The 72,089-nt window shown below is 36.4% G+C and overlaps 1 pseudogene; it reads left to right on the top strand.

Annotated features, from left to right (window-relative positions):
- Positions 1–37,945: 37,945 nt before the first annotated feature.
- Positions 37,946–38,791, top strand: LOC100971316 (large ribosomal subunit protein eL6-like; annotated as a pseudogene).
- Positions 38,792–72,089: the final 33,298 nt, after the last annotated feature.

The raw sequence follows: 72,089 nt of genomic DNA, 5'->3' as shown, positions 1-72,089 counted from the left end.
TAATGTGCTTCCTTTTTTAAACCAAGCTTATCTAACCTTCGTGGCCCAGGATGGCTTTGAATGTTTCCCAACACAAATTCATAAATTTTCTTAAAACATTATGAGATTTTCTTTTTTTTTTTTAGCTCATCAGTTATCGCTAATGCTAGTGTATTTTATGTGTGGCCCAAGATAATTCTTATTCTTACAGTACAGCTCAGGGAAGCCAAAAGATTGGATACCCCTCCTTTAAACCAATAGTTTATTCTATTTTATTCTTAAACTAGATTATATATAAGTTAATATCTATCTAATATAATTTATTATAGTAGTACTTATTAAGATTATGTAATTTTTTCCCTCAAGGAAAGCTGTAGAGTAAGTTATGTTTATGGGCATGGAACTGGGTTTTGTGGGTTCAGTTGCTTAAGCCACCCAGTGTAACGTATTTTTGTTTAAAAAGCAGATCAAACTGACTAAGACAATATAACTTTGGAACAGGATATTATTATGCAATTTCCCTGGGCTCAGGGATCCAAGACAGAGGCAACCAAATGACACCCCGTGGCATATCTTTGGTACATGGAGCTTAGATTTTTGGCAGAGGAAAGTTGGGCAGCCTATTTACATGGATGTTATATAGGAGATACTATACAGGAAAGACTTTTAAGAAAGAAACCCCAACTTTAAGATATTTTTTCTTTTTAGTTTAAAAGTTATTAAAACCTACGGGATAGATTGCGTAATGCTGACCTAGTCAAGATGTCAATAAAGTGCAAAAAAAATGCTGATATGATAAAGAATACATTAAGAGGATGTGACTAAGCCAACCAGTGAATGGAAAAATGCATCAAGGAAAATTTGGTTCTGGTTCTACAGATAGCTTTACTTGGAATCTGTCTAAACCGTATTATTTTGGTAACCCATTTGCCTAATAGAAGTGGATGTATCCGTGAATGCAAAGAGTTGCAACTTTGGGAGTTCAAGCCAAATTTGACACAGTTAAGAACTCCTTACCTAGGCCAAAATCTGAGCTGGATGTTCTGGCAAAGGTCAGAGTAGATTTCTCACTTCAAGTCCATCTCTGTGGGTTGCCTTGGCTCTCGTGGTAGCCATGATAGTGAGCAAGGACATAAGGAAAGCCAAATGTGATCCATTCAAGAGGCACCTTCAGGTTATGTTAGGCATGGACACCAGGTCTTCAGCATTGAACACAAGACAGTAAGGAGGATCTGGAACAACCAGAATTGAGAGCAGTCATGTAGACCTCCAGCCTAAGAAGGGACATTTAGTTTTGGATCTATTAGCAAGATGAAATCAAACAGTGTTGATCCTTTGTACAGAAGAAACACTGTGGGAACAATTGGATATACTGGGGCAAAGAATTAAAAAAAATACTGGAAAACTTGAAATTGTACTTTGAAATTTTTCTGCAGAGTAACACTGTATCTCAAGCTGTGGAAGAAGAAGATACCAGTGACATGCTGATACTCACTGTCACATACAAAACTATATTGTGGGTGATTTCCTAAATCATTCAAGGTTTTTCAGAATCATGCATTTGAATAACTTCACATTAGTTCATATTATAGATGTGAGAAGACACATTTTCTAAGGTGCTCAATATGGAACAAATGAGAAAAACAGACATATCAGAATCCAGTCCCATAGTGTACATAGTGAACAGAACATAGCACTGGAGTCTGAGACCTGTGTTCAAATCCTGCTTATTTTTATGGCTATTTTATTAAATTATTTAAACTTTCAAAGTTTTCAAATTATTTAAACTTCCTGAGCTTCATTTTCTTCATCTGCAAAACAGTGGTAATCATATTTGCTTTGCAGGATGCCTGTGGGGTTTAAATAAAGTAATAAACCTTAAAGAACATAAGTAACAATAGGCAACCAATACAAGGTAGCTATTGTAATGTGTTCTGTGCTGGTAAATTATTCAACTTCTCTTTTCAGTGATGCTTAAATTTCTGTCATTAATGTGGCAGTTAAATAAGGCACAGGCTTTTTTTGATGGTGATTTTTGAAAATCCTTCCTATGTTTAAGACAAAAATGCCTAAAGAAAACAGAAGACCCAAAAACAACCTCCTCCTTTGACAACATCATTCTCCAAAGATCATTTGCACAATTGTTGATTGGCAACATTGCATTGGCTTACAAAAAATAACACTATAAAAGTATAACATGTTAAGTAAACAAACTGTCTTTACAACACTCAGAAGTTCATGTGGGTAATACCACAAGAAAAATTTTTATAACATAAACGATACTTATTTTGATCATTTTGTTTTTTAGAATTTGTTTACACATACACTATTCCTTTTAAGCTAGATTTCCAAATTATAAAGTAGAGAAGATAATTAAAACAATTATTTGAAAAACAAACCTCTAAAGAAAAGGACATTCATGGTTGACAGAACAAAGATGGCCCTTGGCGTGGCATCTGTGAGCTAGGTTTACTTCATGGAGAAGGTTTGTCTTTTATCCAGAGTTGTTTGTTTATTTTAAAGGACAAGTGAATTTAGTATTGAAATACCGAATAGTATATTTTTTATTGACTGAGATGTATTAGCATTTGTTTTAAAATTTCACTTAGTATATTTTTATTATTATAAAGGTAATATATTTTCCTGGTAGAGAATTTGGAAAATGTAGATAAATAAAAAGAAGAAAATAAAACCATCTATGATCCTGCCAAAGATAACTACTCAGTATATTTCTCCTTTTAAAAATTCATTTACTCCCATATACACACGTATAAAACAAAAACACAATCACATATTTGTAATTTACATTTTTTAACCTAGTAATATATTTTGAACATTTGCCTATGTTGCTTAGTGCTTTTTCATTTCATTTTTAATACTTGCACAGATTTTCATTGTATAAATAAACCATAGTTTATTAAACCATTCTTCTTAGAATAATAAATAATTATTAGTAGTAAATACATTTTACTCTGGTAAAAATAAATTTCTAACATTTTAGCTTTTTACTAATTTTCATCCACTATGAATATTTCTACAAACAATTTTGTGGCTCACTCTCTACACCACTATGATTTTGTATAGGATGAATTTGTGGGTCAAATATGATATGCAAAAATCTTAGTGTTGTATACGTGTTCTATATTGCCTTCCAAAAGAAAGTTGAAGAATAACATTTCTTTCTCTGGTCCTTCAGTGCATATTTCCACAAATCCTCTACACTGCTTATTTCTTTAAAAAATATTTACTAAATTGTTGGTAGAATGGATACAATTTTATATTTGTCCTTATTATTTGTGTGATTGGATAAATTCATTTCTTGTATGTATTTGTCTATTATTTGTAAAGGATCCCAAACAGGTGTGCAAAAGTATTAAAGTTTAGCATGGAGTAGAGATAAAGGATATGTCACTTGCTTTCCTTACTTAAGTTAAGGCTTTACTTCTTCAGTCCTTCTTGGTATAGCATCTCATACAATTCCTTAAGTAAAGTCGTCATATTTTAAATTACAGGGAACTGAAAATTGATTTGACTTGGATGTTCAAATGATAGATCAAATCTATGATTTATGCTATGTAGAAAAGGGCTTGCTAAAAATCAAAACTCCATAAACGCACATTACCTTGAATTAGTCTTGCACCTTTCATCTACAGACCTGGTGGGACTAAAAAAGAATAAATAAAAATATTATTAATTGTCATTCAGCATCTTCAGTGAATGAAAAGGGCCATTACTAGATTCTGGTTCTGGTTTACCAACCTAGTCAGTTCATAGAGGAAGCTGGGGCCTGTTGAGGCAACATGGTACAATGGAAAGCTTTTAGACTCTGCCCGGGTTCAAATCCTGGTTCTGCCACTTACAAAATGTAAATAGAAGGAAAATGTACTTAATTTCTTGGAGCTTTATTTTTACGCCATTTCTCAGACATGTGAGTGTTAGTGGGTTCTTTGGATTATTGTGAGGTCAGTTCCTCTCATTTTAAATGACTTGCCCAGGGTCACTTAACTAATTAGGCAGAGTGGACTAGAGTGTTTATCCCCTGATGGTTCATCATATGCTCTGTTCAGTATACCATGGCTACTTTTCTAGCTAAGGATTTTGAAGCATGCCATATTAAGGCACATCATTTTAATTATAAATAGACTAGAATGAAGCAAAGGTGTGACAACTACTGTGGTTTGGTTGATCCAATCTGTTGTTAATGTCATCCAGCTAAAGATCACCAGGAACATACCTGTAATTGAGCAAGTCTGACTTATTAATAGATGCAAGAAAGGAGACCACACACCATGGGAAACGTGGGGCATTTCAGTAAGAGGGTGTTTGGAAGGATTATTACAGGATCTGGTCTCAGGTGATTTTTGGGGAGGGCTTAAGAAAGTGGCTTTGCTTTGAATTGGATGCTATCAGGAATTGGGGGTAAATATATGATTGCTTATTTTAAAAATCTTATCTATAATATGGGAAAAATAAAGTGAGGCTAAAGAATCAAACTGGGAAAGAAGCAGCAGCTACTGATATTAGCCAGGCTATGAAGGTGCTTGGTATTTTTGTGGTTTGCACAGTGACCTTGTTTATGTGCTTAGACAAGGTTATAGAGTGGTCTTTTTTTTTTCAGTTCATCATGGTCACTGATGTTGGTGATTTGGAAGCTTGTTTATGTTCAACAGGATATCATCAAGGCCTATTTATGAACATAGCTAGCTTTTCACAACATCAAGGCCTAGCTATATAGCTGCAGTTTCTGAAATGTCAAAAGCTGCTCTTCTTTTTCTCTCTGCATCTCTTTTCTCTCCAGCCACCTTTCTGCAAGGACTGGCTCCGGGGCAAAATTATAGCCAAAGAAACATACACAGAAGTTTTCTGGGAGCTTCCTAATAAAACTTTTACTTTCAAATATTGGTACCAACCATTCTCCTTGCTACATCGTCTTTCTTCTTGTTGGAAAGGGGATATAATTGTAGAAGCCACAACAGCTTTTTTGTAATTGTGAGGACAAAGTAAAGTGATCTCAGAGTCTTTGGCATCATTGATCTGCTGAACCAGCCCAGCACTGCTAAACTCTGGATTTCTCATTATGGGAGAAAAATACTTCTCATTTTTTTCAAGCCACTGTAGTCAGGCTTCCTGTTTGTTACCTGTTGCTGAAAGCATTCCAAAAACATTGGGCATTCACCTTCATTATTTACTAAACTAGATACTCTTCTGGCAGCCAAATTTTTATGATGACTCAGAACATACTCCATTTGGAAATAGAGCTTGGTAATTATTCTCCCCTTTTAAAAATTAGTCTTAAGTAAATGAATTACTGTTCTTTCTGCTTCATAAGGTTTGTCATTATTACTTCACTCAGATGCAATTGCTTTCAGAAACCTGAATAAGAAAGAAAGCTTTAGAAACCTTCCAGATTAAGTTCTGCAGGAAGAAGTGTGGGTACATTTGTAGACTTGATTATTTAAAGGGTGGATACAGCTATAAACCTAATTGCTAGATAATTGTGACTTCACCATTGCAATTTGTTGGGTCCCTATTCCCATTGTGATTTGTCAAGCTTCACAGTGTATTGGTTGTTTTTAATGATCATTGACTTAGAGGTGAAAAGAACTCCTGTTTTCCTAGGGGATAATTCCCTGGTTATTCTGTGCTATAGTGGTTAGAAGGTTAGATTGCATATTACAGAATCAATGCCCACTGGAAAACTAATAGCATGTTTGGAAGTGATGATGAGGACAATAGCTAATTACTATTAACTGTGTAGGAAAACTAAACTGCAGGGCCGGTAGGAATCCAGCGCCTGCTAGATGCTGGATGAGAGTTCTTAACAAAAGAAAAGTGAAAAGGTTCAGGGAAACTTCATGTATTGACAGCTGGGATTTGTACATTAAAAATCTTGTGCCTGTGGTCAGAATAAATTTTACTCTGGTCAAAATAAATTTTTTCTCTACCCACCAACTGGTAATTATTTTACAAGTGATAGTTTTTTATTTTTTAAAAAAATCTCCTTCTGCACCTTACACATAATAGATACAAAATAATTACTGTTCAAGAAATGCTTGAAAATATATTAAAATTGGACTCTAAAGAATAGTTTAATTTCTGCAATAGTGACAGTAATAATTTATCAAAATGTTTTCCATAAACAGTAAATTATTTAGCAGATCACCATTCATATATAACAGATATATTACTGAATAAAATATATTAATGTTCACTGTGGTTAACATAAAATATCCAGATGGGAGGGAATTTAATAATTTATGGGGATGATTCTTGTCCACTTAACTAAGTAGGATGTGAATTTTGCATAGAGTGCTTGACTGTTCCATGAAAACTTGTCACTGTTTGAGAGAGACCAGGATCTTATTTTTCAAGAAAAACTTAATAGTAAATTACAACAAAATAGTTTCACAATATAATTTTCATGTCTTACACTTCAAATGCTTACAAAAAGTCTGCTTTTTCTGCCAGTTCTTGTAGGCATATGGAATAAATCTATCTAAATGATGTGATCCATATAAACTTAATCCACTGGTGGGGTATTTGTTGTAGGTCTATGTTGAAATTACAGTTACTATACACCTTCACATAGTTTTAGTAAATTTCAGGGGTTTGGTAAATGAGGAACATGGAGAATCATAGTTTTATAGCCATATTGAGTGTGATGTTTATTACATAGCCTTCTCAGAGTTCCTCACCATTTTGTTTCTCTAGAAAGCATGCTCTTTGAAATGGATGGTAGATACACGTTGGAAGATCTATTGGAAAAAAGGGGGGTGGTTACAAGCTTATCCGGGTTTTCCTATTTTGGGATTTTTTTAATGATACGATCTATCTTCCTGCAGATTAAGTTCTGGCAAAGTATGTGTTTTAATTAACTTATTTTGAGAGAATGAATGAATGAATGAATGAGAACTCTCAACCTTTATTTAAAAATAAATTTACTAGGAACTTCTCTCTAAATCTGTTAAAAGCCATAAGGAAGGTGGGGAAAGGGACAATTGTCATTCAGTAAAATAAATACAAAATTGGATATATAAACTCTGCAATGAGAAATACAGGAGGGAATCTAGGAGTGGACTTATTTCTCTGGAGTGATGTTTGAGATAACTCTTGAGAGAGAAGTCATTGTTTTCTACGTAGACAAGGAGTTGGGAGGGCAGAACAAAGTTTCATACTGTGGCCAGGAATGTCCTAAAAAGTGCCATGGAATACTGTGGAATCTTAGAAGTTTAATGAGTTCGTTATGTTAGAAGTCTTATGGCTTTTTTTTTTTTTCTGACAGAGAAGAGCCAAGAGATGATGTTATGCAGGTGGTTTGGAGTTAGCTCATGCAGGCACTAAAGGCATGCTAAAGAGTTTTAAGTTGCGTCTTGCAGTTGCTATCCGCTGAGCTCCAGTACAGCAGCAACCATGCCTGCCTCACTCAAGTGGCAATCCAGAGGGCTGGGAGAGTGTCTGACACATTGTAGTTGCTTAGTGTGTTTTTATTAAGTGAATGAGTTAGAAGCGATTGAAGGAATTTGAGAAAAGGAATAACCCATTAAGATTTGAAATTTAGGACTGTCACTGACAGCAGTACAAACATGGAAGAGAAAGGTGTATGGTTTCAATGGCTGCTATAACAAATTGCCACAAAGTTAGTGACTTAAAACACCAATTTATCTTGTAGTTCTTTAGGTCTGACAACCAGCACAGGTCTCACTATACTAAAGTCAAGGTATGGGTAGCGCCGTATTCCTTTCTGGAGGCTGGAAGCGACAAAATCCCTTTCTTTGCCTTTCCCAGCCTCTAGAGGCTGCCCATTTTTCTTGGCTCACGGCTCTCTTTCTCCAGCCACATTGCGCTCTCTGACCAGTCTTCCATCTTCACATGTCTCTAACCACAGACCAGAAATGTTCTTTGATTTTAAAGGCTCATGTGATTAGATTGAGGCTACCTGAATAATCCAGGAATATCTCCTCATATCAAGGTCCTTAACTTTAATCACATCTGCAAAAGTTCATTTTTTTCCATAAAACATATTCACCGGTTCTGGGGAATAGGATGTGGACATCTCTGGTAGGCTGTTGTTCTACCTACCTCAAGGGGCCCGAGGGGTGCTCCATATAGGAGACTAGTAACGAAAGAGTGTATGAAGGGATAAAGCCAGTTCCCGGTTCACCAAACCGTTTTGCTTTCCTCTTTGTTAGAGAGGTAGACTGAATTTTGTTCCTTTTTTTTTTTTTTTTTGAGACGGAGTCTTGCTCTGTCACCCAGGCTGGAGCGCAGTAGCGTGATCCCAGCTCACTGCAACCTCCGCCTCTTGGGTTCAAGCGATTCTCCTGCCTCAGCCTCTTGAGTAGCTGGGACTACAGGTGTGTGCCACCACGCCCAGCTAATTTTTTTTGTATTTTTAATAGAGACAGGGTTTCACCATGTTAGCCAGACTGGTCTCAAACTTCTGACCTCAGGCAATATGCCTGCCTCGGCCTCCCAAAGTGCTGGTATTACATGTGTGAGCCACTGCGCCCGGCCCCTTCTTTGTATTGTTGTGGCTAATATGACCAAGCTCTGTGCAATAGGAGTTAATGCGTGCCTTATCCAGGCCCCTAAAACACTTCTCATGTAATCCTCCATGCTTTTTCTTTTCTCTCTTCTACTGGTTGAATGTAGAGGGATCTGGCACAGTACTTGGAGGCACTGCGGGATGGCAGGGTCTCTAGCCAGAAGCAGCTAGAACCCTAAGAGGAGCAGAGATCCCTACCAAGCACATTGCACCCCGTTTGCATGAGAAATAAAGCTTTTCTTGTGTTAAGCCACTGAAATTTGCAAAGTATTTGCCAGAGCAAACACTCTAACCTGACCTTTGAATTTCATTGTGGTGGTAGGGTGTTGATGATATAACAAAAATACAAATCGGTGCAGGTGGCATTGACTTAGTGTTTGGCCCATGGGCAGGACCCTTCTATTAGGGGCTGGAAATAAACTATGTTATAAAGGGGAGCAATTTTTATAAGTTGTTGTCTGGAATAACTTGGAAAGCAGACATTATGCCTAAAGATCTCTACAGTTTAACACAGTGATTCTTAACCTTGGCTGCATTTGAAAATCATCTGAGGAATTTAAAAAACTTATTCCTACTCAAAGACCACTCCCAGAGATTCTGATTTAATTAAATGGTTTCTGTGTATGTGTTGAGGGGAAGGCGGCATTACTATTATTTAACAGCTAGGATTGAGAACCAAAGCTGTAGGGCAAGGATCAGCAAACTCTTTCCGTAAAAGGCCAGATAGTAAGTATTTTAGGAGTTGGCCTTGGGAGTAATACTATCTCTGTTGCAATTATTTAACTCTGCTATTACAACATGAAAGCAACATGACAACAGGTAAGCAAATGGTAGTGGCTGTGTTCTAAAAAAAAAAAAAACTTTATAAAACAGGCAATGAGCTGGTTTTTATATGCAGGCCATATTTTGCTGATTCATATCTAGGACAGTGATTCTCAAACTTTTTATTCTCAGAGCTGTTTTACCCTTTTACAAACTATTGAGGACCATAAAAATCTTTTGTTTATAAGTTATATCTAGCAAAAATTACCATTTAAAATTGAAATAAACATTTTAAAAATAATGAATTGAAAATAGTATCATGTTAACATAAATAACATTAAAGAAAATTAAAATCGTCATAATGGATATATTTGTGGTGTGCATAGTGATGTTTTGCTACATGTAAAGTGATCAGATCAGGGTAATTATCATATCCATCATCTCAAACGTTTATCATTTATTTGTGTTGGAAACATTCAATATCCCCTTCTTAGCTATTTGAAACTATATATTATTGTTAACTATAGTCATTCTACAGTGGTATAGAACACAAAGAACCTACTTATCCTACCTAGCTATAATTTTATATCTTTATATAATTTTATATACAATTTTATATCTTTTATATAATAAATATCTATCCCCTCTCCCCCTCCTCTTCTAGCCAATTACTTCTATGAGATCAACTTATTTTTTTACTTTCAACATGTGAGAACATGTGGTGTTCAACTTTCTGGTCAGCACCAGAAAATGGTTTATTTCACTTAACATAATGAATTCCAGTTGCATCGATGTTGCTGAGAGTGACAGGATTTCATTCTCTTTCATGGCTGAATAGTAGTCCATTGTGTGTGTATATATGTATGTATATACACATACATATACATACCGCATTTTCTTTATCCATTCATCTGTTGTTGGACACCTAGGCTGATTCTGTATCTTGGCTCTTGTAAATAGTGTTGTAATAAACATGGAGGTACAGATGTCTTTTTGATACACTGACTTCCTTTCCTTTGGATAAATGCCCAGTAGTGGGATTGCTGGATCATATGGTAGTTCTATTTTAGTTTTTGGAGGAACCGCCATACTCTTCTTCATAGTGGTTGGACTAGTTTATATTCTCACCAAAAGTGTATAAGAATTTTATTTTCTCTGTAAAAATGTATTTTTAGGATAATTATATTTGCAAAATAAATAGTAAAAAGAACGGCATTGTTTTACATTTTTGCAAAACTCTATATTGTCTAGTTAATAGAGGACATTTAGATTCTTACTTGCTTCTTCATCCATTCTGTTGTGATATGTTGTCTTAGTTGAAATAAGTGAAGAAAATCTAGTCCCATATAGATGTGTAGGTATTTCTTGTTGGAAGAACAATACTCCTTCTTTTGAAGGAATATTTTAATAGTCTTTTCACATAATTGTTGACATTCTTTTATATTATATCATGACTCAAAAGTGAAAATTTTATAAAAGTATATTGCAATGTGGAATCTGAAACCGTAATCAATAAACTTTTCACACTCTAGTACATTAAATCCACTTTAAATGGATCCTTTACCTATGCATGATTTTATAATATCTTGTATTGATGGGAAAATATTATTTCACTGAGTTATGTAATAGGCATATTTCCTTATATAATATTTTTTAAAATAACATTTGTTAATATCACCATGGATCTCATAAAAATTCTTTAAGTATTCAGAAGCTGTCAAGCTCACAGTAGTGGATACAAGTTTTCCAAAATTCTAATTTTCAGTTGAAAGCTCATATTTTATCATTGGCACCAAATACCGTCAGGTTGTTTGCCTTCAAGTGACAGGCTCACTTCACTTATTTTCAAGAAAATGACTGCCAAATATCCAAGTATGAATAACCATATTTTGTTTATCACTTGTTCTTTCAAGCAAAAGTGGTATTCCACGAAAAAGAGACAAGTTCAGTTTGCAACTCAAACAATCACACATTGCTTTTCCTCAAGACAACCATTGTACTTGGGTATGCAGCAGAAGTGCTTTATGTGTTCTTTCCTTGTAGTCCCACAGAATACTTAAAAGATTTGTAACTCATGTGTTGAGCTTTAATAAAATGCATAAATTTTAACTGTTTCATTAGGATATTCTTAAGCAAAACTTTTTAAACCTGTGAGATCATGGTGATGAAAGTGATGCAATGACATAATAAAATGATATGATACAATTTGGTAATTTTGCCTTGATTTATGCTAAAGAACTGATATGGTTTTGCTGTGTCACAACCCAAATCTCATCTTGAATTGTAGCTCCCACAGTGCCCACATGTCATGGGAGGGACCTAGTGAGAGGTAATTGAATGATGGGGGTGAGTCTTTCTCATGACAGTGAATAAGTCTTATGAGATCTGATGGTTTTATAAAGAGGAGGTCCCCTGCAGAAGCTCTCTTTTTCTTGACTGTTGCCATCCATGTAAGACATGACTTGCTCCTCCTTGCCTTCTACCATGATTGTGAGGCCTCCCCAGTCATGTGGAACTGTGAGTCTATTAAACCTCATTTCTTTATAAATTACCCGGTCTCAGGTATGTCTTTATTAACAACATGATAACAGATGAATACAAGCACCAACAGTTTTACTCACCATTGCTTGGGCACCATTGGTGCAAATGTCAATACAGTAGAAAAAGCAAATACATCTTAATATTATTATGAAAATAATTTTGACCTCATGGATCCACTAAAAGTGTCCTTGGGATTTCCAGAACTGTGCAGATTATGCTTTGAAAACTGCTGCTTGTGGGGACTGGTTTTAAAAGAACCACAGTGTTACTGTGTCATAGCTCTTATTGGCTTCCTTTGGTAAGGTGTTTCAAGAAAGGGATGAACTCAGAAAGAAATGGCTAGTTTCCAAGCCAGATGGAAAACAATAGAAAGTATCCAGACTTGAGTGAACAATGGTGGAAATCCATCTGCTTCTAGATCCCACACAGAACCACAAGGCCCAGAAAGACTTTTTAGCTGAACACTATGACTTAGATACAGATCAGATTAATGGCCAAAGAGAGCTGGGGAGAGAGAGAGAGAAAAGAGAAAAGACCTGAGAATTGTACATAGAAGCAAATACAACAGAAGCCTACCAAGATTTTGAAGAACTTGTATTGTCAAGAAATCCAAAATATCTGATTAAAACAGCTTTGATTGTTTGACCTTTAAAATCACCTTTTTGCTTTGGCTACACTCATTTCAGCTGTGTCCAAAAGGAATAAATAAACAATAAGAACTTCTAAAGGGAAAGGCTGAGGGTCAAACAAGAAAAAGACAAAAGACTTATTTCCAGAGAGCAGAATTAAAATCTAATCCACAAATTTATCCTCTCCCCAGGCTAGGGGACATCACGAGGCCTGCCAAACAGGATTGTAGAATTGTAGTGGCCTAGTGAACATGTACATCCTCTGATGCCCTTTTTTGAATGGGAGTTTTAATTATAGTTACGCTGTCCCTGCTCCACCACTGTATATAGAGCAAGCCCATAACCAAACTCCACTCTCCCTTCCCTCACCTGCCTGCCAGATACAAGGATTTGGGGGGAATTTTAAGCTACTAGCGGGTGGTATAACTACTAGATGGAAGAAGCCTGGTCACCTGAATGAAGCAGATCCTGTCCACCAACCTGTGCTGGATTGTGACATGAACAAGGAATACATGTTTATTGTGCTAAACCACTGAGATTTTGGTTCCAGCATTTGCCACAAACATTCTTTATCACAACACTGAGAAGACTCTGAATAATATGGAGGCTATTCCATTGATCTGCCCGGAGGAACTGAACTATGGCAGTGGCAGAAATAAGAAGAAATACATATTTTGGAGGTAGAACCAATAAGCTATCACTAGTGGGATAGCAGAGCAGAATGAGGTAGAGTAAGGAGTCTGGGATGTGTTCCAGCTTTCAATCTTGGGTTAAAGTGGGTGGAGTTTTGGATGGCACTCAGAACAACCCAGTGAATTTATCCAATAGGCAGGAGCTTGGGACAGAGATGTGGAAAGCAGGCACATATAGGGCAATTATCAGCTTATAGGTGATGGTTGAAGCCATGAGGCAGGAGGAATAGTGGATAAAATATTTTGGGAAGACAGTTCAGAGGGAGAAGAGCACAGAGGTCGCTTAATGAACAGCAGAGAGAGCAGTCTGCAAAAGAGTGAAAAATGGACCCCTAGAAAGGAAAAAAAAAAAAAAAGGCAGAAAAGGATAGGTCACAGAAACCAAAATAGAATTAAAGAACACTTTAAAAACACTTTAAACACTTTAAATTAAAAGAACACTTTTAAGAACTGTGAAATGATAAACAATCAAATATGTCAAAAAGGTGAAATATAATCAGAGCTAAATATTTATGAAATTTTAGAATTAAAAGAGTATGGGTGATCTTCATGAAGATAATTTCAATGGAGCATTGACACAAAATTCAGATCATTATGTGACAAGTGTCTTTTGATTTTATAGATGAAAAAACAGAAGTGTTACATCTTGACCAAGATTGACAGCACATGTTGGAGCTTTACTTTGAACTCTTGCCTATTCAACACCATAACCCATGCTCTTCCATTCTTCCAAACTGAATCTGAAAAACTCACTTAAGTATAAGATGGATTCAGATAAAATTTTGATTATAATCTTGCTAAAGCTGGGTAAAATAGAAAGCTATTGAATTCATAGGATTGATATTTTCAGAGAGGAAGGTGTAGAGAGGTGACTAATGTTCTATTGTATTTCTGAGAGGATTCTTTTTCTCTCTCCCCTCCCTCTTTTTATTCTCTTCAGCAGATTCTATTGATAATATTGGTAACCAGCAGTTAAGTTTTGTAACATGAATAGGTTAAATGTTATATTATGAATATGACTTTTATATTCATAGCATGAATATAAAAATCAACTATTTACGACTATTTAACTGGCTTGGGGACAAAGGTGGTAAGAGCTGTTGGCCACAGCTATCTTATTTTTAACAATAGGGCTATTTTGGTTTTAGAACATAGGATGTATGAATCTTCTAAAATCACTTCTTCCTAAAATTATAAGGTTGCAGTTGACTGATGAAATTTTTCTCTCTTATAAAACGAATTGACAAGATCAAAGGCTGCAAGAGTTTGAGCACTACCTTCACATTTACCAGAGGCTTTGGTGGCAATTCAGTATTTGAAGTATAATTTCCAAGCAAGCTAAAAACAGAGCCAAACATTTTTAGGAGATTTATCCTATGATCTTCTTTTCATTAATAAATATAAAGGTTAATGTTACCCTAAATGTTATCATAGGACACTATTTCAAAATAAGCGCATTAGCAAATTAAATGAAAGACATGTCAAGACCTGAAGCAGCATTTATTCTTGTGAGCCAAGGTGTCTACAAATCTTGTGCAGGAAATGTAACTTTTCTTCATTTCATACAATGACATTTTGTATGTGCTGAAATTTTGAAATACTGTGCACTGACGTGTTTCACAATGAGAATTACAGAATTTTGAGGCATTTGAGGGGACACATACTCAGTGGTTGTCTGGGTCAGTACTGCCTTAGTGTGAACATTTGCACATTCTCACAATTGTAAGGTTTCCCCACTATTTTTGTGACCAATATTACTGTAAATGTATTTTTTTTGCAGTTCACAGGGTATTAATAAGCTGCAGTACTATGTAAATTTAATAAGTCATAAACAGCATTTATTACCTTGGTATATTATTAAAAAATGAAATTTTGTATGAAATGAAGAAAAGTAATTGGCATTATTTGAATCCATTATTTATTAAATTTTACCATTTTTGTACAAATGAACCTTTCTTGGCATGTACTGATTTCCTAATCTAGAATGCATGCTAAAATATTTTCATTTTGGTAGCGAAGTACCTTCCAATTTGGGACTCAGAACATTCAATTTAGAGTATACATAAAGTCAAGAATACATACAGTCAGCATTATTAAACATAAACCTTGATGCTGCCCTACTTTAGTTGCAATTTTTTGATAGCATAATTCAGTATTTGTCCCCTTTGCATTTCTATAGCAACTATTTCTGTGAAAATTATGTGTTTGGTTGAAATTTTCTAGAGCAGAAAAGAATCATTTATAATTTTTATTTGAAGGTTGCGTTGCAGTGATGAGGAATTGAGAGATGTCCTTCATTGTATGCAAAATTATTTTTAAAAGCCCTCTACCCTACACATACACGTGTGTGCACACACATCTGCATGTCCAGTGTTATAGATATTAAGTACTATCTAATTACTCACATTCTCTTAAAACAGGGTAGCAGTTCATAGGTAATCACTTTTTAAAAATTAGTTAATTGAAAGAAGACAATCTAAAAAGACAGAAAAAAACACCTAACCCCATTCTGAAAGGTCATGTTATTTTTAAATTGCATATGAGAATTTTTGTAAAAGATAGGTTGAAAAATGTACCTATTACCTGCCGCTTACACATTCAATGTCAGAGATAAGGCAACATTTTAAGGGACACTATTTGGCAATACGCACTACCACACAGAAAATTTAAAGAAAACAAAAAAAGTTTAAGAAAAAAAACAAAAATATACTTAATTTTGTTTCCAAATCAAGCTTATTTCTATAGCAGTTTTAAAACATTTTATTTGGTTGTTCTCATCAAGACTTTCTATCCTATTCCAATAACTAAGAGAATCCTAAAGCTTTCTACTTTTGTAATTTAATATTTGAAGAGATAGATTTCTAGAGAATATTTTCCAAATCTATTATAGGCTGGAAGAACAGTATCATAGCTTCTGAATTTCTTCTCAAATGTCAGTATTGTTTAACACATTTACAAAGGCAATGAAAATAGAAAACTTATATGCTGATTTTAAGTTCTACATATCTGAAATTCTTAAGCAATAAACATGTTTGTAGACAGGTAAACTAATAAGGCTAAAACTTTGGTTTTTAAAATTAGAACACTTACTATCTTTTATTGTCATTAGTTATATATATTAAAGTCAAATGAAAGAGCTATTTGGTAATTTATAATACTGATTTCATTCATTAATTTAACAAGTATGAATTGATTATTTACTCTGTGACAAGATATTATACCTATATCCCTGGACGCAGAACAAAGGGTTAGCCATTCAATAGTTTCTGAAACGTCAGGATTAATTCTGGCTGTCATTATAAAGGAAGACCATTTGGGGAGTAAAATTTTAAACTGAACTGAGTAAAATTTTAAAAAGCACATAAAACAAAAACTGTGTATCAATGAGTAACAAAAACTACTATTTAACTGGGTCGGGATCAAAGGTTGTAAGAGCTGTTGGCCCCAACTATCTGAAAAGAAACCAAAATGTCAAGTTGACCTCTTAATGGTGACTGGGTAAATACCAAGGTTCAGTGGTTTGTTCTTGATGCACATCCAAACATTTGGACATCTTTCCAATATTTCTAGCTAGTTTTTTCTTTTACTAACGTAGTTTTGAAAAATGTAAAATATGTGGCTTGCTATAGAACATTCATGGTCTATTTTTGTCATATTAAACAAATGAAAAAGTTCCATATTTTGAAAGCATTTAATTTTTGTAAGTTCACAAATACAAGTAGCATGACATTAGTTATCTATGAATCATTTTTGATAGCAAAAATTCTGTATTGTGAATTCAGAACTGAAGAGTAAGAGAAAATAAATAAGATTGTTACAGACTGTGATGCAGTTTGTGAAAAAGCGAAATGGTTGGTGTGAATCATAGTGGCTGGGGTTGGGGTAGGGGTGGGAAAGAGGTCAAGAAGGACCTCTGTGAGGAGGTAACATATGAGCTGAGATTTGAAGGATGAGCCCTGGGAAGAACTAGGGAAAGATTCTTGTAGGTAAAAGAGAACAAAATGTAGCAATATGAGGTGAAAGGAACTTCATTAAGAAAAGGAAGGAGGAAAGCTTAAACTCCCCTGAATAGGATCTTTCCGACATAGATTATTTCATATCAGGTGGAGAGTTCTCTGCTATGCAGCAGGACAGCCTAGGTCCTGCAACAGTAATCGACCAACCCCCAATCCCAGATGCTCTAAACCACTAGGTTCATTTCTCACTCACTCTACGTGTCCATTGCAGGTTGGCTAAGTGCTGTGCTCTGCATCCTCCTCTCTCCAGGACCCACGCAGACAGAGTAGTCACTATCTGGAACGCAGAGGTTTTGGTGACAAAGCAAAAAGAGAAAGCATGGCAAATTGCGTACAGGCTCTTAAAGGTTCTGAAAACTTCCATTCACACTTCATTGGCCAAAGCTGTGACTTATCTCAAGTCAGCAAGGAAGTGTAATTCTCCAGTGTGCCCGGAAGAGGAGTAGAACCGGAAATACGAATGAGCGACAGTAACATCTCCTAGAGGGGGTCTGTGAGCAACCTGGAATTGTATGTACATTTGTGTGTGTGTGTGTCTGTGTCGGTATGTGCGTGTCTCTGGGGAGAAGATCCATTTCTTTAATCAGATTTTCAAGGGATCTGTGACATGACAACGATTAAAAACCACTGGACCAGTTGAAAACTGCCATGTAAACAGATAATTACTATACAAGACAATTTGCAGCATGAGTGAGAGGCTGAAATGATTAAAGAATTGTGCTTCTGTGTGTGTGTGTGTGTTTGCACACATGCATGCTCACACATGGTGACAAGGAAAAAGCTGAGCCAATGTGTAGACTGAAATGTAGAAGGCAGAGTTCAGAGAGTGATAGATTAAAGACGCCAAAGTGTGAGGGGACATGCCTGATGTAATGAGGTCCCTGAAGGTGCCTGAGGAGATGGTGTCCAATATTCTATAACTTCAGGGATTTGAAGAGATTACTCTTCTTTGACTTGCAAAAAAGGGAGGGAAAAGCTAGGTGTCCTCATGGGTCAGTTTGCTGATGGAGGGGAAGAAGAGGAGCTCTATTTTGTTTGTGATAAATGAGCAAGGTCATCTGCTTAGAATGAGGGGATTGTAAAGCATGTTAATAGTTTGGAACAGCTGTAAGGGAAATCTGAAACTGAGCTGACTGGGGAGAAATAAAAGGACCGCCAGTAGCACAGAGGGCCCAGCTGATACTGGAGAACATAGATTTGTCAGAGTGCCAGTAAATGGAGTTATGTGATTTTTCTCTGCCCATGCTCAGCTGCCTGGAAGCGGGAGCTGAGAAAGTTAATAGTTGGATTGATGCAGGGCTGGGGATTGGCAGGGCAGGTGCAGCAACATGTTTTACTTATAATTTGAAGTTCAAGAGTCTGAACAGGCAAAAGAGCTAATTTTGCCTCCAATTTTAAAAGATAAGTTGGTAAATAATGGTGATAATGGTGAGAATAAGCTGTATATATAGCTATAACCTGTAGTTATCCTTTGTGAGTTGCTATTCTTGCTCCCTGGAGTTCATAACTGATGTAACTACTATAACTATGGCTAAGGATAAGTAGTGTAGCTTATTTCTTATTGCTTAAGTAAAATTAATTATGCTTCAGCCACCTGAGTTTTTTTTATGTTCCTAATACTCCCTTATTCTTCTGGTAAAATCTGGCAGAAGGAAGGTAAGCGAAAAAAATTAAACCTCTGAAAATGTAATCACATACTCAGAGACAGAATCACTTAGCTAAGCATCTTGCTATTAATTAGTACGTTGTAAATTTTGCTGCCTTGGCTGATACTAAGTCATTGTATTTAAAAGAGTCATTAAATGAAGACAAAAGAAAAACACCTGGAGTAGCTTAGCTCCAAAGTAGACCTCAGGCTGAAATAGCATTGTATTGCATTTCTCTTTTCCCAATTGCCTGCCAAATTCCCCAATTTCCCTGATTTCTGTGAGGTTACATCATAAACATTTGATAAAAAATAATGTTGCTCTTCATAAAGGCTGCATATGCACACTGAAGGCAAACACAGCCCTGATAGTAATTCTGGATTACTGAACAACATTCCTTAAGCTCTGTCATTTTATTTTCCATTTCTTCAGAACAGAGGTTTCTTCTCTCAAATATTGATGACTGACAGGTGAGGTGAGCAAGCCAGGTGTGATCATTTAGAATTGCATTTGGGGCTGAAAGTAAATGTGACTTTTCACATCCTTCCTCAACACAAAGGATTTAGCAGGAGGCAAGCATGTTAAAATTCTAAAAGGAGATTATTGCTGCAAATGGCTTTTCCCCAGAAGACCCTCTCTCAGAATTTCAGTTGTTGATAACTAGCAGGTTTTATCTCTAAGAACTAAGATCATTTTCTCATCACTTCTGGCCTGCCAACTTGTAGACTGTCTTCAGCTGAAGCAGTGCTGCCAGAATGAATAACTGGAGAAGTTACTCAACTCTATTTATTTTAGAGTATGATAATTTGAGGGAAAATTAAAATTGTCAGTTTTCCATTACACCCTCAAGCTCTCAGTGCTGGTTATCTCATCAGACTTAAAAAACATACTTTGGCGGAAAATTGTGTAAACAGACGGAAAAGCCAAGAAAAATAAGGAACTAATGTCTCATCAAGGGCCACATGGTGTGTTTAGGGCAGAGCTGGGCACCTGAACATCCTTACTGGCCCGAGGACTTCTTGCTCTAGTCCCAGGACAGGGAGATGTGTAGATGCTGAGTATCTGAAGTAAACACTGGGCAGTTATCTGAGGTCTGGTTATCTAAGTGGCAAGGACAATGGATATTTAAATGTTCAAATTTTGACCTGCAATGATCTGTACCAGAGGCCTAGAGACTCTGAGCGCTCTGAGGGCAAGGACGCTGTAGAGTTCATCTTTGTATACCTGGCTCCAAGCCCAGTGGCTGGCATAAGACTAGAAAGCCAATCAACGTTTAAGAAATTCTGAATAAATTCAGATCCTTTAAAAATGTTGTCGGCCGGGCGCAGTGGCTCACGCCTGTAATCCCAGCACTTTGGGAGGTCGAGGCGGGCGGATCACGAGGTCAGGAGATCGAGCCCATCCTGGATAACACGGTGAAACCCCGTCTCTACTAAAAATACAGAAAATTAGCCGGGCATGGTGGCGGGCGCCTGTAGTCCCAGCTACTGGGGAGGCTGAGGCAGGAGAATGGCGTGAACCCGGGAGGCGGAGCTTGCAGTGAGCCGAGATCGTGCCACTGCACTCCAGCCTGGGGGACAGAGCGAGACTCCGTCTCAAAAAAAAAAAAAAAAAAAAAAAAAAAAAAGTTGTCGGATAACCTCATTTCTCTACTCAGAATGCTGCAGTAGCTTCTCATTTCACTCGAGGTAAAAGTCAAAGCCCTGACAGATCTGGTCTTTGCTGCCTCCTCTCCCTTCCCGATTCTCGCCCCCACACACCCTCTGGTGGCTCCTTGTTCACAGGAGGCAGCTCCCTTTGCACCGGCTGTTCTTTAAGCCTGAACTCTTACTCTACATACCTAACAGGCTACCTCCCTTATTTTCTTTAAATTTTGTTCAAATGTCACTTTTCATTGAGTAATATTTCCACTGTCCTTTACAAAAATTGCAGCTCTGTTACACCCCCCGCCGTTCACACTGGCGATCCTGCTTAGCCTGCTCCATCTTTTCATAACACTTATCACTTTCTAACTCTAACTTACCATACCGTTTACTATTAGTATGTTTATGTTTTGTTGTCTCTCTCCTTCTAACAAGGGCAAGGATTTTTGTCACTTCTGTTCACTGGTATTCCCAGTGTTTCAGCCACTGTCTGACACATAGAGGATGCTTTGTAAATAATTGTATGAATAAATGAACAAAGCTGGATTAGTGAAGCAAGTGGGTGTACATGTCTCATAGTGAAAGAGATGCACTCTTAAAGACAGGCGTAAAGTTAAAGGGGCCATTAGTTTTGGTAAATTTATAGAGGTGTACACTCATTTTCATATTCAAAAGCCCTTGTAATTCTGGATAAACTTTGCCAACCTCCAGACTCAAAACTATGGACTTCCAACCTGTTAACTGTGAAGTTCTCTTGGTAAGAACGTGTGGTTCAATTCTTGATGAATTCAGACAGTGAGCACATGTGTGGATTGGTATTTCTCAAAGTAGACTTATGAGGCCCCTGCCTTAGGAACACTTGTTAAGTACTGTATTCCAATTCCCCAGCCCTTTCCAGTTTACTGAGTGATTAGATCTCCAGGTGACTCAAATCCATGCTAAAATTTGAGAATTATCAGTATATAAAAATCTGCCAAAGGTGATGAGACTATAATAGAACAGGATTCCCCCTGTTGTAGTATAATTATTCCACAGGATGTTGATAAGATTGCAGTTAGAAAAAAAGTGTTCGTTAAAATAATAAAATAAGGTAATACTGAATTAAATGGGTATTTAAGTAACAGGAGTTCACAGAACCTTTAATAAGCTGACATAATTGTGCATTCCCAAGAGTAGGCTAAAGTATGTAACATCACAGATTTATTCCATCATGAACATCTCTTTTTAGGCAACTCATTAGCTTTTGGGGAGAGGTGTTTTTTTTTTCCTTTAAAGAAAAAGTCTGGGCACTTCTGTTATACATAATCTCTAATATTTATTCCTGATTCTAACACTGTATAATTATCTATAATTTTGTTTTATCTCTTGTCAACTCCCCTTAGTTTATAATCTAGTTGCAGCTTTTTATACCTAAGAAAAAATATGAAATAGTATTTCTATATTTCATGGTGTCTAGGACTCATCCTTGCAAACAAGAAAGGTCTTTCTGTGTATGAGACATACACACACGTGCTCACACACACACATACAGAAAGAGAGAAAGAGAGAGTGAGATTGTGAATGAGAATAAGGTAAATGCCAGTCCAGAGAGGTGACACAAAGAAGCCTGTACATGGTGTACTTAAGCGAGTGAATCTGCTTGTTAAAGTAAAATTTAGTAGATTTGTAAGTGAGGGTTTTGCCTTTTATGTAAAGTGGTATGTTAGTGATATACACATATAAAATCCCACTGGGTGTAAGCACATGTGGGGACTGGTTTTTCTGTATTGATTACCATTAATCTATTCCTTATGTCACTTTCCATTGCTGTGGCATGGCCCGTGGAAACAAGATAGGTATGTGCCTGGAATAAACATCTTTTTCCCTTTCTGAAAGCTGTGCGAAGTCTACAGCACATTACATCCTTCTGTGTAATGGAAGTATCCACACATGGACAATTGCTGTCTACAGACGTAATGAACCAAGTGGGAGGTAATGAGAAGTGACTGTCATGCCATCCCTAGGGCCCCCTTTCTCCCACCACACAATTACACTGTGACCCTAGAGAAACCAAGAAGGCTGTAACATTCTCCCCTTTCCTAATGGTCTTAAAATCAGCCCTAGCTTACCAGGGATAACTAAAATGCAGCATTATTCATTTGGCAGTCCAGAGGATGTCCAAGGAAATATATGTTTATAATATGGGAGGCAGTTCTGTTTACACTCATACACTGTTTCCTCAGTGTGGACTTGGCCTCTTGCCTGAAAGATGCCAGCACATGAGGGTCCCTTCCTGTTTTCCCTTAGTGTGTGATTTTGGGGTAAGAGCTGTTGCTGTGTTTGTAATGAGAGTCCAGGGAGGAGGTTGGTGGTCAGAACCACATTTGTTAAATGTGTTTAAAAAAAAAAGCTCCTTTAAATAATGATGATAAGTGCAGTGATAGCAATGTATCACCCATTTTATTTCTGAGTTTTGTTTCAAGGAGAGCATTGATTACAGCAACCAATTTTATGTGACTTATGCTTGTGGTGAGAGGGAGATGTCAGAGCTGAGGAAAGGTAGAGGGTTGCCCACTGAGTCAACTTGTAGAGAGCACACAAAAACTGCAAAAAGGTATAAGACTTAAAATTCTTTTCTTTGTCTTCATTTTGCTCTTATAGCTGAGGCTTGCCCACATTCTGGGGGAAGTCTGCCAACTGTTCCCTGAATGGTGAATGGAAACAAGCTGGTCTGCTGTGTTGCTTGGCAAAGACAGAATAGCAGCACAGGCTTGCTGCTGGCTGGACGACACCATTTTCCACTCCTCTGCTCCTCTGCCTGGAGGAAGCCCCCAGGTGGCATTAGGGAGAATTAGCGTGTAAATTACAGGGTCTCCTAATTTCTCACCACTTCATTAGTTGACAGTTCAGTGAAAGAGCTCCCCTGCCATTCACCTCACGTCTGTGGCACTGACACTTCTCATCAGCAGAAGCAGAGTTCAGTCGTGTTGTGTTGACATGCTTGTGACTTTTTGGTTCCCCTCCTCAGTGTGTGCTAGTTTATTCTCTGACCCTGTTACTAGCAATTATGTCCTTGGATGTCCCTGCAACATCTACCTCAAACCTTCTTTTGGTTCAAACTTGATTCAGTGTCACCAGGAAAAGTTAGAAATTGCTCTTGATCCTGTCCATACCGTTTTCCAGAATGGGTTCAAACTATGCCACAAAGAAAGGAAAAATAAAAATAATACCCTGTATAAAAATAAGCTCTTCTCCATAATATTCTTCATAGCTAGTATTTTTTGAGTGCTTATTCTGTGCCAGGCATTGTTCTAAATACTCCAGAGTCTGTTAAATCTTTTTTTTTTCTTATTGTTTGTTTCATTCAGGAGAAATCTGAGGCACAGAAAGGTTAGGTTTATTGCCTAGGACACACAGCTTTTGAATATTGGAAGTTTGGATCCACAACCCACACTCTAAGTACTGGAGCATTTTGCCTTACTTAGCCAATTACTTAGTTAATTCCTGAATTCATTCAACAAACTTTCATGAAGCACCAGCTATATATAACTTACTATGCCAGAGTTTCTTAGTCTATCAATCCTTCCATTTCCATTGGTGAGAAGCTATTTGTTGAGTACTTCCTATCTCCCCAGGGATATGCTCATGTAGATACAAGAGAAATGCAGGATGGGACCTTACCATCAGAGAATTGAAGGAAACGTAGATAGTTGACAAACTTTTCTCTCTAAAGGGCCAGACACAAAATATTTTTGGCTTTGGAGGTCACGTGGTTTCTGTCCCAACAAGTGTGAAGCACCTGCAAATATTATCTAAATGAATTAGTATGTCTATTCTGATAAAACTTTACAAAAAAATTAGTACCAGACCATATTTGGCCCACGGGCTGCCTGCTGTGGAGGATAGAAGAAGCCCGAAGAAAAATATGGGACCATAAATACTGACGGTACGACTGAGAGTGGAGCTTGTGCATTATTGCCTGTCCACATCTGTGAGGTCAGTGAAATAAGGTGTCAGGGAGCAAGAAGACCTGTGTGCATTTTGGTAATTAGGCAAATTATTTCTAGAGGAGGTGGAGCAGGAGCCTTCCCTCAAGAATGGGAAGTATTTGACATACACCTGTGAGGTTGTTAGGTGGGTTTCACCAACTGCCATAGTTCTTATTATTATGTGTGGCAGGCAAGTTGGTTATGTAATGTCCATTTTCCTCTCCTTCCTTGTTAACCCCATTTTTGTTTGGTGCCACTACAGGTTCAGCCCTAAGCAATGGCTCATAGTTGATAACAGTACATCTCGATAATTGTGTTCTCAATTTCCCTGCCTCTTTTGCAGTTGAAAGTGGTCATGTGACCTAGTTCTGACCAATTAGAAGTAGGTTTGCCTGCTGGGTAGAGTCAGGAGGGACTCTTGGGAAGACTTTTGCTTGTCTGATCAAAGGAACAGACAAGTTAATGTCACACCTCCCTTATATTTTGTTGCCACAAGTTTAAACATGAAGATGAACTGGGACAGACATATTGTGGCCTTGAGGGAGGAAGCCAACGTGTTACAGATGGAGAATGTGGACAAAGAAAAAGAGCCTGGGCCTCTGATGACACCAGGGAGCTACTACATGGGTGCTGCTGCCACCCTCCAGCCTTCTAATTTTAAGAGTTTACTACTTTTATTATTATTATTATTATTGATTTAAGTCACTGTTAGTTGAATAACAAATGTGTCTTTAAAAATATTTCGGGAAATGTCAACTAGAAATTACTTACTTCTAGAAATGTTCCATCATCTTAGATATTTCAGAAAATTGTACCAAATCAAATGAGAATTGTTTCTAATTTCTTTCACTTTCTTAGTAATCTTTCTTCACAGTATACTACTAAGGAGAAAAAAGTACATTACAGATAAATATTAGCCTATTTTTCATTTAAATATCATAAATGTCTTAAAGTAAGAACAACAGGTTAGTAGTGGTTGTGTCTGGGTAATTGACACTAGCTGTTGGAATTAGGAGTGTGTTTTTTGTTTTGCTTTATTTTTCTAACTTTTCCATAGAAAATATATAAATGAAAAAATTTAAAATCATACTAAAAAATCAAACTAATTTTATCTTTAATGCAAGTTTCTTTTCTGACTTATACTATTTCCCCAACCTAGTTTTTCCTTTGGCTAAGCTCATTTCCTTTTAGTTTTCGTTCCCATATTATTTTTTGTTCATTAGTTGTGTACTGTGCCTGCTTGCCTGCTTTCCTTTCTTTTCCCTCTCTTCCTCCCTCCTTCCCTTCTGATATGGTTTGGCTGTGTCCCCACCCAAATCTCATCTTGAATTGTAACTCCTATAATCCCCACACATCATGGGAGGAACCCAGTGGGAGGTGATTGCATTATGGGGGTGGGTCTTTCCTGCACTGTTCTTGTGATAGTGAATGAGTCTCATGAGATCTTATTGTTTTAAAGAGTTCCCCTGCACAAGTTCTCTCTCTTTTTGCCTGCTGCCATCCATTTAAGACATGCCTTTGCTCCTCCTTGCCTTCCTCCATGATTGTGAGGCTTCCCCAGCCACATGGAACTGTAAGTCCAATTAAACCTCTTTCTTTTGTAAATTGCCCAATCTTGGCATGTCTTTATCAGCAGCATGAAAATGGACTAATCCTCCCTCCCTCCCTTCGTTTCTTCCCTCCTTCCCTCCTTCTTTTTTCTTTCAACAAGTTCTTGCTTTGTCACTCAGTCTGGAGTGCAGTGGTGTGAACACAGCTCACCATAGCCTTGATCTCCTGAACTCAAGCCATTCTTCCACCTAAGTCTCCCAAGTAGCTAAGACTACATGCACCCACCACCACACCTGGCTAATTTTTGTATTTTTAATAGAGACAGGGTCTTGCCGTGTTGCTCAGGCTAGTCTCGAACTCCTGGGCTCAAGTGATCCTCCTGCCTTGGCCTTCCAAAGTGCTGTGATTACAGGTGTGAGCCACCACACTCGGCCTATATACTGTCTTTCTACATTTTTTTTTTTTCATTTGAATGCAGTCTGTGGTATGATGCTGCAAACTTCAAGTTTGTTCTTGAAGTTTGAGCCTTATGTTACTAAGTTTCATCAAACCATCATCTTCATTCATTTAATAAATGTTGTTAGTGCCAGCCACTATATGTGCTTTAGAATTAGGAGGAATGAACATCGGAAACTGTGCTCTTTTCTCTTCCTCCTCTTTCCTTGGACTGACATACATCTCATTCTGTAAGACCCAATATAAATGTGATTTCCTTCATAAAACCTGAAGTTATCAACTCAATGAATTATTAACCCTCTCCTCTACATTTCTATTACACTATTGTTTCTAACTCTATTTTCTTATTTGATAGTATTTGATGATATGTGTGTTTATTAGTATATATTCTTGCCTAGACTATGGGTTTATTTAGGAGGACTACTGCGTCATTTTATCTTTGCCTGGTGTCCAGCCCTGTGTTGCTCCTTTAGGCAGCCATATCTGTAGGAAAGATGATAAGCCACATAAATTGCATGCTTGGAAATGAGCTTTCTGAGAATAGTGTCCTGAACCTGACCTATATTTTGCCACACCATATCTCGATTGTCAGTCACTTCTCTCGGACTCCAGTGCCACTTTGTGGTGTCCTTTATTTTCTCCCCTCCTTCAGGTATACATCATCCCTTGTCTCTTCTAGACTTTCTCAATCGTGCCCCTTCCCCAGCTTTTTTACTTTGACACAACTTTTTCTTGGAGGTTCAGATCCTGGAGAAAGATCTGGAGACCAGTTACATTTTATACTGAGCAAGCTTTCAATTGTTAGTCTATTCAATAAATAGGTGGGTGAGCAAGTGAATGTTCAGAGGAAACAGACATTTAAAAACTTAATGCTTTTTATAGTAAGTTTGGGGTGAAAGGCAATCAAAAACAATACCATTGGCTGTTTGTGGTATTTATTGGAATGTGGGAAGGCACACAATATAGGCCTGAAAACTTCACTGTGGCATGTGGCCAGTATACTCCTGGTCACCCAGTCCTTCTGCGTCACCATTCTTGTTGATACAGTAATCCTCTTTAAATAAGGGGGAAATAAGAAAAACACAACTCTTTGAACTCAAGTTAGATCAGGAAATTGTGGCAATTTCTGGAATGTCAAGAGTAAAAATAAGAAAGGAAGAATTAATCCTGCTAGCCCAAAATGAGAAGCTGTCACCATCAAAGCTGTAACTCTCTAAATGAATATAACACCTCTGAAAACTCTCACAACTGTGCCAAGTATTTACATGTTCTCTCTGAATGTGGCATCTACAGCAAGTGGTTTTGGTCGTGAAGCACACCATCTGTGTGATTACCCACCCCTTGCTAGAGTACTCTGAACTCAGCAGTTGTACAACAGATGCATTTAAATATACAGTATTCCTGCTCTCATAGTTCAGAATGGGTGTTAGAAACTGAGGGAAAACAACCAGCTTCCTTGAAAACTCAGACTCCATCTGACATTTTTCCAGACACCTTTTGTAACCATGCTCCATGCTATCCTGAAAGATAACAACATTATCATAATAGATTTACACATAGTTAAACCAGGTCAGCCTGACCCAGAACATCAGCAGCTGCTGTCATAATCATTAATGAGTCAGTTAATCCAGAAGGTGAAACCAGATCACTGTTTGGTTTTCATTCAAGTGAAGATCAGTGTAGTCATGGGAAAAACAAGGGTACAGGAGTCAGATTATAAGCAATCCAGTTAGATGAAAAAAAATAGTTTTACTATAATTCATTACTATGATGTATTAGTAGATGTGTCTTTGAAAAGACAACACTAGATGGTTTTTGAGGAACTTACACAATTAAGAATGAAGGATTGAATTCCATCCCCCTCTTTCATGTTTGTTTAAATACTGCACATGCATTCACCAAGGTGTTTTATTCAGGGATGAATTCATCCTAAATGCAGGACTGAGATCTAAAGTTGCATTTATCAGAATGTGTTCCTTAGTAAATGCTGTTGATCCCTTCTGAATCATGGCCTCTCTTGCCTCCAATTGATGCAGTAACATAATGTTCTTTCAGCTGGTCATACACCATGCTGAATGAGGGACGGATATTTCTTACATAAATAGCATAGGTTTTTTTTTTTCTTCATTTTTTCCTGTGGGCCCCTCTCCTGTTTTCCCCATAGTAGTGGTGTATGGGAGACAGGGATAGGGTCAACATTGAAAAACAGCACATGCCAGGAATGGACTGATATCAAGAATTTAAGAGGAGCTATGGATAAAAGATGTATTATGCACATTTATGCAATAAAAGCCTGAACAGTAAATTTAACATGGCCAGAAAATAAATTGTTATTAACATTTTCCTGCAAATTCTGGGTAAGACTTGCATTGTGGTCATCATCATTAGGCACATTAACAACCTTGGGAAGACTCATTGGGAACCAGTGTTCACAGGTGGCCTGATGGTTGAGGAAGCATTGTAAGTGATGTTGTAACCATCATTGTGTAAATAATAAATTTAGGAAACTGCAGAGGCAAGAAGAATTAAATTGTATCAATACAGACTCCAAAGAGCCTTAGTATTGTGAGTCATAACAGCACTGCTACTTTCTTCTCTCAGTGGAAAAAATAAGAAAAACACGAGTATTTTTGAACTCTAATTAGGTCAGAAACTGGCAGCAATTTCTGGAAATGGAGAATTAACTCTGCTAGCACAAAATGAGGAGTTGTCACCATAAAAAGAACATGACAAGATGTTTTTCGGACCTGAACAGGAAGAGATAGTGCCAGGACCCTATGAAGAATCTTCACCTGCCCCAAATGAGTGATAAACAAATACGTAAGTCCCTCTCCTCTGCCCGTTGTTTTAAATCTCCATCAATACATTACCTCACATGGGACTATGGATTCTGAATACAATTTTGATCAAAATAGTTGTATAGACAGAGACTCTGCACAAAAAGATTTGCCACCCAGGACTGCATATACCCCAGAGGTGGCCCTGGTCTGGAAAGCCAGATTAGGTCCTTTTAACTGTTTGATAATTAATAAGTAAAAACTGAAATAATATTTAGATAATGTAACACAATCAAATTTTATTTCAGAATTGTACTATGCAGAGAGGCTGTGTGAGATGAGTTAATGGTTGTGAAAGGAGTGATCATAGGCATGAGAATAGGCGGGAGGCAAATGCAACTGTCCTCATGAGGCTGACTCACATTCAAGTGAAGGAATTGAGGGTCCAAACCTGGCAGGAAATGAGATGGTCATGTCTTTAACAGAATTCGTGATGTCTGAAAGAGAAAGATGAGTTTTGAGGGGAAAGAAAATACGTTTGGAATTTTATATTTTAGAACATTGGTTATTTCATTTGAATTTTGAGAATAATGACAATGGTGGAATATCTGATGAAATTTTGGTTACACTGAAATCCAAAGGTCTTTTGCTATAATTTCTCAGAAACTGTAATTAAACCTTGTAGTAATTAGAAAGCGTATTTAGACATTCAGCAGACCTGCCTTTATCTAAGCACTTCCAAATTAGTTAAATTAGTTCCCAAAACAAGTAGGAGAGAAATGGTTTGGTTTTCTCTGTTTAGGGCTAACTTCATCCTTATCTATATATAGCACAAATTTGAGATCCAATAGAAGGCTACTGGTAAAAAGGTAACCATCAGTTTTGACTTATTTCTGCTGAGGAAAATACAATTTGAAATACATCACCAAATGATTATTCAGTAACGATCCTTGACTTCCATACTGCCCCAGAATGGAAACAGGCCCAATCAATATTAACACATGGGTACAGGAGCATTGCTAAGAGTGGAAGAGAGGTGTTTAGAGGTAGGGGTGTGTGTGTGTGTGTGTGATTAGCACAATGTCTCAGGCCCTCACCAGATGGAAAGTACCCACAGTGGCAAACAATTCAATATCAAGCAAGAATATGAGAGATAAAAATAATTATCAATGGTTATGAAAATTTGACTAATATTTATGTTATTGTAATAAAGGTCCCAGACAGTCTTGGTGACTAAGATTTTCATAGAATATTTGTTGTTTTTACCATGTTGCGAGTTTTCATACATCATGATTACTTTGGCAAAATTCGAAGTGCTGCATACTGAATGATGTGGTTCACAGCAGTGGCAGTAAAAGGACTCTACCTACAATCAAAGAGTCATACTGGGTTATTTTGGATTTAAAAAGATTTAGTAATAGGCTAACATTGGAATAAAATTAAAATTTAAAATTAATGTTTTTGAAGAATTTGTAATAACAATGATAAGTTGTTTTTTTGAAGTTTACAAAAACTTTCTCCCCAGCACTTTTCTTATTACATGTGTAAGATGAGTTAATGGGTGTGAAAGGAGTGATCACAGGCATGAGAATGGGTGGGAGACAAGTACAACTGTCCTTATGAGGGCTGACTCATAAACAAGTGAAGGAATTGAAAATATGGTTGATAAAGGTAATGTTTTGATGATGAGAAAAATTAAAGCACAGAGTTTAAGAAAATTTGATAAACTTAATTAAGCCAAAGGCAGAAAAAATAAGAACTAGAACTTCCAACCCCCTCTGTTCACTTTTCTCAATTTAAAATTTCATCTTTAGAAGGTGAGGTTTATCAGACATAAAATCCAAATCAATTAGATCTAAATGTTGGGAATCTTGAAAGGTTTAGTCATTCTACTGTTTAAGTTCTGTAATGACTAAGAACGTATCTTTTCCTTGTGTTCATCTTCATTGTTCCTATTTTACCCAGAGGGAAACATTCTTTGAGTAGGTTTATAGTAAGAATAGACAAACAATTTAAAACTCAGCTTGTTATACTAATGATTGACAGCTAACTATGTTGTATAATGGGAAGATGTGTTGGCTAGATAACAGAACTTATTATAGACCAGTACTCCCATTATCTAGTTAAGTGTTTTAGGAAAGACTTTCTTTATTCCCTCTCCCCGTCTCACCACTCTCCTTCCCTCTCCCTTCCTTCTTTTCCTTCTGTTCTTTAAGAATCCCACTGTTCTCACCTGAGGAAAGATTGAGGATAATAAGGCCTACCACATAACTAACTGAACCTCCATGTTAGAGAGCTGTTGGGACAATTATATGAGACATGTAAATAACTTTACCTCTTTTTTCCTGTCTCAGTAAATACTACCACAATCCTTCCAGGTCCTCATTAAAACCTTTGGAGTCATCCTGTTTTTTTTCTTCTCCCCCAAACCTATCCAACTACAAGTCCGTTAAGATGTACCCCATATTTACTTTCTCCTTCTCCCCTGCTACCATTCCATCATAGGCCATCCAGAAAACTATAATCACCTCTAACTGGTTACCTTGCTTCTTCTCTTGTCCTCATTCAATTTATTCTCTATCTAGCAGCCAAAATGGGCTTTTAAAAACAAAAATAAAATCATGTAATTTCTCTGTTGAAAAGTCTCCAGCCATTTCCCATAACACTCAGAATAAAATGCAGATTACCTACCATGGCCTCTGAGGCAGGTTCAAGATGGCCACAGATTCTGTGACATTCCCAAAGAAAAGAGAAGTGTCTGACTTTCTTCCCTTTGAATGTGGGCTGGCCTTAATGCCTTGTATGATTAACCAAAAAGGGCAAAGTGGCAGGAGTGATGTTCTGAGACTTCCAGGAGAGGTCATAAGAAGGCGTGGAACTTGGATCAAGGCCTGCTCTGGGGGAAACCAGTCATCACATAAGTCTAACAGTAGCTAGAGACAGCCACGAGACAGCCATGATGCCAACTTGTGAGAAGAGCACACCATGTGGAGAGGCCCTAGAATAGGAGATGCCATGTGAACAAAGAGCACCAAGGGAACAGACATTGAATGAAATCACCTAGTTTTGCAGCTTTAGCTGCCCCAGTAATACTACCCGCATCAGAGATAAATGTCCAGAAGAACTTTCCCATATCGCTGAACTCCAAATTGTGAGCAAAATAAGATGTTTGTTTTAAGCCACTAAGTTTGGAGATATGTCACAGAAATGGATAGCCCCATAGCCTCTCATGCCATAAAAGTGTAATTCTTTCCCATATCTTGGAGTTCATCCCCTTCCATTTTCCCCTTTGCTTGCTGCCCCTGAGCTGCTGTGGCTTCTCTGAACACGTCAAGCTTATTCCTGTGCCACCACCTTGACACGTGTCATAGTCTTTACCCAAATTCGGACCCCAGACCTTTTCATACTTGTGTCCTTGTCATGGAGCTGAAGTGTTAAGTATCAATGGGACTTTCTGATCACTCCATCTGAATTAGCCTCACCATGCCTACATCGTTCTACTTCCTCATTGTACTTTATTTTTCATAGCACTTATAATTCCCTGAAATGATTTTGTTCCTTTATTTATTTCCTACTAACCCTTTTGCAAATGCAAAGTAAACTTTTTGAGACCAGGGTCTTATCTTTGTTTTTCACAAATGCTATTTATAGTGCTATTTATATTCAGTGCTATTTATATTCAATATTTTTCAATGCATGCATGTAAAAGTGCTTCAAACCTAAACAAATTTTATTATTATTGCACCACAAGAAACTATTGCAAAAAACCATTGAGAGCTGGAGAAATATTGACTAGAATCTGCTCAGACATGTTCTAATAAGATATACCAATAAGATGTAGAGAATTAAAAATATCCAACAACATAAAACTTTAAGTCCACTTGAGTCAATCATAACAGTACATTTTCATGTTAATATCTCCTTTAGAAAACTGACAGTTTGGTTGTACTATTTTTCTATTCTCCCTTGGCACATGGCTCAATCTTTAGTTTTTTTTTTTTTCTTTTAACATCTGTCCTTTAATAACAATATTAAAAGTAAGGTGTTTAAGGGTTTAGCCATCCATAAAGTTATGGGACAAAGAGTCCATGAGACTGTTAAGTGTGTTAATCATTTAATATAGGAGGCACTGACCCCTTTCAAAGAAGGAAGAATAAACTCACAATCTGATTTATGTGAATTTTTGTTTTGCTTTACATTTTAACACCCAGTGACCACTTGGGGAGAAGGCTATCACCAATCAATAGTATTTAGGCTACTCAAGAGGAGAGATAACAGAGAGAGCCTAACATATTTGTAGAAAGAGCATCTCTACAAGGATTTAAGAGACAAAAAATTTTGATTCTGTTTCAATAAACTTATTGGTGTGATAAACTGTGTAATTGTCAGTATGTACCAGGAGAGCAAGTTTAATATATATTACAGTAGTACACATTTTAATATAGTCAGCCAGAGAAACTTACTGACTAGTAAGAAACTGAAATGTTAAAATGAAAATCCAGGCGTTGAGATTCCTAGAATCTCTGAAACCATCTTGCATCTCTCTCTCCATCTGCCTGTCAACGTGACTTTCTGAAATAACTAATCTCAAAGGAAGATTTTAGAAAAAAAATCATGTGGATGTGTTTTTTTTTCCCCTAATAAATGCCAATCTTAGGCAGTGTTTTTGTCAGGAGTCTCTGTTCAAGCTTTAAAAGCCAAAAGAAAGATGAAAATGAATACACCAAAATGTAATTTAAAATGCAAATGAAGGATCTGCAGAAAAGCAGCAAAGGCTAATTGTAGTTTTTCTTCATGCTTGGCTCTGTAGACAAAATGTGTTGATGTTACCTTCCTCCTGCTGGGAATGCCCAGGCTGTAGCTGTATTGCCACACTCTGACCTCTCAGATTAAATACACTTGATCTTAAAAAAAAACCCAAACCCCAGTCAGAAATCAGTAGGTACTTAACCCTGTATAGGAATAGGTGGAGAGGCAACCATATGTGACAGTGTGGTTGTTAACCTCTGAGGAATAGGATAGAATAGAAAATAGAATAGAATAGAATAGAATAGAATAGAATAGAATAGAATAGAATAGAATAGAATAGAATAGAATAGAATAGAATAGAAACAGTAGTTTCATATTATAAAGAAAGGGCAACTAATCTATATACTCCAAGGGCTCACGTAGTATAGATTTTTAAAAAATCGAGTCCTGAATCAAGGACACCATTTGTTTTTAAATGACCAAGGCTTCACAAATACTTTAGATTAAGTTGGAGTCAATTCTAAAATGTGCAGTTGTAGCTTCTTTCTTTTTTTTTTTTCAATCCTGTCATACCTGGACACTATGTGCTCTACATTTTGTGGTGAGATTGGATAAATGCATTACTTGCAGCAAAACCTTGTTCACTCTTTTAAAATCTTAGAACTTGTCCAATTAAAAAAAAGCACAAAATAATTTGTAAATTCCAACTTTTACTTTGCTTTTTTTCTTTTCCTGGAATGGATGGATGTTATAATAAATATAAGCAACATTTTATCACAAATGTGAGTGGTCTTGCATATGTGCATTAAGACAGCCTACTCAAAGGTATTACATAGAGTCCTGGAGAAAGAATGGATTTACCAAATAAAATAACTGCTTGGAAAAGTTTAGGTCCAAAAATTATAATTTAGAATTATTTTTAATAGCTCTGGGACTCAAGTGGGATCCATTTCTCCATTATATGTATTAATTAGGGCCACAGAACCTGTGGACAAAAGAGATTGTTTTCTAATTCTCATTCTTCACTATCAAAACTTTAACCACCGTTAATAGAGTTCTACTGGTTCTTCATGCTATTTCCTGCCCTCCAGTATGGGTAATACTGCATTAGAAAATGGTCAGATGGAAACAAGAAGGAGCCTATAAAGGGAAGAGTGTGGATAATTGTATGAACCACACCAGGACATAATGTGGTCTCAGATGTCTCCACATATGCCAAGATTGAGAGGCTGTTGGGATCCTAAGTTAGGGAGGACACAGAGATTCCCTTGTACAGCTTAAGACAGCACAAGGGCTTGGGACTCACAGCTATTGTATTATGTTGCTTTGGACCTATTTCTTCAATTTCTTCGTCTTCCAAGATTTACCATCTGTGTCTTATCCTGCCTGAGAGCCATGGCTCCTTTTAGTAACACATACTTGTACACGTTAAGAGGAAAGGAAGACTTCCTTGTTAAACTCTATCAATTACTCTGTTCAGGGAATCACATCCACCTGTTTGCATGTCTGATGTGGTGTGTTTGAGGGTTTGGCCAGCATATGAAGAAGAGGAAAAGGAGCTGAAGTTCGCTTCTGAACTTTGTGGGACATAGTTTAACCACATGAAGAACAAGATTTAAAGCAAGTTTATAGGTCCAGTCTTAAAATACGCAAAACTGTATTAGAGTTCTTCATGCATAATTGGTTTATTTTCTCTGGGATTTCTTGCCTTTGATTCCAAAGTTTTGAACCCATTATTTTTTCTTTTGAGGAGGGGAGGAAGTGAACTCTGGTGTTTCCTTCTCAGAAGCCACATGACTGAGTTCACTGGTGTGAAAATAAAACCCTTTTATAACAACACTCAGAAATACATTGTTTTCTTCTAGTAATTATTTTTCCATGAATATTTTACTTTGTTTTATAAAATTAAGACTAGGGCTGTCCTTAACTGCCTCTGATGAACAGAATGAGGAGACATTCTAAACACATTTGTTTAGTTGTTTATTTACGATGTGTTATAAATATGATACATATGACATCAAATTGAAAAATAAAATCAGGGGAGGTAAGAGAAGTCCTAATGCAGAAGGATAACAGAAGGTTAATCAGAAAATGAATTTTTTATGAAAAGGAAAATTTTATGAAATGAATGAAATGAATTTTATGAAAATGAAAATTTTATGAAAATGCTCATAAAAATCCCACTTTAGTCCTCTAGTTAATCTTTGGTTGTCAGTGTTGCTTTACATTGACAGTTCTCACCTTTCTCAATTGCTTGAATGTTCCCTTCCCACCCGAACGAAAGGCTCATTTCCTACTTTTCTCAGATAGCCAGTTGTTATTTCTAATGTGAACCTGGCAGTCTGAATAACAACAAAGATACCTTATTTTAAAGTCTACAATTATTGGCTACAAAATATCCAAATATCCTTTTCTGTATCACTAGCTCAGGACAAAGTCTATCCAAAATAAGTAATGAATCTAAGATATTAAGATATTATTTGATTTAGCCTCTACATGATTGTCAAATGTGTTTTAGTATGTATGTTTCTCTGAATTCTTCCTTCCTTAGGACCCTCACATTAAAGTATTTTATTTATGATAATCTTTCCCTTATGCACCTCCATAGAATGATTTTAATAACTGTATTAACACATTATTTTCCTTAATGATTGCAAACACTATAGTATTACTATGCATTAGGCACTATGGTAAATACTAATTGTTAACCCATTTATACTTTAACAACCCTGGATTATAAATACTATGACTGTCTACATTTTACAAATTAGGAAACTGAGGCACAGAGGAATTGATTAGCTGAACAAAGACAACACAGCCAGTAAGCTTGGAATTGCAATTCAAAAGCAGCCGGTGTGGGTCCAGAATTAATGTTATTAACCACATTGATGTGCTTTTTTCCTATAATAATTACTAAAACTTGTGTGTTTATCATCAACAGTGTAATGGAAGAGTAAAGTAATATATCTCCACTATTATTATAGTAGTGGTATTATTGGTAGTGTAGCACTTACTCTACCTAGTATCTACGTGATGCCTTGAAATTGAGGTGCCAAGGAAAACAGATTATTTTCAGCCACTGGGAAATTTGTATAGGGTTACGTGGCTATGCAGTGTGTTTTAGATTCCTAGATCTGAAGAAATAACTCTGTGTCAAAGGTGGTTTGCACAGATTTCTGGATCATTATGAGGAGCCCTGTGGGAGCACAGCATCTGTAGTGGGGTCCAGCTCTGGATTTAGTTACATGACTTTGGGCGAGTTGTCTGATCTCTATAAAACTCTGATTCTTTCTTTATAAAAAATCAGATAATTATGATCCCTCAGGATGCTGGGAGGTGATATTAAAAACTGACAACTGTCATGTGCTGTATCAATAAAAGTTTTGCTAGAGTTTTAGCAGAGAAAAATAATTGTAGACTTGAATCACCACTTTGCATATAACAGTTAAGGCAAGTAGAAGTCAAAGGAATCTGCACTGTAGAGGTTTCCACATTGTAAGTAGGCATATCCAATGTGTGTCATTCTTGTATGGACCAAATGGCAATAGTTTATTAGCAGTGAATGTGCTATTGATTATATTAACAGATGCATTAGATTTTTATAATGCAGACTTAAAAAATAAAACATATGACCGAGATTGATAGTTCCTACTTCAGTATCCATTTTCCTGTCTTGCCTTAGTAACAAACCTGGCACATTGTGGCCTAGAAATTAAAAATGTACAAACAAACGACATTACCCTTCTTTCTTTGCAACTAGGTATCCCTATGTGACTAAGTTTTGGAAAATATAATGTAAGTGGAAATATTTGGTTGAAATTATGGGAAGATTGTTGAAAGGGAACCAAGTCAGTAGGGAAGATTTTTTTTTATCCCTTTATATTTACTCCCTCTGTTGCCATGACTGTGGATATGATGTTTGGAACTCCAGCATGAGCTTCATGGGCTATGAAACAAAAGTGAAAGACAGCTTTCTTTTCCATCTTGCAAGATGGCAGATGAAAAAGTTGATAAGCTGGATACTAAGGAGGAAAAACCTGATGCCAAGAGGGCTGATGCCAGTGGTAACATTAAAAAGGCTAACCTTCAGGCTAAAATGTCCAAGAAGAGGAAGGCCCACTGCAGCCAAGGTCCTGTTCTCATCAGAGGAATTGGCAGATATTTTTGGTCTGCCATGTATTCCCAAAAGGCCATGAACAAGAAGTACTCAACTGCTAAATACAGAATTGAAAGATTCTTGCAACTGTTACAAAACCAGTTGATGGTGACAAGAATGGTGGTAACCCGGTGGTTAAACTTTGCATAATGTGTAGCTATGATCCTATTGAAGATGTGCCTTCAAAGCCGTTGAGCCACAGCAAGAAACCCTTCAATCGGCATGTGAGAAAACTATAGGCTAGCATCTTTCCTGGGACCATTCTGATCATCCTCACTGAATGCCACAGAGGCAAGCAGGTGGTTTTTCTGAAGCAGCTGGGCAATGGCTTGCAACTTGTGACTGGAATACTGGTCCTCAATCTAGTTCCTCTATGAAGAACACACCAAAAATCTGTCATTGGCACTTCCTCAAAAATTGATATCAGCAGTGTGAAAATCCCAAAACATCTCACTGATGTATACTTCAAGAAAAAGCAGCTGTGGAAACACAGACACTAGGAAGGTGAGATTTTTGACCAAGAAAATGAGAAATACAAGACTATAGAGCAGTGCAAGGCTGATCAGAGAGCTGTGGACTCACAAACTTTACCAAAAATCAAAGCGAGCTGTCAGCTCCAGGGCTACCTGTGATCTGTTTGCCCCAATGAATGGAGTTTATCCTCAAATATTGGTGCTGTAAATTTCTTACAAAGAACCCAATTAAATAACCAATATATTTTTTAAGTAGAAGATGGGATTTATAACAGTGGAGCAAAATTATAGCAGCCAGAATTCTTGATGATATCATGGGTTCCTTGTATCAGTTATGGGCTATTTCAAGATTTCTTTTATGATAAGAATATTAAAAGAAAAAAAACTAAAGACATTTAAATAACTGGTATTTTGATATCAATTACCAAATCAGTCTTAACTTGCATACCATATTACTAATCTTCAATTAAATTAAGTAAACATTTTTATATAGTTATTGAGTGTACATCAGCTTGTGAAAATACATTGTTATTGAGTTTTGATTGAATCTAAGGTCTGACTATCCTGAAGTAGCAAAGGAATCTTAAAGTTATTAAATATATGTACTTAAGTTAAAAAGGCATTTTTCTGCATTAGATCACTGAATTCAGAAAATTTATATATAGAATCAGACTTGAAGCTGTAATAATATCTACTATTTATAACCAACACTTTGGTTTTAGTAAAATAACATTATGTTAAATTAAGTTGATAACTTTATTATATTCATAGTTTTGACTACTTCTATTTTATTATCAATGTTGTTTATCTCTAAGCATAAGAAGTTTTTATTTAATATGAAAAGGAGCTTCCATGATTATTATTTTCTTTTAGAAGGGAAGAATAATTTTTTCAAGTTTGAAAAATAACACTTCTGAGTATGACAAAAATTATATTACTATATTAGCTATAAATTAATCTGAAGACAATAGATAGAATTGATAGAGAACAGAGAATTCAGCTACAACAGTTTTTGCTGAAGTATCCCTGTCCTGAATCCGTCTCCCTGTCCTAAATCCAGAAGGTTTTTTTCCTGACTTACTAAGAAATTTATATCGTCACTTTATTTAAGCAAAACAAACTCTAGGATTGTCTGAGAAATATCTCCATCATTGTAATAGTAACTTTAAAAATTAGCCCCTTTATCTTCATCCAACTGTCTTTCTCTTCCAACTATATCTGGCCTGTTCCAGACTATATTCTCTCTTGTATTTACTTTTAATTCAGTCTTGAGGTCTCCTCTGGAGAGTGGCTATAAGCTCTAGCCTTGCCCTGATGGGGTTCCAGGGGTGACCATAGTTGATGTTTACAATATGGCTTTCACAGGATTCTTCTTTATCCTGGCGGATGGCCTAACACCTAAGTATCTGACCTGTGACCAGGCATCCCTCTCCTGGGAAACTTGTTTATGCCATCGGATGCACTGTGGTTCTTCTCTAATCTGTGCCCAGTTTATCCCTACCAAGACAGCCACCTTCCAGAACAGCACTGATCAGAAGGAGAGTTAGGTTCAGATGTATTAGTCAGGTGAGACAGAGGTGGCAGCACAACAAACACATAAAATAACAGAAGAAATTTTTACTACTTACCAATCTTAGAGAAAAGAGGGCAATACGTCTTGCAGGACCAGTGGGGTCTGGGACACACATGCTCAACTAGCAGGTGGGGAGCAAGAGAGAGAGGAGGGACCAGAGGACCAAAGCCTTTATTGGGGTTCAGAGTGTTACCCAAACAGGTTTCACAGGGCAAGTTCTAATTGGTGGGTTTAAAGCAAGCAGGCACGTGTTCCAGGACGTCATGCTATGACTGAGAAGTGGTCAGTGTGACATATCTGAACAGAGTGGGAGGTCTGTGGGGACAGTCAAGTAGGTTGGACCTAGCTGTCCCATGTGGAAAGGGTCACCAGGAAGTTGTTGTTGCACAAGGCAAACATCTGGATCAATCACATTGAGAAACTGGTAGGAGGCAGAGAATTGGAAACTGTCAAGAGTGACTATGCCCTGTTTCTGTATAAGAAAGTCCAACTTATATTTAAATGAATACGGAGGCAATATAAAATTATAAGAATTCACTAGATCCTGAATTCCAGAGCCATTTTTTTCTGGTAAGAAACAAGCCACATCTTGATTAGCCATGCATGGGGGTATTATTGTTATAGTAGCAAACACAACCATGTGAAAATAATTAAGATTCACCCTCAATGGTGGAGAATGGCTGGTTGCTTCATAATGCAAGCTGTGGCAGAAATGGAGTGAACATGCTGACTCTCAAGGAGAGCTCAATGGCCCTTATAACTTTTCTGGAAGGAACACCATAATGTGTAATAGAACCAACACTGGCTTTGGAGGAAGAAACTCATGTGTTTGAAGCTCCACTCTGCCACTTAGTTCTGTATGTCTGTTGGTAAATAATTTGCCCTCTCTGAACAGAAGTTTCCTTGTACATAAAATAGGGGTAATAATACTTATCTTGGAAGATTGTTGTGAAGATTATGGATTGTATGGACTTATGGGCAAAATGCTAATGCAGGACCTGACACCGCAGGTGTTCAGCTCATGGTAGCTGTTATTATTACCAGCCTCGATTGTGACTTTCTTATATTGTGATGAAGAAATGCAGTGAAAGCCTCAAGGTCTCAAAGGTGAAAGAGACAAAAAATTAAGAAACAGGGCAAAGTAATAATACCACAGTGAATCAACTTATATCCTTGTCGTGTTCCTGTTTTCAAGGGAGGATTTTGTCTTTTTCTCCCCTTCACAATCTAGCCCATGACAAGCATCCTCTAAGGTGGCTGTGTATAACATGGCACTATGGTGGAGGAAAAAAGTGCTACCAATTTATTACCAATTACAGTTTATAATCTGGGATGAGGTTAAAAATACTTGATAACTGAATAGCAGAAGCACCTGTGTTGCACACACCAACTCCTAGCCTATATCAGCCTCACTTCTTTCCAAGAACAGTCAGAATGAACACTTAGACTGTGCCAGTGCGGACCTTTTCACTAAGTAAGCAGCTGTTTTGATATATTAGGAAATGCCTGAATAAGAAGGAACACGACTGTAACTACATGACTTTACTACTCTTATGCGAGCTGCTTGGAGACATACTCTGTAAAATGTATCAACTTTTGCTTGGTTTTCACTTTCAAAAATTGTTTTTGTCAACAAGGAAAATTTCCAATTCCTTAACAAGTGGAAAATAATCAGAGTTTTAATCTTGCACCTCATAGTAATAGCGTAGTAATTGGTATTTTCTCAGTATGTGCACCAAATATTTAAAAAAAAAACTTGAGAACTTTCACCTTGGCAAATATGTAATTTTAAAAGATCATAGGAGACAAAGAGTAACCAAATATCCAATATTTCAATTTAGTCTAAAATCAGCAGTAATTCAAGTAAATATGAACTGGGTGGTTTTTTAAAATATGAAAATGTGACTTTGTTTCTAAAATTTAGCTTGGAGACATGTTAAATTGGTCTTGGAAGTTTCTAAGAATCCTTTTACCTTCAGGCTGAGGAGAAACATTTAGCAAGCTCATACTAACAGTGTTGGAAAGGGAAGAAGTATAGGAAACCAAAACTCAGTTTTTGATTAGCACTATACTCATGATATTTCTAAAGACAAATTGGTTGTTTCCAAATCCTTTGGCTGGTCGGAATCCTAGGGAATTTGCCCATTGTTGGCACTGTGGTCTTTGGAGTGTATTTGTATACTGGAAACCCAAAGGATGCAGGAAACGTGGGTTGGTTACATATTCTAAACCTCTTAAGGATGACAAAAAAGCACCCACAGCTCTGCAGGGGATGGCATTTTAGGAAGAATCATTGCTTGTACTGTGCTGTATTCCCATTTAATGTATGTTAGGAATGTCTGAAAGGTATTCAAAACCTCCAGATTCACTTTCTATTGACTAGATGGACCATACTGGTAGAGCTCCTGGTACGCTGATTCTCAATCTGAAGCCAAGGGTACAGCTAGGGCTGTGTTTTCTCTGCCAGTACAGTGAATTAATCATGGGATAACTGGCAGAATTCAGCTCTGGGTCAATTTTCAGTACAAACTCTATTACTGTGTCTAACAAGGTTGTATGAACTGCCTATTTATGTATGCAGAAATGCTCTATATAGACAACATTATCTGGTATAAACTGAACTGCACTTGTGCCAAGAAAATAGCTCCACATGCTGCAGACATCTTGGCTCTCTTCTGCTGCTTTTCAGGTGGTGTGAATTCTGGCAGGAGCCAAAAGTCAAACTCCAGGATAGAGCCTGGGTCTCTGGCCCACCAGCTATGGTGGGCAGCTTCATAGAGCACATGAGGCAGCTCCAGCTGGCAAGCAGCCCCTTCCTTTTAATTAAAGCCATTGGCACCTTCGGTAGGGGAGAAACAGAAATGGGAATGAGGTGGTCTTCACTGTACACTGAGGGTGTCAAAACTGATATCTTCATTAAAATAGCTTAAGCTGAACTTATCTGAAAATATCAAAAATTTATTACAGGGAGTCTAAAGCTTTATTCTCATCATCATCATTGGGGAGGGATCAGGGGCAGACTTAAATAATATCTTGAAGACTCCTAGGCTCCTGGAGTGGAACTGTTATGACTTGGCACCAATGTTGCTAGAACATCTTGTAAGCAGGTACAATGCCAAATGAACACATGTGAACAAGAATGCTCAGCAAGGAGGAAATGTTTATTTTATCAGTGAGTATCATAACTAGAAATAGGATAGAACTGATCCATCTGCTTCACGGACACAGCCATCCAGGCTTCAAGACAATAGATAACTGGTGCAGAAGTTGGTGGCAAAAAGAAAAAAAAAAAAAAGATTGTGCATCTGTCCCCTAGTCAAGCCTACTAAACAAGCATTTTCTAAGGTCTAAGCATATTTTACCTGCCCATGCTCCCAGAGAAGGGAAACATTGGAAATCAAATCTGTATGCTTTGCTGCTCATTAGACATTGTTATTCTCTGGGCAAGTAGGGAGAAGAGTGGCTAATTGTTTTGCTGCCTTTTGCATGTATATTATTGATAAAGACTACATAGTTTCATTGATAGTTCATAAATTTGCAGATAATATGAGAAGGAAAAGGAAATTCAGTGTGTGTCAAGAGCAAACAACTTGGTTTATTTCTTCTTATATGGTACCCTAACATTGTCTTTGGAGACAGTTTTCCTTTTCTTTCCTTTTTAAAGTACAACTTTATTGAAATATAAGTGACATACATTATACTGCATATATGTAAAGTGTAAAATTGATAAGGTTATGTATCTATCCATGAAATATCACAAGTAAGATAATTAACATGTTCATCACTCCCAAAGGTTTTCTTATGCCTTGTTGTAATCCTTTCTTCCTGTTACACCCCATCTTTCTCACTCTCTTTCCCCTTTCCCAGGCAACCACTCAGCTGCTTTTTGTTCCTATAGATTACTTTGCATTTTCTAGAATTTTATCTAATTAGGATCATATAAAATGTCTTCTTTTTTGTCTAGTTTCTTTAACTTATTACACTTATTTTGAGATTCATCCATATGATTATGTGCCAACAGTTCATTCTTTTGTATTGTAGAGCAGTAGCCTGTTACATGGATAAAGGACCATTTGTTTTTTCATTCACATTTTGATGGTATTTGGATTTTTTCCATTTTTTTTTACTATTACAAATAAAACTGCTATGAACATTCAAGTACAATACTTTGCATGGACAGTTGCTTTTATTTCTCTTGGGTAAATATCTAGGAGTAAAATGGCTGACTCTTATTTATTTAAGAAACTGTCTACCTGTTTTCCAAAGCGGTTGCACTGTTTTACATTTCCATCAGCAGTGTATAAGGTTCTAGTTCTTCCACATTCTTATAGACATTAGATATGGTAAGTTTTAAAATTTTATTCGTCTTAATAGGTGTGTCATGGTACCTCAATGCAGTTTTAATTTTCATTTCCTTAATGACTAATGATGTTGAACATCTTTTCATCTGTTTATTTGCAGTCAGCATGAATTCTTTGGGGGAGGTGTCTGTTCAAATATTTTGCCCATTAAAATTTTTTTCTTATTGAGTTTTGAGATTTCTTTATGTATCCTTTAAGTTCATCCTTTATCAAATATATGATTTGCAAATCTTGTCTTCCTAATCTGTGGCATTTCACTCTCTTAATGGCATTTTTAAAAGAGGAGGTTTTTAATTTTGATGAAGTCCAATTTCTCAATTTTGTTTTGATAGATCTTACTTTTGGTGCAGTACTCAAGGAGTCTTAGCTTAACCTAAGGTCCCATTCTTCTACATTTCCTGTTTCTCTCTCTTTTTATTCCTTGGTGCCTGGAGCAGAAGTGGCAGAGCTGGTTTGTAGATGTGAAGAGATTCCTGTTTTCTGCATTGAATAGCTCTGTGCAATCTGGCTACTTGCCATTTGGATTTAAAGCATTAGAAAAAAGACAGGAGCAGGAGACTTGAAAAGTTTCTGTGAAACCTCACATTATAACTAAGAAAAGAAAGCCACTAATTGCTTTCAGAGAACTTGTCAAGAAGGTTTCAGATGTACTCGCAGTCGGTTTTTCCAAGAAAAAGCAAAAGCAGTTTTATACAGTATTTTGAAATGTTAACCAGATTTCTTAAAACTTGTGTTTTGATAGCTAAACAATAATAGAAATAAAATCTGGTAAAAGTTGTTACCTAATTCAGTGAACTTTTCAAAGTTTTTATTTTCTTATTTTTATGGAAAAGAATAACCAAAACATTCACAGAGTGAAGAGTCTGCAATACTAGGGCAAAGCACTTGTTTGGCACAACAGGAAAATAACTGCATCATACCAGAGTGGGAACACATGCAGCTCTTCTCTAGTTTCTAAATCTGAAAGCAGCATTATTATCAGGTGGTGATTACATTTTTGGAGTGAAACAGTGAATTTGTCAAAGCACTTATCTATTCTGCTTTTGGTAATACTAGCTTATGCTTTTTTCTTTTCCAAATGCTTTTTATATAAACTATCTGATGGCATTCTCATCACTGATATTACTATACATATTAGAGAAGTTAGGAACTTGAAGAAAAGTTAAGTATTTTGCTCAAGGTAACATTGCCAGTTAGCAGAAAAACCAGGATATAAACATTTTCTTTCTCTAATAGTTTCTCCGCTGTTAGGTGCTGCTCCTTAAAAAAAACAAAGCACCTCTCTCTGTCAGTGGGATGTTTAACTGTACCCAGTTCTGCTTCTGTTAATATCCATCAATAGATGAGAGTTAAAATATTCTTTCTTTTACTTTGTGTTCTCTCTAATTTAGATTTTATATTTTTGTAATATGAGCTTAGAGAATGACTCAAAATAAACAATGTTGGTACTGAATGAGCAGTTCTAAAAACTTAAAATTTAATTCACTTAGGTTATAATAATGCAGATCTCAATATTCCATTTGGTCACAATTTTAGGAAATATTTGTTATTAATTATAATTCTGGTATAAACTACATTTGTTGAAATTGCTTTAATTCAAGGCAGCTTCTGTAGGATATTTTTCAAAACATCCCAGTGTTCTGAGTCATCAAATACAGAAATAAAGCCTGTCCCTTAAGACATCTACCTTAAAGGAAACCTTATAACTGTGAAAAGAAAATTATTTGAAAAGTTTCCATTTAACTTAATTAAATATTTATAGAGCAGATAATCTAAAAGAGTTGCTTAGTTAATGCTAGGTGATCCTTTTACTGAATATCTATTTTGATCTTATCACTCATATTGCTCATTACTTTTAAGACTTTTGATCATTTTACAGAAGACTTGGGTCTTCTGTGTTCTGAGGTTTAGGTTTAAAACTATGACACTACACCAAGGAGGGTGTCTATCGCTAAAGCTGGTTTAAATAGTTTAACATGCAGTCAGAAAATTTGTTTTGCATTGACAATATAAAAGCTAGCTGAAGGGTATGGAAATGCTCATATACGAGGGAGGGAGAGAAGGTTAAATTTCTTGCCATGGGCCACACTGGAGCAACTGTTAACAATTTAAACAAGGATTATTTTTTAAGCAAAACCATGCAAGCATGGTTTCTTTCCTTGAGGCAGGCAAAGGACATGGCTGGGCTCATACATTTTTAGCAGCTGGCATGTTAATGAGATAATTTCTATTGAAATGAGCTAAATACTATTACCATTTGTGGACTTCCAACTGATTCTAAGGCATTTATTAAACTTCAAAAAGTGCTCCAGAATCAATTCAAAGTCCATTTTTAGATTCATGTGTATGTTGGTACCTATATACATGAACAGTCAATGTTTATGCTTATGTGACTTGGCTCATGAAGTGTCCAGATTTCTTAAAGCTTGTGTTTTGATAGCTAAACAATAATAGAAATAAAATCTGGTAAAAGTTGTTACCTAATTCAGTGAACTTTTCAAAGTTTTTATTTTCTTATTTTTACTGAAAAGAATAACCAAAACATTCACGGAGTGAAGAGTCTGCAATACTAGGGCAAAGCACTTGTTTGGCACAACAGGAAAATAACTGCGTCATACCAAAGTGGGAACACATGCAGCTCTTCTCTAGTTTCTAAATCTGAAAGCAGCATTATTATCAGGTGGTGATTACATTTTTGGAGTGAAACAGTGAATTTGTCAAAGCACTTATCTATTCTGCTTTTGGTAATACTAGCTTATGCTTTTTTCTTTTCCAAGTTATTTTTATATAAACTATCTGATGGCATTTTCATCACTGATATTACTATACATACTAGAGAAGTTAGGAAGTTGAAGAAAAGTTAAGTATTTTGCTCAAGGTAACCTTGCCAGTTAGCAGAAAAACCAGGATACAAATATTTTCTTTCTCTAATAGTTTCTCCACTGTTAGGTGCTGCTCCTTTAAAAAAAAAAAAACAAAGCACCTCTTTCTGTCAGTGAGATGTTTAACTGTACCCAGTTCTGCTTCTTTTAATATCTATCAATAGATGAGAGTTAAAAAATGAATGTTAATGGATTTGGTAGCAGAAGAATGAGAGCCCTGAAGAAGTCACGTGTGCTATCCGGACACCCAGTATCCTAGTTGCAGAAAACAGATGTTCTGCATCATGACTTTTAGATTTCAGACTATGAGTCTGCATGGAGAAGTGTGCCTCTCATTAAAGCTGCTTTCAAGTGATCTTTCCTGCAGATTCAGCTGAGAGGAGGCCTATCCGTGACTGCTCTGCTGTAGGATAGGCATACTCCATGGTCTGCTTCTCAGCCAAGGTCTATCTTTGAGATCTCTGTCCCTTTTACAAATGGGGAAACTCATGTCCTAATTAAAAAATAAAACCAAATGCCTGTGACATGTGGAGCATAGCAGGGACAGGAGCTAAGGTGAAATACTTAGGTATGCCTGGCTGATATTTGCTCTAATTGGACACAGTACATTTGATGGGTGTGTTAGTCAGCTTAGACTGTCATAACAAAGCACCATAGAGTTTGTGGCTTAAACAACAGAGATTTATTTTCTTACAGTTCTGAAGGCCAGAAGTCCCTGATCAGTGTCTGATGAGGGCTTTTTTCTTCGCTTTCTGATGGCTGCCTTCTCTGTGTATCCTCACGTGGCCTTCCCTCATTGAGTACATGTGGAGAAAAAGAGAGACACCAAGCTCTCTGGTGTCTCCTTTTTACAATGGCATTAATCTCATCATGAGGGCATCACCCTCATTTAACCCTAAGTACCTCCCAAAGATCCCACTCCAAATACCATGACATTGGGGGTTAAAGTTTCAACATATACATTTGAGGGGGAGACAGACATTCAGTCCATAAGAAATGGCATATGTGGCATCCATATGTGGGGAAGTTGTCCCTCAGCTGTTGTAAATGTGGGTCTGGACTCAAGAGTGAGATCTGATGTGGAGTTAGATATATCTTGATAGATATAGATGAGTTTCCTCTGCAGGTCACTGTTTCCCCAACTTCTCTTTACTGTGAGTATTGTCAAGGTCTCAGCCCCAGGAATTCTTACTTCTCATGCTACTACAACACTCCCTGGAAATCTCATCCTTGCTTATGGCTTCTACCACCACATGCAAATTGGTTAAAAATAATGCAAAACTTCCCAATCTAGTGTCCTATTTTTTCTGACATTTCTTCCAACTATATCCTAAACATTTCCTTCTAAATGTCCGTATTGGTGTCTGACACTTGAGAATTTCAGATTTAAACTCATTATTTTTTCTCAAATACCCACCCTCAATAACAAATAAGTAAACTTTTTATTTCCTCTGCCTAAAGTAACAACACCACTCATCATTCAGGTGACCGTTCAGTGATGAAGCCCTGTCTCCCTGTACTCGTTTCCTATTGCTGCTATCACATATCACCACAAATATAGTAGCTTAAACAGTACAAATTTATTATGTACAGTTTGGAGGTCAGAAGTCTGACACGTTTCTAACCGGGCTAATATAAGGTGTCAGCAGGGCTGTGTTCCTTTCTGGAGGCTCTGGGGGAATCTATTTCTTTGCCAGCTGGAGGCCATCCACATTCCTTGGTTCATGGCCTTTCTTCCACCTTCAAAGTCTTCAACATCAAGCCGAGTCCATTTCAGACTGCCGTCTCTGTTTCTTCAGATTTCCTCTCCTACTTTTAAGTATACACTTGTGATTAATTGGGCTCACCCAGATAATTCAGAGTAACCATGCTATTTTAAGGTCAGCTGATCATCTTCCTTAATTCCATCTACATCCTTAACTTATCTTTGTCATGTGACATAACATATTCACAGGTTCTGGGGTTTAGGACTTGGACATCTCTGAGGGGCCATAATTCTTCTTCCCACACTCTCCTCTATTCCATATCCCATGAACCCACAACCCCTTCAACATACCTTATGCTGCTTTATTTTTCTTCATTGCATTTATTATTATCTAATGTATGATTATAGATTTACTTATTTTTTGCTTCCTGCACTGGAATGCAAGCATCACAAGAAGACTTCGTCTTCTCTGTGGCTGCATCTAGAGCCATGCCAGAGACATAGTAGGTGCTCAAGAAATATCCTTCGAATACATGAATGAAAGAAAATCTGGTTTCTCACTGAAGACTGTCAGTTTGACCTAGATGGTGTGTTTCCATATCCATTCCCTTTTATTCATACTCACTGTCCTTTGTATTATTTCACTTTTTTTCCCTCAAGAATTTTCACTATTTTAGTAAATTAATAGACAGTGTACTTCAGTTTCTATCCTGTTTCTAAACCACAAATCTGTTCATCTTAACCTTCTACTTAAAACCCTTCAATGGCTCTTTGGCAAAGTTTATGAGATTATGTGTAATCCGCCTCTGCCCATCATTTCCTCATATTCTTCTTTACGTTACATACTCCATGTTCCAGAGATTCTGGAATATTTGTTCATGTTTCGTATCTTACCTTCTTTGACTATATAAAGAAATATCCCTTCTCCACATTGAGTTCATCTTTTTCCATAATTTCAATGGAAATCTCTGCAAAAAGTTAACTACTTCCTCCTTTGAGGCCATCGTTGTCAGGAATAACAGGAAGGGTGGCTCAGACTGTGAACATATATGAGATATTTTGAATATTTCTTAATTCAAAAGATTTAGATTTAGATTCTGCTGATAGAATTCAGATTATTGTGTTATTACTCATATTGTGACTTTATTTATTTATTTTTTTGAGATGGAGTCTCACTCTATTGCCCAGGCTGGAGTGCAGTGGTGTGATCTCAGTTCATCGCAATCTCTGCTTCCTGGGGTTCAAGTGATTCTCCTGCCTCAGCCTCCCTAGTAGCTGGGATTATAGGTGTGCACCACAACACCTGGCTAATTTTTTTTGAATTTTTAGTAGAGGCAGAGTTTCACCATGTTGGCCAGGCTGGTCTCGAACTCCTGATTTCAAATGGTCAGCCTCAGCCTCCGAAAGTGCTGGGATTACAGGCATCAGCCACCATGCCTGGCAATATTGTGACTTTTTAAATCATTCTTTTTCTCTCCCCAACTCCCACGGCCATACATAGCCTACTCGGGTCTTTTGAGTTTGTGAGGCTCATTGAATTTCAGATTATGCCATTGATATTTAATATTCATCATTTTATTGTACTAGGCATTATATATATTACAAGTAAATATATTTTTATAAATTATATATGTCTTTATTTATTTGTACTGTGTGGGCTCTTATGTCAGTTTTTCTGGGCTCAAATGTTAACTCTTACTTTGCCAGCTATGTAACCATTGAGTGAGTGAGTTAAGCTCTCTCAGTCTCATCTTTTTCATCTGGAAAATGGAGATAATAATAGTCTCATTTTATAAATTGATTGGTAAATAACACATGTAGCATGCTTAATCAGTGCTAGGCACATGTGCCTAATATGTATTAGTCTTTATTATTATTCTAGAAGTTGAATTTTCTGAGGGAAAATACTATTTGTAATTCACCTCTGTATCCTCATAATCAGGCATAATTTTGATACATAGCAGACAATCAATACATATTTGTTGAGCAATGAATATATATTAACTATTCTCAGAGTGTCAGAACATAGTTAATGTATGGGACACCAATCCAGAAATAAGCCTTATGGTGAAAAGATTTTAAAAATTATGATACTAATTTCCTTCTTTCTTTTCCCCCTCATTCTGTGAATTAGAATTTTGACATAGATAGAATGCATCAATATATAATTAGATGGTGTTATCTAATGTGAAATTTAATAAACAAAAACTAATTTGTTAGAATTATTTGTTCAGTAAATAAATATTTATCAAGGGACTAGTACATGTAGGGCATTCTCATAGGTACTGGAGTCGCAATGTTGCATTCTTTGTAACTGGAATCAGACACATTTTTCTACATATTTCTAAGCAGAGTAAATGACAGGGTTTGCTAAGGCCTGGAATCTGCTCTGTTTTCTCCTCATTAAGCCTTCAGGGACAAACTTTGACCAGAGTGAAAGGGGAACAAGCTAAGTGTGCTGTTCTCTGTCAAGTCCCATGTTGTTTGTACCAGGATGACCTTGACTTTGTGGGAGGCATCATCCAGACTCCCCTGCTCAGCTTTCTGAGCATGGATTGCTGCAGGACTAGGTGTCTTCTCTCTCTCTGTTTCTTCTGGTTCTTAGCCCTATTAGCCTCCCTTTTCTTCCCCAACAGAAAATCTCTTTAACAGACATGGTCCTAAGTGACTCTGGTAATTTTCCTGATTTTCAGGCTTTTAAACAAGGTTGGCTCTTGAAGTACTACTTCAGAATAGAGTGCAGCTCTTGGCTGGCTAGTCCTCTTATTGCAAGCCATTTCCATATCTTTGGCATATAATCGACATTCGTAAGTAAAAGCTGGCTTATATGAATCCCGGTTCATCTTTAATTACTGACTCCTGAGATCCCTAGGACTGAATATCTCGCCATATGCCCATTCCAGAATTGTATAGTATTCTTCTGCTGTGCAGTTGCAATCTACCCAAGCCTTAGAGTAGAAAATCTGATTATATTCTCCGTGTACTTTCTCTGTCAAGAATAGTTTACCCTATTACAATCTTCTAACCAGCACCCTCTATGGGAAATAATCTCTCTAATATTTGAGTATGGCTATGTAATCTGAGAAACGTCATATAGTGAAACTTACATTGTTGAACAGTCCTTTCCCTGATTAGCAACATTAATCAGCAATTCAGCCACCCACCCCTACTTATTTCTGTCTCAGTTGCTTCATATGTAGAAGGAGAGTGATATTAGTACCTAGCACTTAGGCGTGCTGCATGGATAAAATGAATTAACATGTGTTGTGCTTAGCATGCTTCCAGCACTTTGTAAGTGTTCAATAAATGATAGTTTTTATGTTTCTTATTAGTATTATTACATAGTTCCCAAGGGACAAAAAGATATTAGTTGTAAGTGTTCCTAATATATTCTTTTATTTAATTGGGATATTGTAGATTCATTAAAAAAACTTTTGATTTGAGAACAATTTTAGATGTACGGAAAAGTTGCAAAGACTGTCTAGAGCATTCCTATATACCCCACACCCAGTTTCTCCCATTGTTAACACCGGACATTACTATGGTACCTTTGTCACCACTAAGAAACCAACATTGATACATTACTATTAACTCCATACTTTGTTGGAATTCACTGGTTTTTCTCTCATGTCTCCATCCTGGGCTCCCACGCATGATACTAGGTTAAGCTCAGTCATTATGTCTCCTTAGGTCCCCCCTGGCAGTGACAATTTCTGAGATTTTCCTTGTTTTTGTTGACTGTCAGTTTTGAAGAGTGCTGATTGGGTATTTTGTAGAATTCTCTTTGTTTTGAATTTGTCATGATATTTTTTCATGGCTAGACTGGAGTTACATGTTTTCAAGAAGACAGTGGAAGAAAAGTGCCCTTCTCATCACATTTTTTGATTAATACAGTACATACTATTAATCTGACTTATGTTGATAGTAACCTTGATCATCTGGCTGAGGTAATATTATGTTTCTTCATGGTAAAGTTAATTTTACTTTGTTTTAAAAGAAATTTGTCATAGATCTTTGGGAGGTGTGCAAAATTTAAAACATCTCACATGTCAAATGTAAGAATACCAAAGGCTTACTTTAATAGAGAAGCAGAATCCTACATCTCATTTGGAATATATTCCTTGAATCCTATCAGAACCAATTATTGTGATGAAAAGATAGAAAGCACATCACCTCACTACTGCTTCCAACATGATTTTGCCCCTTTCTTCACACAGTTGGCTGGAAAGCTAGGCAGGTATGAAATTGGTGGTAGGAATTAAAGGAGAACATATAGCTTAGAAGATTTAAATAATGGCAAATGGGTCAGGAAGAAAATTGTGTGGTAAACATAATTAGGATGTCAGTGAAGGAGGAATGTCTCAGGGATGAGGCTTCTTACTGAAGAAATGGGGTACTATGAATGAGGAGGGCTTGAAAGACAGGGTTATGGGTTAAGACTAAATGAAATGAGGAAACAAACTATGTATGAAATGGGGAAAGAACATCCTAGGTGCAGGCATAGCAAGTATAAAGGCCTAGAGGCTTTGCTGATGTGTTCCAAGAATGGTAAAAATACCTTCTAATTGCCAGTGATTTCTAGATGCTTCTTAGGAACTTACTCTGGTTATGAACTCTGCAGAAAATTTAGCCTGGTTCTGAACTGTGTGAAGTCATGGATGTGTTTTTGGACCAAAATATTGTCATACTGTCTTAACTTTGAACAGGCTAAACTCATTTTTTCTTTCTTGACATTTTTCCCAAATGAGTCTTTGGAAATACTAAGAAAAAATTAATACAGCAAGGATTTGACTTCATTGCTTACTCCTGGAAATTCTCTAACTCCCCAGGAATATCCGTGGAGATTTTCCTCTAAAATGTATTGCTCTCTAAAATGTTTCATTAACTCTCGGCAGTGGGTTAAATCTTGTGATCAGCGTGTCCAGGGAAGCCAGAGAAGCTTTTGTTAAGCTTGTTTATTTGTAGCAGGTGTTTGAATTTGACATTTGATTTGACTTAACCATATTTTGGGAGACTGCAAATTAAGAAATCTTCTGAAATATGCAGAATCTGTTATGCAGAAACATACTTACAGATATATGGGTGGAATTAAAGGAAAAAGATTTCAATAAAACTCTTCTTTTTACTTGAGGTTTGAAAAGGCTTGATACTTTTGTAATGATCCACAGCCAGCTGATTTCAGTTCAGGAGGCTAAAAGGGATATAATAAGAAACCCGTTCTTGTAAAATTTTCAGTCTGTCTGAAACAAGTCTGAGCAGGAAATGTTTGTGAGAAACCTGTTCTCTCAGAGTCTTCCCTCCTGGTTCCTCATTTCAGGAGGCTTCTTCCACACCCAAATGAATATCTGAAAGGTTAGTGAGTTTTTTCATCCATATTAAGACTATTAATAGAAAATAGGCAGGTGGGTCCAAGTTTTCAATACAGCCTAGTGACATAGCATTTCGTGTTTGCTCCTGATCAGTTCAACATGGTTTCATCATTCTTGAAAGCTGACTTTGATATTCAAACTTAGGAAAACTGTAAGCATTTCATGTCCCTCTCTCCATTGCAGACCCTGTTCATTGGCACTCCCCTCTAAGCTGTGAAAGCAGAACCACATGTGTCTTGTTCTCTACTATGTCTCTCCCTCAGAGAAATGCCTGCCACATGGAATGTGTCCAGTGAAAATGTATTAAATATATGAATGACTAGTACATAACAACTGTGTGGCATCTAATTTGGAGAACTCAAAAGCCATACCAGGCTCTAGGAATTCTTTACCCAGAATGCACCATCTCATGTCTCCAGCATTTATGCAATTTTCATCCTAGGAATAACTCAAATTAATTACTCTTAATAACTCTTCAGGTAAGGAGGTAGATAATTTTGTAAAAATTATTTTTTATATAAATCCATTAAAACAAAAGAATGTCACATGATGTGTTTGCAATCAGATTATTACTTTACTACTAATTTTATGTTCATAAGAATTATATTGCCAATAAGATTGGTAATAGTAATAACAATAAATAATCTTTAGTCCTTAAGATTTAAAGCCATACACTATATTAGAACCAACTAAATATCAAGTACTATAATAGATGCTATGGTTGAATACAGAAGAATCTAAAGAAATAGATGTTTAATTCTGAGTCATTTAATAATAATAATAATATTTACTGAACACCTATCATGTGACAAACACTGAACTAAATCTATACATTAAATAATTTAGTCCTCATAAAAGGTCTATGAGCTAGTTACTACTGGTTTCCACATTTTACAAATGAGGAAGTTAAGGTTTGGGAAGATTAAGTAAATTGTCCATTTTCAAGCTAATAGGAAATGATGAAAGTAGAAGTTGAACTTGCTTTTTTGATATCACAAGCTACTCTTTTTCCTTGGACATTTAACTTCATTGTTTGTTCTTCAAGTTTATATTCTAGTTGAGGATTCAGAACATACACATGAAATAGTACTTGCCAAACAATACATAAATGACCATAGTAACTATAATACAGATTTCCAAAACCCGAGAAGGTATGCCCAACTGAAGAGGAATTCATATTGGAAGCATTTCCTCAAGAAAGTAAGTTTGAATCCATATGGGAAACTGGGAAATAATTTTTGTGTAGGTGAATATAAGAGATAGACTGCAACTAATTAGGTTAAAAGATAAGCCTTTACTTTTCAAATTTATAATTCTAGGCTCCTGGTTAGATAATAGTAACAACAATAACAAAAATAATACCACTTTATATCTGTATAACATGTAAGGGTTTAAGCAGACACAATTTGATTTTATTTGTAGATTAATGATCCTTTGTATGCTATGATCCTCTTTAATATTAGAAAAAAGCAACTAGAACAACCTTCATGGTAAAGCTTGGAAAAGCACAGTATTTGAGAACCTTAACATTAAATATATGCTGAAGTAATGAAAACATCCACAGTCTTGCCATGAATTCCTTTTAAATTGCTTATGAAATTGTGAGAGTCAGCCTGCAAATTCTTCCCTTCTCTACTCCACCCTATCCCATCTCACCCAGTTCCCAGCACACACACAGTTCTGCTATTTTTGAAAAGAAAGAAAAAAGTCTCCACATTATTGGTGTGGTTTCTATGATCATGGGCAGAACTGCTCAGAATATTCACCAACTATGGGAGTATATATTATCTGACTCAATTCAAGTCTGGTCTTTGCCAGTAGGAAACCCTTGTGTTAATTTCTATTTCTATTATCGTCAAAGATGACACTTCCACTTCTCTATTTTATTTTTGCGTCTTTCATATTTACGAATTCAAATTTCATATTTTCTTCAGAGGAGGTACATGTGTTTGTAATAAGGAAAGTCTCCAATTCATGAGGACTCCTTTTGTCTACTTTCCCCTTTTCAGAAAAGCGTGTTAAATTAACTAAAGAGATAATTGGAGAAAAAGCAAGTTAGAATATTATAGAAAAGAATAAAATGATGAAACATATGTTTCATTTTATTTCTTTTTTGAGACAGAGTGAGACCTTGTCTCATATATATATACATATATATATACCTTGTCATATGTATATACATATATATACCTTGTCATATATATATACCTTGCCATATATATGCCATATGTATATATACCTTGTCATATATATGTCATATATATACCTTGTCATATATATGTCATATATATACCTTGTCATATATATGTCATATATATACATATACCTCATCATATATATGTCATATATACATACCTTGTCATATGTATATCAGACAAGGTCTCACTCTGTCACCCAGGCTGGAGTGCAATCATGTGATTATAGCTCACTTCAGCCTTGAACTCCTAGGCTCAAGTGATCTTCTTGCCTCAGCCTTCTGAGTATATGGGACTACAAGTGTGCACCACCATACCTAGTAATTTGTTTATTATTATTATTATTTGTAGAGATGAGGTCTCACTGTATTTCCCAGGGTCTTTTTTTTTTAAGCATGCTGATAGGATATAGATAGGAATGAAAGGGGCAACAGAGATGTGCCTTTACAATGATGTAAAATGCTACCAAACCTTCAGTAATAATATTCAGTCATTAGTGGAATTGAGTGACAGTATAAACTATGTGTCATAGATTTCTGCATTAATCCACAGTAAGTCTTAGCATTTTTGTATATTTTACAACATATAGCAGAAAATAGATGTTTTTAAAGAGTATCTCCTGAATTTACAAAATAATAAAAAAATTTAAAAAGCAATTGTCTATCCACTCCTTCTATAAGACATAATGAATAAGAGCCTTGTATGATGGCACAAAGCAAACCATCATTAGACAGGGGTGATAAGAAAGAAAAGAGTAGCTTTAAGCCAGAGGGAGAAAATAGTGAATGAGAAGACCAAGTTTTATTTCAGGAATAAACTGGATTTATACCAGAAAAATTATTTGTTTTGATATGAAAATCATACCTTTGGGTTAACACCTCTCCTAGTAATCTAGATTAATTTAATATCCATTTGTAATACATTTTAGTGTCCTTCATAAATGCTAAAAATAAGTGTATTTACACATTTACCAGTGTGTGGTCCCCCACGGGAAGGAAAGGGAAATAAATAGAGGGATTAGAAGTCACTTCTGGGTCACGTGTTCCCCAATAACACTTTATTCTTGATCCTACATACCTACTGGTGTTCACAAAATAATAAAAAATAAAGACTCCAAATTCCTTTCTAATTCTAGATGCATTTTTTACCTTACATGTGGTATATTTAATAAACTTAAATATCAGAGCTATTCCACCTCTTAATATAATATTTACATTTGAACCTGCATAGCAAGGTGGCCCTTTTCATTGTATTAGTGTTTAGTTATTTTAATAAATATTGAAATTGAGTAACAGAAGCAATAACAAAAAATGAATATTGAATATATACTTATTCCCACTCAAAATTAAACTAAAATCAGTTGCATCAAGCTTTCAGTCATATTTGTGTCAAACATTTATGTTTTTCCTAAAAGCAGTAAACAAAAACTAAGGGTGTCAATGTTTCTTAACCAAAACCTTAAAATATTATCTTTATATTTGGGGAGATTTAGAACCTGAGAACAAGATTTCTATGTATTTTAAAGTGAGGCCTATTTATTCTTAACTGCCAAAAGAACTTATAGTAAGGATTTATAAATTTAGGACAGGTTGGCAGTGGATGGGTAGGTTAAGGCTATAAAAATGTTCATTAAATATTTTTTAATGAATGAAATTAGGTAATCTAAATTCATTCATTAAAAAATATTTAATGAATGTTTTCTATGCTCCATACCCCTTTGCTAAATCCTAGAGATGTCCATAATGGCGAACAAAGCCAGACCCATCCTGCTGTCTTTTAGCTAGCAGTCTAGAAGGGAAGAAAATATTAGTTCATCAACAAACGTGTGAAACCGCCACTGTGAGAAGTACTCTGAGGGGGAGGTGAGTGCTGTAATGAGTGGATTTTAAACAGTTGGGGTGTCAGAGAAGGCTTCCTCAAGGAAGATGCCTAAATGAGATCTGCAAGTTGAATAAGCAGATAGGTAACAAGGTGTGTCCCTGACAGTGAAAGCAGGAGTAGGAGAACAGTGAATTGAAACCGACAAAACTCAGACAAATGGGAAGCAGGGGCTGGGGACATAAGTAGAAAGAAGATCATACAGGTCCTTGTAGGCCACATGAAGAATTTATCTTTATTCTAAGGTAGGTGACTTAATCAAACCTCCTGGCTTGCATTTTGAAAGAAGCACTCTAGCTGCTTTGTGGTGAATTGGTTATAGCCAGTATGGGGTAGTTAGGTTAGAGGGAGGCAGTCCCAGCAGGCAATTATTAGGCAAGTCCAGGCAAGTGATATTGTGTCAGGGGTTAGTGGGAGTGGGTATGGAAAAAGTAAAGGGATTCAAAAGATCTATAAGAGATAGGTACATTGCCATGGCTAGATGATAGAGCGGTTATGGGCTCTCTCCCTCTTTATGTATGAATTCACATATCATATATTACTCATATTCTCCATTGATATTATATAATACACATATACTATGGATATATGTAGATAAATGTAAACATGTGTAGCAATGTGTGTATACATATATGTGTGTGTATATATATATATATATATTTATTTATTTATTTCAGAGTAGTGCCTAATAAAGGATGCTCAAATAGAGCAATACTTTATGGTTAATATCTCTTTTATAGCAGATCTTCACGCTTTCTCTTATTTTTCCCTACTAAGTACAGTAGTCAGGAATTTCATGTAAACAGACAATATGGGATAATTGAGTGAAAATAGACGGATACATTTTGTCTTTCTTGAAATGATTTTGACCAGTTTAAGATAATTACAGCACACACATTATACTTTTTCACACTGAATTATGCCAAGTTTCCCAAAACCACTAATCAAAGACGTCATTTAAATAATGACTAAATTATGATAATGTATTACAGTTAAAATGACAATAGAGAAGAATTAAAAGTAAAGAATGCTAAATAATGCTTAATTGACATTATCTAGGTAAAACACAAATGAAATAGGGTCAGCCTGAAGAATGATACTGGAAAAGTGACTGGGTTCTGGAATTGAGGCTTAAAGTTACTAAATTTTTTTGTTGTATTGATTTTTCCCTATCATGATCATACCTTTCTTTTTGATGAATTTTGCAACTTTTATAATTCTGATTTGTGATATAGTTTTTAAAAAGTGTAAAGTATAATTAAAGTTTCCATGTGCTTCTCATACCAAGTTTTATTCAGCTAGCTGTTAAGTAAGTGATTACCCTATAAGTACAACTTTAATACCCTAGTCACCTGTATGGGTTCTGCCACTGGATGTTTTATTGAAGAATTTTTTTGGGGTGAATTTATATTTCTCTTGTACAGGGCTCATTGTTTATTGAATAATTGGAGGTGGGTTATATCTAGCTATAGGAGATACCAATGTTTATACAACATGAGCACTTAGATCTTTTGCATGACATTTGGATATAAATGAAATTTCCTTTTGAAAATAATGAGCAATGGGAAATGGCATGCATTTTAAAGGATGAATTAAGTTGACACAAGGCGCTAAGATATGTTAAGATTTTATGGAATGATTTACTCAAGTAGGGCTTTGGTTGACTAAGATGAACAGGTCTTGTCAGCATCCCTGGTAAGTGGGATGTTTTGCTGTGGTACGTTTTCTAAATTGTATCACTATACTTTCAAGACTCTAAATGAAGCAGTGTGCTGTTTATTACTGTATTACCTCAACCTGCTCATAGCAGAAGGAACATTTTAAAACACATTACAAGTGCTCTCTCACTCAGTCTTTCATCTTCTGTCCATTATTAAAAACGACCAATAAGAAATCACACGGCAACCTAGAGTAGTTCAGGGAAATATTGTGCTTTGACTTTAAGTGTGTCTTCCTTGTAATACAAATAGCCATTTTCAGTTGATATGTTCTATCCTGAATGATTTGGCTTGAAATGTCTTTCTATATTACCATTAATATTTTTTGTTTGTTTCTGAAACAAATATGAAATGGAAATGTCATGGACAGGGAAATTTTAAATGGCTACTTCTATGACTAACAGCCATTTTAGCTTAGGCTTCCTATTTTTAATACCTTCCTGACAGCAGTGTTTCTTTCTGCCTTTTTGACAATATTATTTCTGGGAAATCAAGCTAATTTCTATTTTTCATTCCCTGTTGAAAGGATTACTCATATCCTCTCTCTTACTCCTCATGTGTCCTTATCTCTGATTAAGATGATCAATAATAATAATCCATGTGACTCTTTTGAAATTGTTTTTCCTTTAATGAATGCTATTAACTTTTTTCCCCATTTAACTCTGTATATTGATTTTTTGTTCCAATTCTACCGCTTTTATGTACCTTTTCTTTTTTCCAATTCTTCTTTCACCTTGGAATATTCTTTAACTCTAAGAAGATAAATTAATTCAAGATTTTATATGTTTACAGTATTACTTATAACACAATTTATGTTATATTTTAAAAAGTTTTATAAAGTATTTACAGACTCAATCTCATTTCATTTTTTTTACTATGGTAGAGGTAATTGTCCTCATTTTCGAGTTGAAAAAATCAGGGCTTAGAGAAATTAAGTAAGTGACTTACCCATGGTAATATTTTTGGAAAATGACAAAGTCAGGACATAAGCTAAGCAATATTATTACTTTAAAAATATACAGCCTAATATTTAGTAAATCAGATATGTGAAGCAATGCCCTTGGCATTGGGGATAGGGTAGAGCTAATTCCACAACTGGGTATTTTGACTCAATTTGTTTCACTATAAATACAAAACCCAGATAACATTGCTTATGCAATCAGTTTATCAGGAGTTACAGGCATACCTCATTTTATTAGGCTTGACCTCATTGTGCTTCACAGATATGGTGTTTTGAAGGTTCGTGGCAACCCTCCTTGAGCAAGTCTATTGGTGTCATTTTTCCAAAGTATATACTTACTTTGCATCTCTTTGTCACATTTTAGTAATGCTTAGAATATTTATAACTTTTTCTCATTATCTGTTAGTGTGAGCTGTGATCAGTGACCTTTGATGTTATTCTTGCAATTGTTTTAGGGTGCCATGAACCAACTTAATCCGTAAATGTTGTGTGTGTTCTGACTGCTTCACTGACCAGCCATTCCCCTATTTCTTTCCCTCTCTTTAGGCCTTTCTATTCTCTAAGGCACAGCAATATTGATTTTAGGCCAATTAATAACCCTGCAATGATTTCTAAGTGATCAAGTGAAAGGAAGAGTCATGCATCTTTCAATTTAGGTGGAAAGTTAGAAATGATTAAGCTTAGTGAGAAAGGCATGTCCAAAGCTGAAATAGGCTGATAGCTAGTCATCTTGTGTCAAATGGTAGCCAAGTTGTGGATGCAAAGGAAAAGTTTCTAAAGGAAAAGTGCTATTCTAGTGAAGACCCGAATGATAAGAAAACAAAACAGATTATTGCTGATATGGAAAAAGTTTTAATTGGAGAGAAGATCAAACCAGCCACAGCATTCCCTTAAATCAAATTCTAATCCAGAGCAAGGCCCTAACTCTATTCAATTCTGTGAAGGTGGACAGAGGTGAAATGGCTGTAGAAGAAAAATTTGGAAGCTAGCAGGAAGTTGGAAGAAGAAAACCTCACAAAAAAAGGTTGGTTTGTGAGGTTTTAAGGAAAGAAGCCATTTCTGTAACATAAAAGTATAAGATAAGGCTGCAAATGCTGATGGAGAAGTTGCAGTAAGTTATCCAGAAGATTTAGCTAGCTAAGATCATTGACGAAGATGGCCACACTAAACAACAGATTTTCAATGTAGTTATAAAAGCCTTGAAAGATGAAAAATCTTGAAAGAAGATGCCATCTAGGACTTTCCTAGATAGATAGAAGTAGAAGTTAGTGTTTGGCTTCTAAGTTTCAAAGATTGGCCCTCTTATTAGGGGCTAATGCAGCTGGTAACTTTAAGTTTAAGCTAATGCTCATTTAGCATTCTGAAAATCCTGGGGCCCTTAAAAATTAAGCTAAATTTACTCTGCCAGTGGTCTATAAATAACAGAACAAAGCCTGGATGACAGCACATTTATTTACAGAATGGTTCACTGAATATTTTAAGCCCACTGTTGAGACCTACTGGTCCCTTGAGATGGAGTCTACACCTGAGGGAGATGCTATGAAAATTGTTGAAATAACAACAAAGGATTTAGAATATTACATAAACTGAGTTGACAAAGTAGCTGCCTAGGTTAAGGGGACAGAATCCAGTTTTGAAAGAGGCATTATGTGGGTAAAATGCTATCAAATAGCGTCACATTCTACAGAGAAAACTCTTGTGAAAGGAAGAGTCAATCTATGCAGCAAACTTCATTGTTGTCTTACTTGAAGAAATTGCTACAGCCACCCTAGCCTTCAGCAACCACTACCCTGATCAGTCAGCAGGGATCAGCACTGAGGCAATACCCTCCACGGGCAGAACAGTTAAGAGTCACTGAAGGCTAAGATGATTGTTAGCATTTTTAGCAACAAAATATTTTTAAATTAAGATATTTACATGGTTTCTTTAGACATAATGCTATTGAACATTTAATAGACTACCATATAGTGTAAACATAACTTTTATGTGTGCAGGGAAACAAAAAAATTATGTGACTTGCTTTATTGTGATATTTGCTTTATTGCAGCTTTCTGGAACAGAACCCACAAGATCTCTGAGGCATGCCTGTCCTTAATTTACCCTAATCATGGAGGTGCTTTTTATTTGTTTTAAAAGAAAGGAACATCATATTAATATGACCACTGAACTCATATAAATACAATATGTTCTTCAAATTTCTCTACATGGAATAAGAATAGAGCTTGCAATTTTTTTTTTTGTATTTAACTGATAGTGTTTATGGATAGCATTTAACTGATAGCATTTTCAGAACAGTGGGTTGAGTTGAGGGGTGCTGTGGCAACCATTATATGGAGCCAGGCTACTGATCTGTACACAGAATGGCCTCCTAGTCTTGGCCAAGCTTTGAACCTCATGAGTGGGCCAGCTAATAGAACACGCCAAGAGACCATAGTCTAGCTGCTGCTGGAGAGTTTATATTGACTGCTGACGTTGATAATTATTCTGTTAACTTATATCGAGAAATACTTCCTCTCTAAAACCCCTAACACAGAGCAAGAATTACAATATCTACATCATTTTAGTACATTCCACAAAATAGCAAGTCATGTACTGTATGAGTTAACTGTTCCATGTCCTCTAAGCACTTAGGTGGAAACTTGGTGACCCCCAAATATGCTGGAAAAGATTTTTTTCCCTGAACTTTTCTGTAAGAATTCTTAGAAGGTAGAGTGTCTGATTAATATTCTAGCATAGCAATACAAGTTTAGAGCCCTTAGTTGTGTGGAAAATATCTTAGGAGAAAACTGTCACGAGATTTAACCCTTGGGATCGTATTTAGAGTGGAAACAAAATAATTACCTAGAGTGTTAGAACATTTTCCTGATTTTAAGTTTCTTTGAAAATAATATATTTTGAGGTCAGTAAGTCAGATACTTCTAAGGAATAATAGAGAGGACCCAAGTTTGATGCTCACTGGCTGTTGCTTACAATTTTAAACAAGATAGTGATTAAGCTCTGTACAAAAAAATATAAAGCTATATCATTAGAAGAAGCTTTGTCTTGGGTTCGTGAAATGTTTTGAAATAATGTTTGCAATGAGTAAACTAGTTTCATATTGGCATTGTGATATAAAGCCTTCTTTAAAACAAATAAGCAAACAAATAAACACATACCCCTTAGGCTTGATACGTGTAAATGGTAGTTTAGAAGATGCCTTCCTTTTAAATCCTATTTGGCCAGAGAAAAAGGCTGCAGTTCTACACATTTCCAGCAGGGGTCAATATGCTTTCATCATTACTGAATGCTCAGTGAGCAAGCAGCAGAAGTGTTGATCCTAATTGGAGCAGACACAAGGATCTTCTATAATCCTCTGACATCCTTTTCAAATAATAATTCTTAGGTGGGTGGTGGGCTGGTGGCTGCAATGCCAGTGCAGGCTTCTCTACAATGAAGCCTAACCATTGTCAATTATTTTTGATGTATGCTAGCTTAACTTAAGTCTCTTCTTCCTGGCTTTTCCAACCCACAGAAGGGTATTCTTCCTCCTAATTATTGTCACAGTACCTAGGATGGTCAGAAAAAGTGTGTTATTTTGGCTTAATGTGCTCTCCAAAACCCATTCCTTTCCTTTCCTGCCTCTCTGTGCTCTTCCTACAAAGTACGAAGAGCAAGCATATACTTTCAGTCAAATATCTGAGGAGTATTTTACTTATAACCTTAATTGCCATAGTCATTGGACTTTAACTCATTAAATGCCAGCATTTGGAGGCAACTGGAGATACGATAATGAGTATACATGATTATAGTTGCATATATATAGCTTCCAGTAGGTTAATAATTGGGACTAAATCCTCCTCCAACCACACACTTTCTAATAATTTGTTCAGGGGCTCTGCCAGCCAGTGATATTCAGGGAACAAATTGTCATCCTTTATGTGCATTTTAAAGACTGGCGTTTGCTGGAGACTCACACTGTCATGCAGAAGCTTCAGTTCTCTGAGTCAAAGAGAAAAAAAAAAAAAACAATGTATGTCCTGCCCCACATTTGTAAACTCATATTTTACTCTCCTTGGCCCTGACTACAGCCCTTTCTGCTGAGCGGGGAAGCGAATGTCTCTGTGTAGAGACATTTTCAGAAATCCGATTCTGGAGAGCTGAGGAGTGTTGCGGCAGGAATGTATTACCAGGACACTTAGAAGGTGGTTAACTGCTTGAGTGCTGCTGCCTGCACTAGAGAGAGAAGGGAAGGACCGCAGTTGTAATATAGCTGCAGCTCCACTCAGCTTAGCCAAAGTGGGGTTTTAAAGCGGTGCCCTCATATATCTCTGTAGGTAGTGGGGGGGGGGTGTCATTTGCAAGGTAAAACATAGGTAAAAAGTAAGGACAGAGATAGCATGGCAAAAGCAGCAGTTATTTATCTTGAACTAGGTTCACATGGATTGAGATAATTTTCCACTTATATAGAGCTTGAGAGGCTCCTAAAAATAAATATTCTATCACAGATTTCAGTCAGATAGAAAGGAATATATTCATTCCTACATGTAGGTACATTTTAAATGTTCTCTTTAAAATTGTGGAGATTTCTTTTGCTTTCAGAGATTACCAGTACCCTTTAATGAATCAATAATAAAAACAAATTCATTTATCTCTGTTATTTGCAAATCTTGCTTTAAAATTCATATTTAAGCAAAGCAAGTGATAAAATTCTTTGACGGGACTACTCCTTATCTCCTTTACTTTAATTCTATGTTTACTTTAAAAACAAAACTTACATACCTTCCTCAAATTTAGAGTAAGGTATGAGGCATAAATGCAAGTTGATGGAGAGGACAGCAGCTATTTCAGCTTGGGTCTGACAGCCATCTGACAGGTGATACTCTATGTCTCTGACGGATAGTCAAGAGAAGCTGGGAGGAATTTTGAGCTCATTCTTGGCAGTTGCAGCAGCAGATTAATTTATTTTTTTAAAGGTCATCGTTAGCATGAATGGAAAAATGGGTTGGATGCCTAATAATGCATCTCTTAAAAGAAGCATATATTTATTTAGTCAAGACGTATTTATTGAGTGCCTACTATATGCCAGACACTGATAGAACTATTGGGCTATATTGATGAATAAGATAGGCAAGGTCTGTATTCTCATGGGGCTTACATTCTGCTTGTTAAAATACACATGCTTTGAAAGTGTATAAGTATATGTTCTAAAAAAAACTTCAGTGCATTTTTATTTCCTCATTTCACACATTTGCTTCTTCATATTTAAAATGTAGGCTGAAACACTCCTTATATTCTTTGAAGGTGAAAAAAATATATCACTGCAGGGTGAACTACAGAATTTCAGTGACTACAGAAGTGCTTCAAAACCTAAATTGGGAACTGAGTGGATGTAAAATGGTTTACAAATAATTAGCAGATTAGGATGCTTTTTAGTTACTGCATCCATTCATAAAACTGAGCAAAGTGTGTCTGGAGCAGCTGACACCAGAGTTCAAGGTTGCCCATCTCCTCTGCAGGAGGTCGTGATAACTAAACATGACCATTTCTTGTTCTCACAGCATGGCTTCAGGAAAACCAAATGGTCTCTACCCTCAGAGTCCTGACCTCATGAATTAGAAGAAGTGAAAGAAGATGGGAAGATGGCTTCCAAATTATGTTTTAAAACTTGTGAGGATTTAAACTCTATCCATAGAACTTACCATTAAACACTGAAGCAACCTTGAATCAGAATAAATTGATGTCTGTTTCATTTATTTATTCAAATATACCTCTATACTCAAAAAATAATCCCCTAATAGAATAATTTTTAGGAAAATGTTTTTGAAAACTTAGATGAAACCCATTATTTAAGCTATGCTATCTCTATCTTGGCAAATTTTTCAAGGTGTCTGGGAAGTGGGACCTTGGGCATCTAGCCTCTATGTAATGAGCATGCCAATTTTTACAAGCTTAACTTTGAATCTTTACTATCCACTCACTTGGAGAGGAAAAAGTCCAGGACCAAAGATCAGATCCAGTTTATTCTTTTCCCTATGACCTTTGTCCTAACTTTCATTTCCCTCTACTTTTCTCCTCAAAAGATGTGATATCCAACATTTTCTTGTTCACAGTTACCTTGAACTAATAAATAGTCACAAACTTTCAGATCTCCCTGCTTTGAGGACTTTTTTACTATAAGAAATCAGCTAAAATTTTTAAGAGTAATGTTGAAATTTTCTTTTGGAAGGTGTTAAAAAATCAGGTACTCTCTTATTTTTGAGACTCTTTTAAGAAAAGAGGTTATCATTTTCCTAAAGCACATTTTCTGTTTCTAGACTTATTACAACTCCTTGTTAGATAATGTACTCTTCACAATAAATAGACAGTTTACCAACAGAGAAAATATTATTGCTTCTCTTAAGAGTTCTCTCTCTCTCCCCCACCCCCTTATCTTTCCCCTGTCCCTCTCCTCCCTCTCTCCCCCTACCCCCATCTTTCTGTCTCTGAAAGATTGCATTAATGTTTGGGCATTTATTATGAGTGAGTATTTCTCTATTTCTTACATGATTGTTGATTTTCTTGATTATTGCAAAGTTATTAAAAGTTATAAATAGATTTTTAAATAAAAGGAGTTGGTTGTGATAGAGTTTTTCAGAAACTGTCCAGGCTGTAATTTTCTGTGGATGCTAAGATAAATGTCTAAGGAAATAATCATTGCAGAAAATTATTCTGGTAGGCAACTTTTAAGATAATTTTTGGTTTTCAGCTTGGAGCAGAATATTTATTTTTCACTATAAGGAAACTTGCTTTTATTATAATGAATTCTCTCCTTCTCTACTAGGTGTGAGATACAAGTGTCATGTAAAATCTGTGTATTCTATTGAGGCCCATTAACCTGAGGCAGTGGGCAGTAGCTCAGACCTTAGGCTATATCTTGAAAATGTAGTATCTCCAAGTTCTAATTCCTCTTTTATATTGTTACTTGACCTTGAAGAAAAACAGTTGAACTATTTCCTTTTTTTTTCTTATTTACTAGGAAATTCAAACCAAATTTGGAAACTATCTGTAGCAATTATATGCCTTAGGAATGCATTTTGCAGCTTATGTTTTGTAACTCTATTTTACTTTTTAACCTTTTCTTTTGATTTTATTTTTTCCTGTTGAATTGTATATGTGTTCACATATATCATCTCAAATAACGTTAGAAGGAAATTAGCTTATAAGTAAGTATGTAAAATTATAGTTACATTTATTGGTTTCTTGCTAGTTGTTAGATTTTCAGTTAAGCATTTTATACACACTACCACACATGATATACATAACAACCCCATTGGTACCATATCAGTTAGAAATGCATTCGTTTGCCAGTAGCTGAATATCTAGTGAATAGTAAGCTAAATAAAGAAGGGAGTATTTGTCTTTTAACATAACAAGAAGTCTAGAGAAAAGTAGCAGTTGACATTGATTTGAAAGCTCATTGGTGTCAGATCTAGCATCACTGAGATTCATTTACTCTTTGCTTCATGTACTTAAGATGGTTTCAGTAGCTCAGAACATAATGCCAGTATTTAACAAAAGAATAAGGTGGAAAGGTTAGAAAAGTCATGTGTGTTGCTTTTATCAGGAAGCAAACTTTCTCCTGAAATCTTCATCCAGCTTCTGCTTATATCTCATGGCCAGAAATGTGACACATGGCCCCTCTTAGAACTTAGAAATAGATGCTAGCAAAAGGAAAGTGATTTGACAGTGGATATGGAAAAGGATAATTTAAAAAATATTTAACAACTGCTACAGCACAGACACTAAGAAATTAGAACGGACACACTGGCTATAAATAATTGGTAGAAACTTACTAGTGAGTGTATACAGAATATAAACCCTGAGTGCAGGATTAATCTGCAGCTATTTTTATCCAATGTGCTACACTGTGTATCCCAAAATACATACTTTTAAAAATAATATACCTGTATGCATACTGATATTATATTAGCACTAATAAAACTAGACTTCCCAGGACACATTCTGGTCTTGCTTGATACCTACTAAAATGAACACACATAATCAATTCCAAAATGTATTGAGGTAATTCAGCTTTTGATCATGGCAGAGCAGCTTGTACTGAACTAGCCGTGGCATAGATAACAATTATAAATTCTGGGTAAACCTTAAATCACTAGTAACAAGTATTTGAAGACTGAAGCTAGAGGGAAGCCAGCCTTTGAAGATAAGATGGTGCATTGGGTGAGAAGCACTTCATATAAATCAACTCCAAGATGTCACAAAGGGTAAAATTAGGAAACAAAGACTTTAATGAGATTATTAATTTGTTTAACTCTGGTAATCATTTCACTAGTACATGTATATCAAAACAGTGTGTGGTATGCCTTTAATATATTCAATAATAAAACAATTATAGTCATATTTAACAAATAGGTAGGACATCACAGCCAAGAATGAAGACTATAAATAAGAACCAAATGGAAATTTTCAAACTGAAAAGTTCAGTAACTGAGATTACAAATTGTAATGGAAGGCTTAGGAGGATATTGGAAACAGCAGAAAAAAGATTCAGTGAACACTGAGATACATCGAAAGAAATTGTCCAATCTGAGAAACAAAAATTGAAAATAATGAACAGAACCTTATTACCTATGGAACAATAGGAGGTATTCTAATATGTGCAATTAGAGTACTAGAAGCTGAGCAGAGAGAAAGGAAAAAAAAAGATAGGAGCAAAAATAATATTTGAATACATAATAACTGAAACATCTCCAAATTTGGAGGAAAATGTCTTACAGAGTCTTAAAGTTAAGCAAGCACTAACCTATATATAAATTAAAACCCCACATGGTCCAGCTGCCAGAAACCCATATTGAAAACAACCAGAGAAAAATGACAAATTTTATATAGAGGCTGGTAATATGAATGATGGCTGACTTCTCAACAGAAATAATGACACCAAAAGAAAATGGAGAAATGTGTTTAAAATGTTAACAGAAAAAATAAAAAAGAAGAGTCAGCATACAATTGTATTCCCAGTGAAAATATCCTTAACAAAAGAAGGTGGAGTAAAAACATTTTCAGACAAAGGAAAACAGGAAATTCATCACTAGTAGACCTGTCTTGCAATAAATGCCAAAAAAAACTTCTTGAGGCTGAAGGAAAATCACACTAGATGGAAATTCATATCTATAGGAAGGAATGAAGAACATTAAATGGTAAATATAAAATACATTCTATCACTTAATGTCAGAATGACATAAATGTGTATTTCCTAACAAAGACTCAGAATACATAAAGCAAAGCTGACAAAGGGAAATAAAGACAAATTCACCATTATTATTAGATTTTAACACACTTTGGCATTAGTTTGGGTCTTGGAGAAATAGAATCCAAGGTGGGATTAGATTTATTGAGAAAGAGAGCAAAACAAGGAGGGTACAAGAAGAGAGGATGTAAGCCCAACACCTGTGGAAAGAGAGAGGCAGGAAAGAAGACTGGAGAGAAGAGTAATACAATACAGTTCAAGAAAGATTTGCCACACCAATGAAGAGCTCTTGAACCAAAGTTGCTCTTTGGAACAGTTCTCTGTCTTGCCAGAAAGGGCCTGCCTCAGTCCTCTCAATGTGCTCAGTAATCAGCTGTGAGCAACCTGTAGAAGCAATTTTGATGACCTGCTGGAGGCTGAGTGTGCACTAATGTGAGAGTGAGAAACTTTTGGAGGCTACACACTTTTCTAGGCTTCTCTTTAAACAGTACTGCCAGGTGCTCATGGGGGAATATCAGAGAAAGAGCCTCTCATGGCTCTGGCAGGGGAAAGGAAAGAACCAGCATTAAATATGCCCAAAGCCTTCTTCATGAAAAGGTCCTCGGAAAAAGACTTTGCCAGAGTCCACTGCCGAAACTTTTTCCCAGCTGAACTTCTCCATATTCCCATTCCCTCCAGCCTTCTTGTCTCGCCAGGGGAAAAGAAAAAAGGATAATAGTCAATAGGGTGTTAGGCTTCTTCTTCTTCTTCTTCTTCTTTTTTTTTTTTTGAGACGGAGTCTCGCTGTCGCCCAGGTTGGAGTGCAGTGGCGCGATCTCGGCTCACTGCAGGCTCCGCCCCCCGGGGTTCACGCCATTCTCCTGCCTCAGCCTTTTGAATAGCTGGGACTACAGGTGCCCGCCACCTCGCCCGGCTAATTTTTTGTATTTTTAGTAGAGACGGGGTTTCACCGTGTTAGCCAGGATGGTCTGGATCTCCTGACCTCGTGATCCGCCCACCTCGGCCTCCCAAAGTGCTGGGATTACAGGCGTGAGCCACCGCGCCCAGCCGGTGTTAGGCTTTAAAAAATAGATTGATAACACAACAACCAGGGAAGGGAGTGCAGTGCAAGCAGAAAAAAACTGTACCACTGGAGAGACTCTTCTGAAGATTATAGCCTCAAGATACAGGCCCGCTGGATGACTGAACTTTAACTGGGATATTATAGAATGTCTTCCCTCCTCAATGTCTTATTACCACATTAAAATGGCTCTAGTAACCGTGGATTACAGTTGAAAGAGCTGCAAGACACAGTCTTTTTCTGAGCAGCAGTACATAAGGAAGCCCAAAATTAAAGGGGAGACAAAAACAAGGACTCTAGATCCTTGCCCAGATCAGTGTTGTGGAGCTTTTCCCTTATGTTTTCTTCTAATAGTTTTAGTTATAAATCTTATGTTTAAGTCTTTAATACATTTTTAGTTGATTTTCGTGCTTCATAAATGTAATACAATTATGATTTGTCAATGAAAAATAATATTAATGAAAAAGGCATCAAAGGAATATATGTCAAAATAATTAATCTATGGCAAATCCACAGCCAACATCGTATTGAGCAGGCAAAAGCTAGAAATAAAAAACACGTGAACAGAAATGAAGAAT

Source organism: Pan paniscus, chromosome 3 (assembly GCF_029289425.2).
Source record: "Pan paniscus chromosome 3, NHGRI_mPanPan1-v2.0_pri, whole genome shotgun sequence".
Classification (NCBI taxonomy): Eukaryota; Metazoa; Chordata; class Mammalia; order Primates; family Hominidae; genus Pan; species Pan paniscus.
The sequence above is the reverse complement of the archived record's forward strand: the minus strand, read 5'-3'. Positions and strand labels throughout refer to the sequence as shown.